The sequence below is a fragment of the Suncus etruscus genome, chromosome 16 (assembly GCF_024139225.1).
Source record: "Suncus etruscus isolate mSunEtr1 chromosome 16, mSunEtr1.pri.cur, whole genome shotgun sequence".
NCBI lineage: Eukaryota > Metazoa > Chordata > Mammalia > Eulipotyphla > Soricidae > Suncus > Suncus etruscus.
In genome coordinates this window covers 28,306,694-28,378,782 of record NC_064863.1, presented here as the reverse complement: position 1 = coordinate 28,378,782, position 72,089 = coordinate 28,306,694, and the positions used below count along the sequence as shown (strand labels likewise).

General features: G+C 32.3%; 2 non-coding genes across 2 annotated transcripts; one reads left to right on the top strand and one right to left on the bottom strand.

Annotated features, from left to right (window-relative positions):
* The first annotated feature begins 25,435 nt into the window (after positions 1-25,435).
* LOC126032679 (small nucleolar RNA SNORA51) lies at positions 25,436-25,568 on the top strand. The gene has a single exon (XR_007503902.1). It is a non-coding gene; the product is annotated as a small nucleolar RNA SNORA51 (small nucleolar RNA).
* An 8,834-nt stretch (positions 25,569-34,402) lies between these two features.
* On the bottom strand, positions 34,403-34,509 carry LOC126032901 (U6 spliceosomal RNA). Its single transcript, XR_007504062.1, has one exon. It is a non-coding gene; the product is annotated as a U6 spliceosomal RNA (small nuclear RNA).
* Positions 34,510-72,089: the final 37,580 nt, after the last annotated feature.

Genomic DNA, 72,089 nt, shown 5'->3' with positions numbered 1-72,089 from the left:
GTCTATATCATTCAGACCAATACAACTGTACTTTACATGGTATCTAACCTGTTATTGAATATTAAGATAATTTGATGCCACATTTCCTAAAAAAATACTTAATAAACTACAGAGAATCTATTCTGCTATCACCCATCTTAAAATCATTAGCTATAATTGATGTCATTATCTTGATAAATATCATTTTAGGTCTAGATATATATGTACATAATGCATATATATCACTTTTGTCCTTCACTGGCATGCTTGTTTGCTAGCTGCTAACATTTTTAAGTAGTGTCTGTAATTTATAATATACCAGGTTTGAAATAAAAATTAAATAATTAAGAATGTTTATTAATAAATAAATATATAAATTTATGTGTTTATTGTGTAGAAATAGTGATACATAAAATATGTATGCAATTACAATTGGATAATTAATTTAAATTTATGGTAATGTAATAATATCTGTATAATGGAAAATTATAAAACATTCCCTAAATTAAATCATAGACAGTCCATAGCTATAGGAACATGAAAATAAAGACAACAAAATCAGAAGGAAGGAGATTTATCATATGGAACCATAGTTATAGTACAGAAGGTAGAGTTCTTCCCTTGCATTTCATCAACCTGGGTTTCATTCCCAGCAGTTTGTATGATTTTCCAGTTTCCTAACTACAGAGCCTGAAGTAAGTCCTAGCACTGCTGGAAGTGTCCCCGTGAAGCCAAAAGGCAATAATATCTGATTCCCTAACGTCTCAAAAAATAAAGTAAAATATAATAGGTTTAGATCTATGAGAATAATAACAATAATTATATTACAAAAGAGCAGATGTAGTAGTAGTAGTAGTAGTAGTAGTAGTAGTAGTAGTAGTAGTAGTAATAGTAATTGTTGTTGTTGTCAGAGAAAGAAATAAAACTGTGCAGATTCTGTTCAAAAAATGAGATATTTAAAGTATTCAATGTATAAAAGAAGTCATGGATTTTATCGTACAGTTATATGAGATAGTTTAGGTAAATGTAGGTGGTCCAAAAAGACTTTTTACACTTAATGGTTTTATAATTTAGCAGTAGATGAAGGAAATAATTTGGATATTTTATGAGAGATCATATGGCACATATAAATATTCTTTAAGGAAAACTGATATGCCACCAAAATTATACAACTATCAGAAGCAATAAGAGTTAATTTGTATGCTTAATTTAGCTGAATTTTTTATCCTTTTCTCTAGCTGTGTTTAACTTCTTGCCACACAGAGTATGACAGAATAGAAAAGTTTTATCAAGTTCTTTCTCTCATGAATAAGTTTTAAAAAAGGTGAAGGGAATGAAATGTGATTTTTAAAAAACTATTTGACTCATTCTTTCTTTTATTAATATCTTTATTTAAACATCTTGACTACAAATATGATTGTTGTTGGGTTTCAGTCATGTAAAGAACACCTCCTTCACCAGTTTTTTGGACTTATTTATTAATAATTTTTATTTTGACCAAAGTGAATTATAAATCATTCACAGTAGTATTTTAGGAACATAGTGACATTGAATCAAGGGCATTCCCACCACCATTGTTGTTGACTCATTCTTCTGCTATTTAATTGTTCGAATTTGGGAGACCAACACATGCTTGGGTGATCTGGGAACCACATATCCATTCCCAAGTATCAAACACTTGGCAGCAGTGCACTCCAGGAATTGCATATTTTAGATAGCAGTGTTTATAGAGATGTTCCCCAAGGAACAAGATATTAATTATGCTCACATATATGCTCAATGGATACCATTTTTAGTTGCAGTATTCAGACCCTTTACTTTGGAAGTAGACAGTTACTATAGAAAGACAGTGGTCATCCTGAGTTCCAAATCATCAGTAGAGATTGAATTAGTGGCATCATACTTAGAGAATATTTTTTTATCCATTTGTGTTACCCTGGAACGCAATAAAATTTAAGATTTTATCAGAATATTAGTTAAACAGAAGCCAAAGTGGTGACATAATGGTAGGTCTTTTGTCTTGCATGTAGCTGACTTGGGACAGACCTGGATTCGATTCCCTGAATCTCACATGGTCCCCTAATCCTGTCAGGAGTAATTTCTAAGCACAGAGCCAAAGTAATTCCTCATTACAGGCTGGTGTGACCCAAAACAAAAGAATATTAGTTAAACAAGGAAAATAATGACATACAAAAATGAGTAGCAGCAATTAATTTTAAGTTCTGATATTATAATGGGCAATAAACAATTAAATTCTGGATATCATAAAGAATAATGCAAAACAAAAGTTTATGAATACTTTAACTCATCTGTCTTTTTACATTAAATTTTGTTGTTGTTTTGTTTTTGGGTCATACCTGGCAGCAATCCTGGTAGGCTCAGGGGATCATATGGGATGCGATGCCAGGACTCAAACCACCTTCCTTTTGCATGCAAAACAAAGGCTCTGCCTCTATGTTATCTCTTCGCCCCCCTCAATTTTCTTTCTTTCTTTTCTTTTTTTTTTTTGTGCCAAACCTGGCTCTGTGTAGTAGTTCTGTGATAAAGGTTCACCCCCAGAGACAATGAGGATACTAAATATGGAGACTTACAAGATAAGTGCATAAATCCCTGAACAATCCTTTTGGCTATAGATTTTAATAATAAACTGAATCTGGAGAGATATCATAACAATGATATGCAAAACTATCTCTGCTATTTCAGAAAAGTAAGTGGTCAAAGCACAGGTGATTTTGCCACAAAAACTTGTTGCTGGGTGCATAGTGTCCAAGCAAATTTTTAATTTAAAATTAAAATTTTAATTTAGTAGAGATCTATCTATTAGTGGAAAAGTCCACACTCTCTGTTTAGCAAGATTATTCTCTCTGTTTCCCCTATGTTCCCTCAAATTCCTGAATATAAAGCATTTTACTTAAAAAGTAAGGTGGTAAATTTCATTTACCTTCATTACAAATTATTAATAAAATAGGATAGGAATAAATCTGATTCCTCGTTGTTGTGTGCATACATATGTTTCCTTAAGTTGTTAAACATTACTGGAGTAATCAGTCTTGATCCTAACTGTATGTCTTATCAGAGTTCACTCTTAATCACTATGGATTCCCTTTTACATATCAAAAAAAGCAACCTGGCTGGAATGAACCTTTAAATAATCTCTTTTCCCAACCTATTCACCCATGGAGGTGAATAAAAACTGCCATCCCAGTGGGTCTCTCTAGCTCTCTCTATGTGGTGGAAAGATCCCCAGAGCAGTGTTTTGTCTTTATCCAACCTGTATTGGATCTTTTCCTGAGGCAGATCTGTTCCAGAAAGCCTTCTCATGAGGATTTATCCTCACTTTTTCATCTGGTACCCTTTAATACCTACAGCTCAACTTTTCATCCTTATGACCTGGAGTAGCACCCTACCCCCAACCATTCCACTTCTTATCACTGTGGACTGTTGCTTGACCAGAATCGCCTTTCTAAGTGTGCCATGACTCAAGGACCTACAGGACAATGACTCCAGCCACAACTAAAGAAAATTACCACTGCATCCTGACTGGCATCAAGACACAGATCATCTCATTGGATGAAGCTGTAATACAGATTCTACCAACTTTAGGTTTATTCGAAAGACAAAGGGGAATATGTATATTTATTTATGTGATTTATTTATTGGGTTGTAGTCTTGCTCTTTTGGATTTGTTTAGTAGAAAATATTAGGGGAAATGTGTTTTTTTCTATTTTCATTTTCTAGGGAAGTGTGTTGTTACTAGATGTATATATCAGAGATTATTGAGCATGACATTAACTGAGGGCTAGATACTGCAATTTATACATAGCCCCCGATGCAATACTGAAGCAATATTGCAATAACATAGCAATACTACATTGTGGCAATATCTTTTTCCTTTTAACATAGACCCAGTAAAATGTGGGAAATTTATGTAAAAGGGAAGTTCAAGTATATTAACGATATGAACTCCAAAATTTATATATTGCAGATGGGACTATTCAAGGAAAACCTTGAACATGTATCTTATTGACTTTACTTAAGCTTCAGTTGCTCTGGGATTGGCTGTATAACCCTGAACTTTGGGATTTGTCGTTGGAACCAAAGCTGGCCTCCAATAACATGCAATGACTGGCAACTAGGGCATTCTTTATGCCACTTTGAAATTATCTAAACCAGGATATGCTTTGTAACATCCTGACAATGGCATAGAACCAAGACATACTACATGACACCCTGAAAACTACATAGAGCTTGTAAAAAAAAGCTAAGAATTTTAATTACATAGCCTTATACAAACAAATGCCAATAAAAGAATATTACCCAGATTCTAGAATAAAACATTTCCTGACATTAGCTAAATTTAGACTGTCTGAAGCCTGCAGTTGAAAATGTGATCAAACACCCTCTAGGAAAGGCCACTCTGCTCCTAGGCAAAAATGTTTTTCTCTTTTATTTCCCCAATATTTACAGTAACTATGCAAAAGTCACCCCTTTAGTACATTCTGTAATAATTTTTTTCTCAAAATTGTTGACAAATGTTTTGTTTTTTTTTATCCAATTTTGAGAAAAAAATTATTATTGAATGTACTATCATTAAAATGATGACTCTTCATTATTTTATCTTTAGAGACTGTTGGAAACACAAATATTCAGCTTAAAATATTATGCCACATCTCTGTAAGAAGTGACTTTCAAGAAGCTAGACAATGAGTTTAATGGAAACTAAATTATTTCAAGGAGGGTATAGGAAGTTGGAGATTATACTTGACTGAATATTATTAGAAAGTAGGAATTGCTTTATCATTAAATATCTTAACTATTGGGTAAGAATAATCAGGCAAATGAGAGCAGTATAAATCTAGAATTATAGGGAAGTGGTATCACTAATTCTTCCAAAGGAAGGGATATCTGACTCATGTTGGTGAGATATTGATTGTTTTTGTTTTTACCAAAAAATTTTAAGAAATAACCTTACTTTATGTATTTTCATTATGGATTTAGATTAAATATTTTTGAAGTTGGTATTCTGTGATATCCCTAATTTCTAATTGGTCTACAATAGGGCTTGGACATCAGGTTGATTTTCCCATGTCAGGGGTCTATATTGTATACATTTTATATTAATTAATGATTCATTTATAAGTACACACATAAAGACAAATTTAGTAAGTGTATTTATAAATTACTAAAGATATAATATATCTTATATTTAAAAACAGTAAAATTTTAGTATTTGCAAGAAAATAAATAATGCATGAAACTTGAAAAATACTTTTATGCCTTTATGCTCTTTAATTCTTTTATTCAAATATTAAATGAAATATATGCTTTAAAATGTATTTGTAGGGGCCGGCGAGGCGGTGCTAGAGGTAAGGTGTCTGCCTTGCAAGTGCTAGCCAAGAAAGGATTCCTCGGCGTTCCATATGGTCCAACCAAGCCAGGGGCGATTTCTGAGCGCTTAGCCAGGAGTAACCCCTGAGCATCAAACGGGTGTGGCCTGAAAAAACAAAAAAAATGTATTTGTAGATAAGTTAGCTTTAAATCATACAGTTTCTAAAATTTATATGCATAGTTATATTTCTTATAAATAATACTTTTATTTATTTATTTATTTTTGTTTATGGGCCAAATCTGACAATTCTTAGGAAGTAATTGTGCACTCAGTACTCACTCTTAGTAATGCTCAGGAACCTTATGAGATGCCAGAGATTTAAACTGGGTCATCCATGTGAAAGGCAAGATATACAGTGTACAAATGGTAAATTTTTATAAATATGTTTTATACATTAAAATTATTGTTTTACTTGTTTACACCTTAAAATCTGGGTACCTCACTTTATAAAGCTTTCAGGGGAACCAAATATATATTCAGGTTTTTGAATGCAAACCCCCATTAAGTATCTCAACCACTGATTTATATCATTTGAACTATATCTTTGGCTCGTACAATATGTTTTAAGTGAGAAATTACTAGAATTTTTTACTTGTTGATTTTTTGCAACTTGTTAGATCTTCATTAAACTCTGCTGCTTGGGTCAATAATATCTCACTGTTTTTTATTATGGGAAGGTTCTGAATTGACAGTTAGTAGAGGAGAATGGGGAAGAGCATGAGAGCAAAAAAGGAGAGAGAAGAGGAAGGAAGGAAGGAAGGAAGGAAGGAAGGAAGGAAGGAAGGAAGGAAGGAAGGAAGGAAGGAAGGAAGGAAGGAAGGAAGGAAGGAAGGAAGGAAGGAACAAATGAACAAAGGGAGAAAGGGAGGGAGTGAGGACCCAAGGAAGAAAGGAAGGAACAAAGGGAGGGAGGGAGGAATGAAAGAAGGGAGGGATAAAGGAAGGAAGGAAGGAAGGAAGGAAGGAAGGAAGGAAGGAAGGAAGGAAGGAAGGAAGGAAGGAAGGAAGGAAGGAAGGAAGGAAGGAAGGAAGGAAGGAAGGAAGGAAGGAAGGAAGGAAGGAAGGTAGAGAGAGAAAGGGAGGGAAGAAGGAAAGAAGGAAGGGAGGAAGGATTGGAGGAAGAAAGGAAGGGAGAAAACAAGGCAGGAAAAAGTAAAATAATAAGGAAGTGATGAATAAAGAAAGAAAACAATGTTTCTACAAAATATTTGAGTATATATCATTTTTCTTGGTCAAACTTTAATAACTTAATGAATGAAGTTATATAAATCTTAGCAGAGAAATAAGCATTTGGCTCATGTCTTATTAACAGTTATCAGAAAATTCAAAATCAAAACATCATTAACAAATAAAAAATTATTATAAAGACTCAAATTTTATAGTTAGTGATTGTCAACACTACCAAAATTTTGTTAATTACATTTTATTTTGGATTGCATTCTGATAAGTTGAATGAATTCATAAACACTAATTTACAAAGATTTTTTAAAGGAAACTAGAAATAGAACTATTGTTTCAATATGCTTTAACTTTACATATGAAGTTACTATATGACATGTACAAATATGGTGATATAATTATTAGTTTAAGTATTAGGTTTTATGTAGAGGACAGATAAGATTTGTACTTAATATTTGCCATTTCTCTGTCACTTTTTCTGTATGCACAGAAATATGTTTTTCAATATTGATTGTAACTTATAGCTCACTTTTTGTGACATTAATCTAATGAATTTTCCACAGAAGTCATCTTATTTAAAAAAACAAGAATAAATAATATATATTAATTTTAGATAAAATAATTTTAATATTGCTCTACAAATTTTTCATTATAATATGTCTTAGATTTTCAATTGATTTATGTCTATTTTAAGGGAATTGCTTTTACATTAAAATTTGGGGCCAGAAATATAGGCCAGAGCAAGTAGGGTGTTTGGCTTATACATGGCTGTCCCTAGACAGACCCATGTTCAATCCCAGCACCCATATGTTTCCCTGAGCCTGTCCAGAGCAATTTCTGAAGACAAAGCCAAGAGTAATGCCTGAGCAGCACTGGGTATGACCCCACATCAAAAAATTTTGCAAATTATTTTATTTTCATAAAAGCTACTATCACTTGTACATTTATTTTCTTGTATCTCTATTTTATAATTATTTCTCCTTTTATATTTCTGCTTTGTTTAGGTTGAAATTAAGGTGAATACTCACCTCCATATTTTCTAAATAATAGTCATTAAAATTTATAGAATCCTATTATACAAAGTATCTGACATACAATAGTAGTCTTACTATTATTTCAATCTGTGTTTTGATATCTGAAATTTATGGCTAGGATAATAATTAGCTAATAAAACTACAAGACTAAATATTTTAAGAATATTTTTCTAAATTCATGAAGATAATTTGTTTTTTTGAGGTAATACTTTTTTTTTTCTCTTAACAATTTGCATAGTTTTCAAAGTCAGTATATTTTAATTTAAAGTGTTTATTTATTTTTTTCTTGGTTTTTAGGCCACACCTGGCAGGGCTCAGGGGCTACTCTGCTCCACACTCAGAAATAGCCCCTGATAGGCTCGGGGATTATGGAATGCCGGGATTTGGACTACCAATCTTCTGCATGCAAGGCAAATGCCTTATCTCCATGCTATCTCTCTGGCCCTTAAGTGTTTTTAAACATATTACTTTGTATTTCTCTTTTAAAGTTCTTGAATATAGATTTTTTAAATGTCATTTATTTATTTATTTATTTATTTTTTTTTTGTGGTCACTCATATTAGTGTTCAAACGTAACATTTTGTCTGCATTCAGGGATCTCCCTTGGTAGTGCTCCAGAGATAATATATGGTGTTGGAATTTATATCTGGGTCAGCCACATACAATGTTAGTGCTCTGACAGCTGTATATATGTACATATATACATAATATATAGCTCCAATTTCTTCAATCTCTTTAAACAAACTGTTACTTTCTTTTTTTGATTATTTTTAAAACTTGCCTGTAAATTCCTTGAAATACCCTTATTTTAAAACATATAAACCAATTCAACTAATTTGGAAAATTAACTGTATATTATTTTTTAAGAAACATGTTCATATTATAAATATATTTAAGTTTTGCTATACTCAGCGCTTAATTCAACATATTTGTGACTTAAAATTAGCACTTTTTGAGGATTCAATTGTAGAAAATACATTGGATTAAAATATAGTACAAATGTAGATGTATTTTATTATTTTAGAAATTCATTGAAAGCTACACTGTTACAATATTACTTTTTAGAATATTGACATCCTTTCATAATTTTCCTTTGAATAACCAAAATAATGTATACTATTTATTTGTCGAATATAAAGTTTATATACTTTGATTTTATTGTCTTGCTAATGAATCATGCGCACTTTTGTATGAGCATAATCTTTCTACATACTTAATGCAATTGTGCAATAACCCCAAATTTTAATAAGATAGCTAAATTTTTGAACTATCTAATAAAATGCATATTTCAGATTTAATTAACAAATAGTCCTTTTACAAAACTACCACTTATTACATTTTCTTATGACGATTTTTGTGTTTGGTGTGGTTTTTTGATCATTCCTGGGAGTGCTCAGTTGTTTCTCCTGGCCATGAACTCAGGAGTTATGACTGGTGGGTTTGTGGGAGCCAAATGGTATGCTGTGTATAAAAACGAAGTCTTCTCTGGGCAAGGCAAAGGCCTTTGTCACTGTACTATGAATTCAGGTCCCCAAGTAAACTGTTTTTGCTTGAATTCTATCCCCTAAAATAATGCTCTTAAAGTCTTTGAAAAAATATTCTAAATAGCAGTCTGAAACCTACTGGTTCCTACACTGCAATTTGAATAAATTGATATATAGTTAAGAACTCTGAAAAAATGATAAAAAGCTCCAACGTGAAATGATTTTTCTATTATAGAAAAGTTAATTGAGACATACTGAGTTGAATTCATTACTAGCAAAGCAGTATTCAAATTTAAGGTGCAATTTCTTCTCTTATTTTATTTTTTTCAGTCAGTTCAATTTGTCGTGAGTAACATATCTTTACTATCACTAACTGTAAAAATATTACAATTCTTAAAGTTCATTTAACATAAGTATCATTTCTTAAAGAATATAAATATAGAATCTAAGGCAGCATTTTAATATACTGTTGTCTTAACCACACACACACACACACACACACACACAACCAACAAACCTGTGAACTGTCATCCAAAGTGAATAAGTTGTAAGTAGAGAGATTGGCAAGTGACATTTTCCTCCATTAATTCAGCATCCCTCATTTCTCTCAGTGTTACCCCTTCAGGCTGAAGGCCCAATATGAGACTTGTCACAATCTGTATCTGTCACCTCGAGTGAGTGAACAACTTTCCAATATGTTCTAGGCAGCAGGATTTCAACCATGTAAGAGGAATTAGGAACAGTTCCCTGATTGGCACTTCAAATATCCCTCCTCAGCTCAATTTGAGTTTCAATCTACCCGAAGAGTTCATGTGTTCCAAGACACATTTTATTAACTATTTCTAATTTGATTTTTATTTTAATCTTGAAAAACTTTGAGAAAAAATTTTAAAAGCATACGTTGTAACTTTAGAAGGATAAAATATTAATCTTAACTATGTAAATTTGTTAATTATATTATAATGAGGCTAATTCTGATGCTCACAGGCAAAACATTATTTTGAAAATAAATTACACAAACAAATAGAGATGGACACATTTATATGTAAATTTATATTATATATTTTTAAAAGATAAATAGAAACGTATAACAAAATTAGGATGTAAACTTTTACATCACATTTCTATCATTGATCTTATTATTAATTACTGCTTGAATAATTTTAATAGTGAATTACTTCATTGCAATCTAATGTGGATTCAGACATATATATTACAGGGGTCATGAGGTTTTATTTTTTTACGCTGGTTAAATCCTCGGTTTTGCATAAAGAACCTGAGCAATAACAGGAGAGTTTCTTCAGCACAGAGCCAGGAATACAAAATGAACATCACAGGATTTGGCTCGAAATCAAAATAATATAAAATAAAAAGATTAATGAGGTTAAGTTAACTAATTTTGAATAACTTTATAGATGTAACCTGACAAGCCTAAATAAAATTACCCTTTAAATTAAAAGAAAATACTACTACCTTAATATTTAGGTATTATAAATGATTATAAAAGATAATGTCAGAGGTAACGGAGATTAGGTGGTCTTGAAATGTCATTCACATTATTTTGATATATTTCCTAATCTGAGCTGGTAGCTTGAATGAGTAATATATTGTATTAGTGCTATCTGTATAGAAATTCACTCTTAAGAATTTAATGACTAGGAATGTCTGTCAATATCAACTACCTCATTAAACAGAAGTTATATAAATGTCACAAGTAAAATGTTAAATATGTCGTTATTCTTTTCCAGTAAAAATGTGTCAGAAGCAGACACATGTCAAGCATTGAAAAGATAATATGCTTATCCCCTCATGAAATAAATATGTTTATTAAACAATGACTATTATGTTCAATAAAGTATAGGTGGGGAAATATAATTTTAATAATTTGTGACAAAAATATTGAAGAGCACCTAAGACTTATATTTCTTAACATCAATAACATAGGCAGAGGTTAAATATTTACTATTTGGTTTTTGTTTTTAGGGTCACACCTGGCAGTTTTTGGGGGGTTACTCCTGGCTCTGTGCTCAGAAATCGCTCCTGGCAGTCTCTGGGACCATAAAGGATGCTGGGATTTGGGCCACCGTCCTTCTGCATGCAAGGCAAACACCCTACCTCTATGCTATTTCTCCAACCCTAAATATTTACTTTTAAAAGCAAATTGAAATTACTTCAAAAGGACATTTAACATTAGAAAATAACTAAATCTTCAAAGTGTACACCATGATATATATCATCATTGCAATCAAGTCAGTATCCGGATGTTATTAACATGAATGGAACTGAAAGAGAAAAATACAGCAGGGTTTTGTAATTTCCTTTATAATGTCAAAGATGATACAGAAAACAAAACGGTATACACTAAACTTTTAATTTTACTCTCATTCTAATGTGTAGTTAAGCACCATTTTTTTCTTTCTCCCTTAGGATTAGTTATAACTGTGACCATGAAGAAAGTGTCAGCAAAAACCAGTAAAACATTGAGGCTACCTTTGAGGAAATTTATTCCATTACTATTAAAGATCATTCTTTACTGATTAGAATAGAAAAATGACAGCAGTCTATAAGTATAAGAAATTGTCTTTCACAGCCACTCTTTTTCAGGCCCTTTCTTCTTTTCCTCTCTATTGAATTATAAGAATTGACTTTGAAAATGAATCTAAAATTATAATCAGCTTCTTTTGAAGTTTATTAGGATTTTAAATACTTGTACCTTGTTTACTTTACTTTGAGTTTTTCCCCTAAATTTACATAAAAGGTTTATTTATAACTTTATTTAAGAATATTTATCTGTGGTGCCAGAGCAATAGTTCTGTGGTAGGTCATTTGCCTTGCAAGCAACTGACACAGGAAGGATCCGGGTTTGATCCCCAGCATCCCATATGGTTCCCGATCCAGTAGCAATTTCTGAGTGCATAGCCAAGAGTAACCCCTGAGCATCACCAGATGTGCTCTCCTATAAAAGAATATTTATCCACACGTGAGTACATAGAATTCTTCTAATTTTTTCTTTCATTTGTATGAGGGCATTTTCTTAGCATTGAAATAAAAGTGGGAAATTGTGAAATTGTGTGGTCAAAAGTAGATAACTAACCTACAAATAGTGTGATTACTTCCTGGTGTTGCATATCCTCATAACTGAATGTGGCCCTAATGGGCCCCCAAGTCCCCCACAATGAATAATGTTCAACAGATCTTGTTGAGCAAGTTTTAGGAAATGACCCACTGACTGAAAATTGTCCCCACCCTCCCAAAATGAGCATGGCTACTCTTTTTTTTTTATAATAACATAGTTTTCCTAGATTTTAATAGATTAAAATATAGGGATAGGGATAACTTAAAAATTTGATCCAAAATATATACTGAAATGCTTAATGTTTGTAGTAATGTATTTCTTGGTGAATTATAGAACAACAAATATACATAGACTTTTTTACTACCTTCTTTCAAACTTAGTAACTTAAAGAAATATATGCAGAAATGAGCTTGTGTTACAGATGTAATAAGATGTTCAATTTTCTTTTAGTCCTTCAAAGGTTTGTTTTGTTTCTATTATATTCAAAAATATTACTTCCTAAGATAAACTAGCACTCTGGGTTAAAATCATTAAAACCTTTTTGAATTAAGAATTAATACTGATAATATAACAGATGGGTGCTTTAATGAACTGTCAGTTTAATGAAAATTCTCAAAGAACTGGCTGCACCTTCTAATGCAACTGATCACAATGGTGCCACTCTTAGTTAATGAAATGGACATCTCTGGAGTCCTGACAGCAGCTTATAGGATGATTCAAGGTTACATGAGATGGTTTCTGTGTTCCAGAAGTAATAGGTACTTGGACAATTGGTGTACAATGGCAGCAGAAGAGAAGACAAGGCTGGCAGCTTCCACACATGAGCTGATTTTAGTGACAAACAAAAAGAAAATGGATTCCCTGCAGGGACATGAAAGATGCCAAAATAGCCTACATGTATAAAAAGATAGCACACTACAGTCACTTTTCCCTTTAAGCTAAGGAGATAAATTAAAAGCAAACTGATTATTTCCATCTCCAGACTTCTGTATTTTCATTTGGAAAGACTTCAAGTAATAGCATAAAGGCATGAACAAAGAATGAAAATGAAGGGCACTAAAATATTTTATGGACTATATTCACTTTAATCTCATTTGAGTCTCTAGCTCTTCACTTTCTATCTACTTGATATAGACTTTTATTTAAACACTTCACAATGATAGCAAATGGCCTGATTTATGATTTTTGGATGAAAGCACCTTTACTTTTGTTGAGTGACTGGTAAATAATGTTTAAAATTACCAATAAAAATAATTCACTCCATTTTAAAATTAAGAACCATAGCAAGATGAAATAAGGAACAAGGTATAAATAGTTTGTAAAAATGAGAGAGCAAATAAGAAAAAGAAACAGAAAAAGAAATGATTTAATTTTTGTAACAGAAGTTGCTAATCTTACATGTCTTTTAGTGTATATTTGATATAAGAACTATTAATGAAATCTAAATATAAAACTACAAATATAACTATTTGAAAACAATAATTAAAGGACAGAGCCATGAAGTGCCCATGGTAGCTGCAAGATCCACTTGTTATCTATCATTTGTTTTACTCCAAAATTCAGAGCACTTAAGTATAATTGTGGAGAGTCTAACAATCTTGGCATATGTGTGTGGATCAGGTCCATTATGCTATACACCAACCCATGTCAAGCACCAACTGCAGGCATGTAGAATTTTCAATCTGCCAAAGACAACTTGGGTATTTATAAGATATTTCCTGGTGCCGTACAATACAGGCAGACATATGAGCACTTGACATGGAGTCATTGTTTATTTTCCATCATATGACAATGTATGAACACATGATTTTGTAGGTCTTATATATGTTTAGGGTGGATATATTCCATCTATTTTTTTTAATCTCTCTGCTGCCTGGGTCTCCTCCAGAACTCTGAGTCAGTTGCCAGAGAATTGAGGAAATTGTATCTACTTTATTACTTTGGAGAAAAATGAAACAATAGGAGATAACTTTTTGATAAACATCCCTGTCTATACATTTTGGGAAGGACAATATTAAGTTACACATTCTATTTCTGAAATCTTGAGTGTTGACTGTTCTGTGTGTTGGATGTTTCAAGCCTTCATGTGATATGCTTATAGTACATAATAAGGAAGACATATATTCATAAAATCTGCTAAATGTCCAACTGCATATATTTCAGGTCCCATAAACGATCTTAAAAATCAGTATTTGTCATTCAGGGGACATCTATGGCATAGGGTTGGAAGGCAACCGATAGGACAAGGGGGTCATGGGAAAGATATAAAGTAAGAAAGGAGACACAATTAAAAGGTGGTATTTTTTCCTAAGGGCAGTGTGTCAGGTTTGAATATGGTTATATTCTTTTTTTGTTTGTTTGTTTTTGGGCCACGCCCGTTTGACGCTCAGGGGTTACTCCTGGCTATGTGCTCAGAAATCGCCCCTGGCTTGGGGGGACCATATGGGACGCCGGTGGATCGAACCGCGGTCCTTCCTTGGCTAGCGCTTGCAAGGCAGACACCTTACCTCCAGCGCCACCTACCCGGCCCCTGAATATGGTTATATTCTGATGTAACTTTTACTGGACTAATAATAATCAGTCCTAATTACTAATCATTATTAATTAGTAATGGTAGTAATTATAGTTAAAATAATAATTAGTAATTAATTAAAACTAAATTAATTTTAATTTTATCAGTTATGTTGAACCTGGTTGCCTGTACTCCTTAACTATGGTAATTTTTTATATGATTAATTTAATTATTTTTTTTTTACAGAATTAGCCTTTCATTATAAGGTTATCTGATTATTTTTATATTTTTCTTCTTGAACTCATCCCATAGTTCTTGGCGTACTACTTTCTTCTCAAGCTTCTTTTTTAAAATCTTGTATTTGCTATCACTAAGGCTGATTCTTTATTGTTAGTAGTAAGAATTAGGCTAGATGTTGCTCTTTGCTTTCCCTCTAGGTTTTCATTTCATGACAGGAAATAGAAGTGTGTGCAGTGTGAGATGCAATGAGTAATTCTGTTAGGTGTACAAGAAGCAATGAATAAAGTTATGGGTGTGATGTGTGAATGTAGGCCTCAAAGACTCAATGAGCAAGCAGAAGCTCTGAGATGTAGACGAAGTTGTAGATGTAGATGTAGATGGTTGTGAAGAAAGTTGCAAGCAGATGAAAGGAGAGGGTTTTGCATTCAGATCCAGTAAGTTAATACGAATGTCACCAAGGAGATCAACCTCAATTGGAAGGTTGAGAAAGTAAGCTGAGGATTGAGATGTGGATTAGGCTACTATATTTTGATAGTATTTTTAATATGTATGTATATTTTATATCACCTTTGGTGCTTAAACATATTTCTTTATGCGGTCAGAGCTAATAATCATAACAATTTTATCTACCATAATTTATATCAGTACTTACATTATACTCAGAAATAGTTGGGTCACTTCTTTTTTTTTTCAGATTATTTTAGACATATTTCAAAATTATGGATTACAAAAGGCATATAATTTTTTTTTTTTTTTTTGGTTTTTGGGCCACACCCGGTAACGCTCAGGGGTTACTCCTGGCTATGCGCTCAGAAGTCGCTCCTGGCTTGGGGGACCATATGGGACGCCGGGGGATCGAACCGCGGTCCGTCTCCTAGGCTAGCGCAGGTAAGGCAGGCACCTTACCTCCAGCGCCACCGCCCGGCCCCGAGGCATATAATTTTAAGGTGATATTTTCTTTTGGGATTTGAATGTTTAGATGTATCTAAATATAATTTATGGTTTCATTTTTTTCAGTGGAGATAGCCTTATAGAAAGGTATTTCTTTAATGGAAAATTCTATTTTGGAGATATGCTAATAAAATAGATACATTTCAAAATGGTGAAATATTTCATAACCAAATTATCTTTAGTAGAATAAACTATTTTGATAAGATAACTTGAAGTTTTAAAATTTTTTCTGTCAATATACGCCTTACCTATGGAGAACATTTACCTATTTACCTATTGAGAACGTTTGAATATTCTATATTAAGTGTAATAAAGAAATTAACATAATATACTAGACAATTAAAATAATATTAATATCAATAATCTGATCATTGTAGTAGGGATATGTAATGTGATAGCAAAACCATTTGCATCACTCATACTTTTTAAATATAAATTATTTTATTTAAATATCATGAATTACATAGTTGACATGGTTAATCATAATACATTCATTCCCAGATAGGTGGACACAAACTTATTTTAAAATAAAATAAAAAAAAAAAAGTACAAAAGAAAGAATATAGAAACAAGAAATTTGTGAAAAATCATTGTATCACAATAAGGTCATTAAGTCATTGCCAGAAGTTTGTTTGAAGCTCTTGCTGCTAGTTGAATATTTTGTTACTTCTTTCTGAACATTAATTAAGTAAATGCACATTGCCACCTAAATCATTGTGTTCCTACAGAGATGACAGTATTTTAAAATTGTGGTATTTTCTAGGGTGTGTGAATATGACAATACAGCTTTGGAGTTTTTAACACTATTGGTGATTCTGTGGCTATTGTGTGATGCGCTTTTGGCTGCCAGACCTTCCATAAGCATGGCAAGGAAGCAGAAGAGTTCTTGCATTCACTGCAAAAAAAATCATAGTGGTGTCAGCTCAAATACCAGCCAACCTGGAGCTTTCATCAAATAAGTGTCAAAGCAGAGAGACATAGAGGAGTTGTGAAGAATGGCCTTTGGCAAAATTGTGATTTTGGATGATGTTTGCAGCTTGTATGCTTCAACATGGCAGAAAGTTGGCCAGCCATCTCACCCCAAAATTGGAGGTTTTTGCTCTTTGACCCATGTACCCATAATTTTCATGACTTGGTTTACATCCTTTTTAAGAATAAATTAAATCTATGGAGCTGGCTAAATTAGGCATCTATTTTGATCATTTCTTTGTGATGAGATTCAAGTTTTAATTTGCCTTAAATAAAGCATCAAGTTAGACTTACAGTTCTCTTAAAATTTAAATGTAATGTATAAAGAATGGGATTTAATGTAAAATCCAATTGCTAAGATTATAACTCTAGGAATATACATTGCATTACAGTGTTCTTAAACTATGACCAGCTGGCCACATGAGGCCAACTGAGGACATTTATTCAGCACACTATGTGCTATTGCCACAGCCCTCTGTCCTGTTATGCAGAAAATTTTTCCTGAGCTGCAGTGCGAATGTATAGAATTTGATCAGACTCTACTCTCTGTCTCTCGACTCCTCTCAGTCTCAGACAAGGGCTCTAAAACTAAGACCCATGGGCCACTGTTGTTTTTAGTTTATTTCTAAACTATAGTTTTACCCTCCAACGATCTGAGGGACAATGAGCTGGTCCCTGGTCTAAAAGTTTGAGAACCCCTTGTATTAGAATTTCTGTTATTAACCCTTTCATCTATTATATTAACATTTCCCTGTGCTATAAGTTTATAAAAAATACACTAATATTGGGGCCGGTGAGGTGGCGCTAGAGGTAAGGTGTCTGCCTTGCAAGCGCTAGCCAAGGAAGGATTGTGGTTTGATCCCCTGGCATCCCATATGGTCCCCCCAAGCCAGGGGCAATTTCTGAGCACTTAGCTAGGAGTAACCCCTGAGCATCAAATGGGTGTGGCCTAAAAACCAAAAAAAAAAATACACTAATATGACAATTTGAATATTAGGAAATCTTAGTTAAGCTTAATATGTTTACTTAGATAAGCTTAGTTTTCTTAGTTAAACTTAGTAAGAAAGCATCCAAATGAAGAAAACTATACATTCTTAAATAAATATGAAATATAATATTGATAAATATAATGGAGAATATAAGGTAGAAAAGCATGAATTTTTAAACAATATTATCATCTTCTATTACATGAAAACATGATCATCAGGTAGAAAATTTTAAATCATTTTATTATTTTTAAATGGCCACTAGATTCTTAAAAGGAAAAGAACACAAATACATTTAGAACTTAGATTATTCAACAAAAATAATACAATCAGGAAGATGTTGTTCTAGTCTAATTTTTTTTATGTTTTTAAGGATTAAAGAATTAGTGTGATGAACATATTAAAAATTGTCCCAGTCCCAAAACAAATTGTCTCAAACAGAAAACTTTGAGATCATTCAAATAGAATTAATGTATGAAAATAAAAACTATAATTTTAAATTTGAATTAGACTATTTCAGAAATTTATTCTACATGACTTTCAATTTATTTTTAGTTTCACCATTATTTTTTTGCCACACCCTGTGATGCTCAGGTGTTACTCCTGGCTATGTTCTCAGATATTGCCCCTGGCTTGGGGGACCATATGGAATGTCGGGATCCAACCTGGGTCAGCTGTGTGCAAAGCTAGAGCAGGCAAAGCAGACACCTTACCACTTGCAACACCGCTCTGGCCCCAGTTTCACCATTTTTGATAGTATTTTTTGCAGTTTATCTTATTGCAAAAGGCTAATGGTAATAACTTCAAGTTTATATTCTAAATTATACTAAACAAATCTATTATATATTTAATATAATTTATAATATAATTTTAAAAACATATAGTTCATAAAGTGATATGAATGCTTTCACTGTAGTTTTGACCATAAGATGTTTTGAGGTTAAATAACTTTTCTTTATTATGGCATCTGATTTGAGCAGTGATTTGATTTTAGTAATATTTATGTTTGCAACTTTCCTATTTTATGCCCAGGATTTATGTGAATATAACTACAAACTGTTTTGGCATATGTAAAGATTCATTTTATATATTTCTAGACCTCAGTAGTTTTTGCTGGAAAATTGAATTAAAGGATTTTAGAAAAGACCCACTTTTTTCTTTTAAACTTTATTTATTGATAATTAGTTTGGAGGCCATACCTGCCAGAGCTCAAAGGTTACTCCTGGCTCTTTTCTCAGAAATTGCCCTGAAAGGTGGGGGGAATATCTGGTATGCCTGGAATCTAACTGGGTCCCTCCTGTGTCAGCCACTTGTAAGGGAAATGTCCTACAGCTGTGCTATCAAACTGGCCCTGAACAGACCCACTTGTAATTTGAGACCAAATTCTATTTTATGACCAGTGTCAATAACAATACTCCTTAACAAAATTTTTTTCTAACCATTGGAATTATTTTTTTACTCCTTCAAATATTTATGACATAACAATATGAAAAGTCTAGCATAGATATCAGGAATATAAAATAGATAACTTTAGTAGCATGGAATCAAGTCAGTTTGTTTGACACACAAAACTAGATTTAGTTCTTAGCTAAATATTATCAATACTTTGCATTTTTTTCTTCAGTCAAGAGACAATGTCCCTCTAAGTACAAAAAATATGAATAGGGGGCCGGGCGGTGGCGCTAGAGGTAAGGTGCCTGCCTTGCCTGCGCTAGCCTTGGATGGACCGCGGTTCGATCCCCCGGTTTCCCATATGGTTCCCCAAGCCAGGAGCGATTTCTGAGCGCATAGCCAGAAGTAACCCCTGAGCGTCACCGGGTGTGGCCCAAAAACCAAAAAAAAATATATATATGAATAGGATTAGAGGCTGTTAAGTATTAAAAATAGATAATAGCATATAAATAAATATAATTAAATCCTTTTATAAAAAACGAATTATCCCATTCAATATGAAATGCTGCTCAAATGTATTAACTGGAGGCCCAAAAGTGGAAGCAAAAGAAAGATGCTTAAAATAAAATATTTAGGTGAACAGATTAAGTTGCTAAATTTTTATTTATCATATATGTTTTATTTTATAAAATTATGGTTTGGAATGCAACTAAGAATGAATGATTCTTCTTTTTGGGGGAGGGGGATACCCGGTGACGCTAAGGGATTACTCCTGGCTATGTGCTCTGAATTGTGCCTGGCTTGGGGGACCATATGGGACGCTAGGGAATTGAACCATTTCCCTCCTCGGTTAATGATGCAAAGAAAATGCCCTACCACTAGCACCCCAAGAATGTATGATTCTTAATCATGTAAGTGACTTACAGTTATCAAATTCTTACCTCATCAGAACAATATAGGATCTTAGATTAAAACAAAAATGATACATAGAATATAATTAGGAGCTTAATTTCTTAAAAATTTAACAAATTTTATTAATTAAATTTGTATTAATAAAATATATTATTTTTATAATTAATTACATTTTAAAATTTATTTTATTGATTTATTAATAATATATCTTAGACACTTTATTCTATAATTACTTATACATAATATATCTTGAGATAGACTATATATCAGATACCTATCATATCAAAGAGTTAAAAATTTACTTATACTTTTAACTAACAACCTTAGTGACCAAGCAGACAGTGTGGCATCACAGAAAAAAGTATATTTCAATTGTACTGTAGGAAATGCAAATGTCTTCACTATTTTTAAAAAGAGGTTAAAAGATATATAAGATAGTAGAAAAAGTAATGGAAAAAGGAACAATAGTTCCAAGATTGTAAATGGTTGAAAGAAAATGAAGAATGAACAGTGAAAATAAAAATGTGAATATTACTTTATGTAAAATTTTATGAAAATACCTTTTAAAATATAATATCATATTTTAAATTTTAATATAATGCAATAAAAATAAATGTGAATATATTATGGAAGATACATGTATGAAATATTTAAATGTAAATAGATGATGTGGTTTGTTCCTACTGTTAGGAAAATGGTCTTTATTTTCTTGAGATCTGTGAACCAATACAATTTGATTGTGTTTTGAAAATGACCCTTATTTTCTACTATATATTTGTCACCTACATATTTGATCATTTGAATATTACTCTGCTAAATTATGAATAAATGTCAGGTAGAGGTTAATTTATATCTTCTTTCACTTCATATGAAGGTAATGGTTTATTGTTTTCATTTTAGAATAATTCAAATTTAAATCAAGTTGTAAACTTGACAGTCTTTAAATTTGAATTTTTGTTTTGTTTTGTTTTTGGCTTTTGGGCCACACCCAGGGATGCTCAGGGGTTACTCCTGGCTATGCACTCAGAAAGTGCTCCTGGCATGAGAGACCATATGAGAAGCTGGGGGATTGAACTTCAGTCCACTCTAGGTTAGAACATGCAAGACAAACACCCTACCACTTGTACCACCACTTTGGCCCCTAAAATCTGAATTTTTATCAATATAAATAATCACTTTTATTTTAAATCCTATACATGTTTTATTTTATAATCTGGGTTAATTACATCAAAATCCAAAATAATATTTGAGGAGTTGGAGTATAGTAATTAAAATACTTGCCTTGCACACAGCTGACCTTTGATGACTGCCATTGAGTACGTTCCTCTGAGGCCTATCAGGAGTAGTAATTCCTGAGCACAGAGGCAGGAGTAATTACTGCTGGCAGTAGATTAATGACACAGCCACAATGGCATGTCACTGGACAATATATGAAGCTTTTACTATCCACCCAGAATATAGAATATATTATGGTAATAATAATAAAATATTAATAATTTATAGTGACAAAACATCACAACTTATTAATTGCTATTAATATACTCAAAAATAAATATTATTGGTCAAAGTTATAATTTTGACAGTAATGTATTGCTTTTGGGAGAGAACAATATTTTCTTTCATTTTTAAATAATCGGAAAGTTTTAGATATTCTTTTGGCATGCAGTTTATATCTTCAAATTCAGTAGTCTAAAATTTGTTCTAATGTTGCATATCACTGAGCTCTTCTGTTTTTAATCTTTGAGTTTAAACATTATTATTCTATTAAACCCACTTAAATTACCTGATCATTTGAATTTAAGCTCCTTAAAACACAAATTCTATTTGAAACCTATTCTACCTTGCCATATAAGACTAAATATTCATAGCCACCAGCAATTAAACAAAGATTTATAGATTAGCTATGATTATTATACCCACTACTCAGATAAGAATATTAAAAACTATTTTAGAATATGTTATTGAACCTGTAAATTATAAGAAAAAGAGACAAAAATATTATTTTATACAGAAGTAGGAAAGCATTGGGCATTCCAATATTTTAATGGTTACATTAAGCATTCAATTTTCTTTACCCGTGGGATCAGTAGTTATATTTAATTTAATTTTCCAATTAAGAAATGTTGAATTAATTTCTTGGAGTTTGCCCTTGAGAGTATATTCTACAGTTTTAATGCTTCATGATTATAAACCTTGAACTGTAAGGAACAGTTTGCAAAATATTTATTAGTGGCCAAAATTGTCAGTACTCTTCCAAATTCATCTCTAATGCATGCAATTTAAAGGCTAAAGGGATATTTTCTTGTCCATGGAAAGTTTAGAATTGGGTGAGAAGACAAGAAAGGAGAGGGAGAAGGGAAATAGGAAAAATTTTGTAGTCTAAGTAGCTTTGACATTGTTAGTTCTCTACAGCTCAATTAAATGATAATTAATAGAAAATAAATGGAATGAAGGAAGAAAGAGAAGAAGGAAGGGTGGAAGAAAAGAAGGAAGAAGAGGAATAAAGTAAGGAAGGAAAGCAAAACTTTTATAGTAATATTATTAGTAATCCACTGTTTTCAGCCTAATTTTCAAATACAGACAACGTGATCTTTCAAACAACATGCTTACATACAGAAACCACCAATGTCTGAAAATTCATTTTTCCTTGGTGACTAACTTGCTTTCCATCTGTATCAAGAGAAGTTGAGAACTTGGAATGTTAGGAAATAAAGATATATATATGTATTGATTTTCTTTGAATGTACATAATACCCAATGTGGTGTAAACACCTTCTTTGCACTGTAGGTATTCCTTTCTACAGCTCTATATAAATCTGATTTATTTTCACTATGTTTCTATCATTTTCTTTTTAGTGATGTTCTGATATTGCTATAGTTTCTATTCTAGGTTTGGCCTGTTAGGTTCTCTTGCCAGATTGCTATATTTGCCTTCATTATTTGTGGAGGCTGCTTGGCAATACCAATCTGTGCTCATGGATCTGTCCTGGATCTGTGCTCAGAGATCATTTGTGCTGTTGCTCAGGGGTATCTAGTGCTAAGGGTAGAACTTGGGTAAGCTGCATATCAAGGAAAACATTTTACCTCCAGTATAAGGTACCCTTTCCCCCAGTGCCATTACCCTAAACTTCCTTTTGAGATGTTAATCCCACATAGATAGTCAGACCAGCCCACAGCTGGGATGGGTGGTCTTTTTGAAAAAAAGAATAAAAGGTGCTAGTTTGACTGGAGCTGGGGATAAGAAAAAAAGACACATAATAGAGGAAGCAGCAAAAGCCTGAGAGGGGCAATAGAAAGTGTAGCAGAGAAGCACATGAGAGGAAATGCACAAGGAGGATAGGGCCATGGAATAAATAAGCAGACTCTGATGAAATTTTAACTAACTGCATGTCATTTATTTCTCTGCCATTATCCTGCATCTTTAGATCCTCCAGCTGCTAGGGCTAGAGGCTTCATGCCGTGTGTCTACATGTCAGCTTTATATTTTATATTTTATAAATTAAATCAACACTCCTGTACTTGCTCTCTGGTCTTTTCTCTTAATTTGTGTCTATATTGCTTCTTTCTATATATATATATATATATATATATATATATATATATATATATATATATATGCTTTGACACAATGGTTCATTTCCAGGGGTCCTCAAACTTTTTAAACAGGGGGCCAGTTCACTGTCCCTCAGACCATTCGAGGGTCTGACTATAGTAAAAACAAAACTTATGAACGAATTCTTATGCACACTGCATATATCTTATTTTCCAATGAAGAAACAAAACAGATACAAATACAATATGTGGCCCGTGGGCCATAGTTTGAGGACCACTACAGGAATTTTTATAATATAATGAAAATTCCATTTTGTTATAAAGCTTTATCTAGTATGTAAATTTTCTGTTCACTCATTTATCCACTAATCATTCATTAATTGATCTATTTAACAAATATTAGTTGAATGCTTACATATTAATATTAAATTATTATATTATTAATTATTTTCTTAATTTAGATAATGTGGTAACAAAATGTTCTTATTGTCTGTAGGCGTGCAGTATATTTGTAAAGATTAACCTTAAAATATACAAAGCACAGCACATGTATGCACAAAATAATAACCGTTAAACACATTACTAAAGCTATTGTTAAAATAGTCAAAAATAATATATAACCTTTCAAAATCTAACATAAATGACAGGTTCATGTTAAAGCAATAAGGATAGACACTTGGGTGTGTTCTAAGTTGCTTCTAGTTAGAAAGTGATAGAACTCTAAGCAAGAGCCTTAAGGACTAAGATTTTTAATCTTTTTTTTTTTGTTTTTGTTTTTTGGATCACACCCGGTGATGCTCAGGGGTTACTCTTCACTATGTGCTCAGAAATAACTCCTGGCTTGGAGACTCATGTGGGATCTAACCGCAGTCTGTCCTAGGCTAGCTCTGGAAAGACAGACAACTTACAGCTTGCACCACCACTCTGGCCCCAGGTTTTTATATTTTTAAATAGAAATCTGGTATAAAAGTAAAATTACTCTAAAAAACACAATAATAAGATTTTTTTGGTTATGTTGCTTTTATTTATGGTCAATTTTAATTATGTTGTAGTACATAAATCTGGGAATCCTTCATAACTGCATGTCTTCACAATGTACAAACAAGTGAGCTTATCACAGTTCCTATATATAGTCCTAGGATCTTCATTTGGGCATCGTGACATGGTTTCATTCCAGTTATATTTTAGATAAGCATCATAGAGCACCAGACAGTTATGTATTTAATTATGAGGAAGATTGATTCTCAAAAATTGATTTTATGACTAAACAAGTGTGCTGTTCAAGGATGTAGATGTTGACGTTTGACACAAATACTTCTGATAAAATAATAAATTTGCAAAAATGTAGTATGGCATTTGCAAGCAAGTCAGGAACATATTCTTTCTGAGACAATAAACTTACAAATTGGAGTCTGACTCAATGAACTAAGGGGACTTGATATTTCCACCACTTAAAATAATTGGATTTCACCATTCTAAGTCAAAACACATTGAAAAGAATATTATTGATCTTCTCTGCCCCCATCACATTTTTATATGATACAGTACACTTAAGAAGTACTGAATGTTTGTAAAAATAGACATAACAGAATTAAGAGCTTACAGGAAAATTGTAGAAAAGCAATATGCTTAGAAATATAGATAATGCAGTCACATTATATTTACCTTTGTATTTTTAGTGTTATGCCATAAAATTTATTTGAAAAATAATAAAGATTAAATATTTCAATTACTTTTTTTTCCATATTACGGACCATTGTGATATAGACAAATTCCCACAGTCCTCCCAATACTTACCACAGGCTGTGTTCTTTACACTGACTGTATAGAAAGAGGAGGTACAGTAAATGCAGCCCATATACACCTCAACCGAGGCCCTTTGCCTGGTCTGTATTGTGCATTGGGGGACAAAAAAAAGAAAAGAAAAATTCCCACAAAGAATGAGGGAAGGAAAAGCATGGAAATGTGGGGATGTCAATAAACACTGTTAGAAGTATGTGGCCCATGTGAGTAAAGTAGCTGTTTAAAATACAGACACTTTCCTGTAAGACCCCAATAATAATTTTTATACAGATTTAATTCTTAATAAGGAAACAAAATAATGGATTTTGTTCCAAAGATTATATATGTGACTAATTGAGGTTTACCTCAAATTGTTCTGGAAATGGAGTTATTCATATCCAAGTAGTATTGAACTGTGTCCTACAAAAGTAAATGGTTGATTTTTGACTTTTATATGGTTATTTAACTGATCTTTATTTGTCAAGATATGACAAATTACCTTTGTAGAGTAATAATTTTAATAAGATGTATATCTATGACAACAGAAAAATATGTAGATACACAAAAAAGATAGACTTTTAATTAATATAAGTACGTAGGAAAAAAATTCCCTAGGTATGTAATGATTTCTAGCATTAAATATAACATATATTTATGTATATATACTGCCATATATGTATATATACATTTTAATATAAAATAAATTTATATATAAATAATATATATGTTATATATATAAATAATATACATATAAAATGAAATACCATCGAGTGCCAGTGATTTAACTCAGATCAAATGCATGCACTGGGGAGTCCTAATTATTGTTCTCGCTTTGATCCACACTTTAGAGTTTTAAGTATTTTTAATCCTATGGAAAACTATTCCTCTTTAAATTAAATACATTGTTAAGTTTTACAAAAAAAATTCAAATGTAATTTCAATCTACTCCAGAATTAGTTATTTGTAGAAAATGCATACTTTTTATTTCTATTTTATTACATATTCATATAAATTTATAGTATTCAAAAAACATTCCAGTATTGAGAAAAAATATAAAACATAGAAAATGAAATGATGTGATTTTATTTTTTTAAGATAAAACTTCTAAATTGGGGCCTTAGTGGTGGCCCAGTGGTAAGGCATGTTTGCCTTGCACTCCTCTGACCTAGGACAGACCGTAGTTAGATCCGCTGGCGTCCCATATGGTTCCTCAAGCCAGGATTAACCCCTGTGCAACCACCACCACCTCCACCACCACTACCAACAACAGAAACATCAAAGACAACTTCCAAATTGAAAAAAGGATTTCCAGATCAGATATAAGCAGGGGATCCCAGGGAGTTTAGGTACATGCCTTCGAAGTTATTGACCTCCATTTCATCCCCAGCCTCCACATGCTTCTCAAACACTGCTAAGTGTGTTACTGGAGATTCCTGGGCAACATTAGTAAAGCTCTAGTATTTCTGACACTGTAGTTTCCTAACACCTAACAGTCTCAAGCTCTAAAACCTAAAACCATCTAGACAAAGTGGCCAAGAACCACTGGTGAGGTCTAAGAAAGAAAAATGACTGTTAAGAAGTGCTGTCTTTTAACCAAGTGGAGTCAGGGTGGGCTCAGAGGACACCCTTGCTCTCCACCTACTTTGTAAAGTGCTACATTAAGAAAAAATTCAAATGATTTTCTCCTATAGAGAGCGAGGAGGGAAAAAAATTTGAACTGTTACCTTGTTTCAGTTTGATCCTCTTAGCATGCAAATAAATATTTACGATTTCCCCTCAACTAAGGGTCATAGTTATGGTAAGAAAGGTTCCTCAGATAACAAATGACTGCTTAGACTTAGGAAGGAAAGATAAGTCATGATAATTTGTTACCCGTTCTTAAATATCAACACATGCTTCTCTTGCAAAAACACTTAAAATAATAATAGCATTTATTAACAACATGAATACATTACTTTAATAGTTTTTAATAAGACATGCAATTTTAGTAATTCATTAAATTACATCCTCTTATGCTGAATGTTTTGTGGGAATAAAGTTTATTGGAACATTATCTCTGTTAGCATAGAAAGGTAACTGAAAATAAATATATTTGATCTCTTTAATGAATTCATCCTCACACACCCTAAGTACTTATAAAACCATCACATTACCTTTCTGTTTTGTCAACAATCGTTTTATAAGCTTAGACACATATCAGAATAAAAACAATGAGATGTTTTATTCAAATATATCTGAGGCATTAGTGATTTTTTTAAAACAGGAGATACTAGAATTAGTAATTTCAAGAGAAATACTATTTCATAAGTGAAAATAGTATCAATGTGGACATTATTGTATATACTTTTAATGTATATATCTGTAATTTTTTACCAAATAATTTTTAAATGTTTAATTAACTCAATCTTTCATTAATTATAAAATTAATTAATATATTGCAATAACTCATATTTATTTGTTCACCATTTTTATACAAGGAAAGTATTTCCTATTATTTAATGATGCATTATTCACTCAATAAATACATGATGTTTTAATTATAAAACAACAAGAAATGAAATTAAGTTTTTTTACAATTTTGTCCTAAAAATAAATATTTTAGTGACAAGAAAACTCATTTAAGGAGAAGTAAAACAAAATGTATTTTTTTCACAACTTTAAGTGGCAGTATTATTAGGGTGCTGAATTCCTTTTCTTTCTTTCTTTTTTTTTTTTGTTTAAAATAAATACAATCAATATAATCAATGAATGAGAAGAATAAAATAATTTTGGGGTTGGCATAACCAAAAGTGCTCAGGGATTATTGTTTTGGGCTCAGGAGTAATTCCTGGCAGTGCTTGGGGATGTATGACATACCAGAGTTTTAAACTGTGTCCGATTGCATACAATGCTAGAATATAAACCTTTGTAATATTCTCTAGAATCTGCCATTTCTTTCTTATTACTCTTGCTTGATTTGTTACATATTTAATATTTATGAGTTTCTCAAATATATTTACACACTTCTTATCCATTTCATCAAGGATAATATAAATTATATTAAGGAAGGAATATGATAAATTATATCATTTTATAAGACTATTCTGACTTTTTGTATATTTCTGAAGTGAAATCGTAGTGCTTCATATATAAATATAAATTGGATTTTCAGATTTAGACATTTTACATAAGCATGTTGACTATGATTTCTCCTTTTAATGAAATCTAGAATAAATCAATGAAGTTTATTTTTACACTCTAAAGAGTGCTTAAAGAAAAATTACATGAGAGGTAAAAATATTCATAGCATTTTAGCTATAGAAAACATTGTATTCTTATATAGTCTGGTACTAATGCCCTCATTATTTACATAATTTTAAAATTATTTTGATATACTCATTATCAAAAGATCATTGTTAAAATAATTGAAGCATGGAATAGCAGAAGGTTATTTTCTATCATGGGAAGACAAATAAGCCAAAAAACCAAATTATGTATAGTGAAGTGCTAAGTGAAGAATTAATAATGTTGCAGTGGTCTCTGAAATGTGTTTGAACGGAGGCAACTCCAATTAATAAAATTTACCTTAAGAACTTAATATTTAAAGGATACTGCCTAGAACCAAGCATGAGAAAATGTAAAAATTGTTTTGTTATTTTTTGGTAGAACCACCATGACAAGTACAAGAAATAAAATAGAAGACAAATGTGATGGAAGTCTAGTGAATGAGTGGTAAAACCAAATAACTAAGTTAAGAGTGAAGAAAAAAAGCAGGCAGTTCATGTAGAATTTCATTTGCTTTTGGCAAAAAGCTATTGTTTTCCATTTTAAATAAATCCCAAAGCTGTAATACAAAATACTTCATTACAATGGTTAGGTTGATTATAGCGCAGACTGTATATAACATTACCTTAGATCTTAATCATATCTGTCACTCTGTCCGTGGGTGGGTATGTTAAGTCAATGCATGATAAAAATGTTAATAAACAATTTAATTTTAATTTTTAAATGGGTGTCAAGATAGAATGCTTTAAAAATAAATATATACGAGATAGTAAATATTCAATGATATCCTTGAGCATATCTTATCATCTGAGGGAATAAAAGAATAGCTCTCTTACTTCATTGAAATATTCAGTTTAGGAACAACTCTGGTAATCAAGCAGTGATCTTTTATGTTTTCATAGATTATTCAAAACATTAATTAGAAAGGAATATGGCTATGTTGTCAGATCAGATTTGTTAAAGAATAGAAGTGTGAGAAGGTGGGCCGGAGAAATAGTACAGTAGTAGGGCGTTTGCCTTGCATGAGGCCAACTTGCGAAGGACTAGTGTTCAATTCCCAGCATTCCTAGCATCCTAAAAGCCTACCAGAAGTGATTTCTTAAAAAAAAATAATAAAAAACATAAAATGGGTCCAGAGTAGTAGGGTGCTTGTCATGCATGCAGCTGACCCAGGACAGACCTGGGTTTGATCCTCTGTGTCCCATGTGGTCCTCCAAACCAGGAGTAATTTCTGAGTGCATAGCCAAGCCCTGAGCATCACCAGGTGTGACCTAAAAAACAAAAACAAAAAAAATAAAAATAAATAAAATCACAGAAGCAATTTCTGAGTCTAGAGCTAGAAGTTAAAACAGTGCACAGTGGGTGTGGCCCCAAAAACAAACAAACAAAAATAGAGTAAAATAAATGTGAAAAAGACATAAAACAAAAACATTTTCCTAAAATATCCTCTTTTTAGTTTTTGTTATGAAAGTCAATTTTCTTCTGTAATCATATGAAGCAACTATATTTTTGCTTTTATATTTTAATTGAATTATGCTTGGTATATATCTGATATATTCATCATATATCAAGCACTAGTATTGAATATTTTATTCCCTATGTTATATATTTACTTATCTCAGCTCAAGTTATAAGACAATAATTTTTGTGTATGAATTGTTTTATTATCCAAATTATAATTGATCAGTTATCTGCAATTTAACATTTGTATTTCTCTTAAGGTACAATGTTTTATTAATAGTCCCAATTTTTTATTTATTCATTAGAGTTTTTATTAGAAAATTAAAAATTAATCATAAAATTATTTTTAAAAGTGTCTATATTTGCTCACAGTATATTTTGTATTAATTAAGAAAGTATATACTTAAAATGTATACTCTGTAATAATATAAAATAATTAGTAGGTAATACAAAGAATAGTTTAATATTACCTATTAAAAATTTAATATTATATTGTCATTAACTGTTTGTGATAATTAAAAATATACTGCACATATGCTTTGCTTTCCTCATTAATCTATATAAAATATTATATTTTGCAAATCAGGGAAGTTCCATATTCTTTATAAGTGTCTTTGCTTTGTTATTGTCACTAAATATATTGTTAATTTTTAAGGAAATTATGTAATGTAATATTGAGTGTAAGTATGTCTAATAAATTCCTAATATTGAATTGACAAATAACTTGAAATGAATAATTTTTAGAATGGTCACTGATATAGCTACAAGGTGCCTGATACAGTTTAGCAGGTAAGGCCATACACATATGAGTCCCAGTATCTGATATGGTCTCTTGCATATGAACAGGAGTGTTTCCTAGTGCAGAGCCAGGAGTAAAATCTGAACCAGTGTCGAGTATAGCCCAGAGCAAACAAAAGACATAAAACTGATCAAAGAGTTCAAGCTGCTGAGGTCCCACAGTACCATTGAACACCAGGGCATCCTGGAGGTCCTAAGTATGGAGGAAATAAGTCCACCCAGGTCATATTTATTAGGGTTCCAGAGCCTCCTCCAGAGACTACTCAGTGATGGTTGTCGGGCCATAACTTACAGGATCAAGGTTTGGTTTCATGCAAGGTGATTGCATTAAAACCTGTACAATATCTTTGGTCCTAAATAATATTTGTTAAGTGATGTCTTCACATCTATTTATTCTGAAAATAAAGTAGAATTATTATGAATAATATTGTATCCCCTTCAAAATTCATATACTGAAGCTCTATTCCCCTCTTCCTCAGGATATGATTGCTTTGGAGATAATATCTTCATTCTTTTAACTTTAATGAGGCCTTCCAATAGTTTCTATTCCATTTGACTGGGGAGTATAGTAACAGGTGATTAGGATAGAAGGTCTTCTATTAATACCTAATATATGTCATATATATGATAGTATATATACCATATGTATATGATAATGTAATATCATGTACAATAAATAACTATGGGGTAATACAGTTAGCAAATGGCCCTCTATAAGTCAAAAACTTCAGAAGAAAGTCAGCTCTGTTGGATACTCTACATCTGAAAACAAGACTTTAGAAATGAGAGAAAATAAATTAGATTTTAAAATCACTCAGCTTGTGTGGTATTTAGTTATTGCAGCCTTTTCTGATTGATACGTGTCTAAAATGTAATAAATTTTCTAAGATAATGTAATGTGTAAGATGATGGCACAGTAATGTTGATGGCAATATTCTAGTGGCTTAAAAGTATAACGTCACCAAAGATAAGAAAATTTAATTTTGCATTATGAAATTGTCTGCTCTGGTTCTGTACTCAATGAGCATTCCTGGCAAGGCTCAGGAAAACATATGCTATGCCAGAGATAAAACCTGAGTTAGTCACATGCAAATCTAGCACCCTACCCAGATGTGACCCATAGACCAAACACAGAATATGTCTTTTGTTCAAAATATATATTTAGAATCATTATTTGCAAACATATTTTATGGCTACAATGAGAATATTGATTATAGCACTGGAAACCTATGGCATTTCTTATTTTAAATTAAAGTACAACACTTATTTCAGATATGAAACCTTTTTAAACCTAAACAAGTTGTTCTCAGTAATGAAACAAAATTTTCCCTGGCAAAAAAAAAAAAAATGCTTGCTTTGATCTCATGAAATATTCAAAGTGATAATGAAGCATGTTTTACTTTCTTGTAAACCTGTTAAAATATTATTTTTTCTCTGAGGTTGAGAGTGGTGAAAATTTTGTCACACAGCATGAAATGTGTTATTTTGATACATCCACACTGTATCACAACTTATCCTTGTATATTCAACTTTGTGACAAAGAATATGTTCCTATGAATTTCACAGTCAATTAGACAGGACTTTAAAAAACTCAGTGGTGTAGTTGCTATGTGGCTATTAGACTTTAAACTGTTGAAATCAGATGATAAATTTATTGATGTTGGATTAACTTCACTTTATAACTTGCAGTTTAGTGCATATTATAATTTTCATATAATCTTATATATAAAAATTACTGGAATTGCCATTATATTTAAAGCAGTCAACAGTCAATTTCCATTTACAGAAATTTCTTATTCTATTATAGCCAAGTAATGTTCTACTATATATACTATATATATATGCCATATATATAGTATATATGTATATATATATTTATATATCATAGTTTCTTTAGCTAGTCATATGTTCTTGAATACTTGAACTGTTCCTAGATTTTGGCTACCATGAATAGCCAAATATTTTCTAGGGAAAAAAAGAAGATAGAGAACTTATCATTCCCTGATTTTTAAATTATACTATAAAGCTGCAATAATAAAAACAGTGTGGTACTAGAATAACCTCTAACCCTCAGACAAATGCGAAAAAATTGAGTTCTGAGACAAATGATCAAATATACAGCTAATTTTTGACAAAAAAAGTGGATAATATAAAGCAGAGTGAAGAAAGCCTCTTCAGCAAACAATGTTTGGAAAAATGGTCTCTTACATGCCTAAAAGAGGGAGGATTGATAATTAATTTTCAGGATCTTACAAAGAAACTATAAGATATGAGTTTTTCCTTACACTATACATCACTCAGAACTTGAAGGTTAAAATCATTTTGTGATTTAAGAATTTTAATGATAAGAAATTTACAAACTGGATTGCTGAATAATTTTTCTCTTTTGCTTTTGAAATGCTAGTTTTAGAATTGTTTGCACTTGTTGATCATAGTCCCCTGCTTAATACATTAAAACTATGTATTTATCCAATTTGGGAACCAATACAAAACCCCCTTCCTCACACCTATATTTATGGCAGCACTATTCCAGGCTCTGGAAACAACCAGATGTCTTTCAACAGACAAATGGCTAAAGAAACTGTGGTACAAATACACAATGGAATATTATGCAGCCATCAGGAGAGATGAAGTCATAAAATTTTCCTATACATGGATGTACATGGAGTCTATCATGCTGAGTGAAATACGTCAGAGGGAGAGAGAGATGCAGTCTCACTCATCTATGGATTTTAAGAAAAATAAAAGTCATTTTTGCAACAATCCTTAGAGACAATGAGAGGAGGGCTGAAACTTCCAGCTCACTTCATGAAGCTCACTATAAAGAGTGGTGAGTGCAGTTAGAGAAATAACTACACTGAGAACTACCATAAACATGTGAATGAATGAGGGAACAGGAAAACCTGTCTAGAGTACAGGTGGGGGTGGAGTGGAATGGAGGGAGATTTGGGATATTGGTGGTGGGAATGTTGCACTGGTGAAGGGAGGTGTTCTTTACATGACTGAAACCTAATCACAATCATATTTGTAATCAAGATTTTTAAGTAAAGAAAAGAAAGGAAAAAAAAGAAATAACACTGGAGTTAAAGATGTTTGCTTTGCTTTGTGGTGCGCCCTGATTTCAGCCCTTGGTTCATACTGTGCATGATCATTTCAGCATATCCAGAATTGATCTTTGAGCATACAGCCAGAAGTAAGCGTGTAGGCCTGGGCTTGATATTTGACCCCATATTTATAATCACCTTAAAATTGGGTCGTACTAACAGTAGACCAATTAAGACTCTTGCCTTACAAATTGGGTTCCATATCCTGAAAAATTGAAGGACAAACACGGAGCTCATAGGAAAATCCTGAGAATCACTGATGTGATTAAAAAGTAAGCAATTTGTTTTAATTCCTTACAAAATTCATTTGCTTTTGTTGTTTTATAAATTTTTTTGAAAAAAATATGGAACGCTTCACGAATTTGCGTGTCATCTTTGCGCAGGGGCCATGCTAATCTTCTCTGTATCGTTCCAATTTTAGTATATGTGCTGCCGAAGCGAGCACTGTTTTATAAATTTTTATATAATCAAAATAATGAATTGTAATTTTCCTGGATATGTATTTTTTTTCAAAATATAAACTTCTATTTCTTGTTTTTACATATTAGGTAAGTAAATTTTGTAAAGCAATAATAGTTTATAAACACCAAATCCAAAGCCAAGGACAACAGAATCAATACTACAACATGCTAGGCACAGAGGGGACCACTTATACTAGCAACCTGGGGATTAAAGGAGAGGAATATGGGATGAATGCTGGAAACAGTGTGGAGGGAGGGCAACATTGGTGGTGGGAATGCCCCTGATTCAATGTCGCTATGCATCTAAAATATTACTGTGAAAGGTTTGTAATTCACTTTGTTCAAAATAAAAATTAAAAAAAATTGAGATAGTTTGGGGAATGTGGGTAAAAAGAAAAGAAAAATAGAGATAGTTTAACTTGAATTGATTGACCTTAATTTATCTGTAATATCACTGTGCACACACATGTATGCAAATGCATACACAAATTTAAGCAGATACAGTTTTTGAACAAAATATCCTTTTGATGTAAATGGTGTATTTCTTTACTCACGTTATATTTAAAATCTATATAAAGTTGGTACTGTATTACTTTTGATTTAAAAATCATAACATAACAAACTTTGTTAATTTAGTATGGATTATGTGGCTCATAAGTTTAGTTTCATAATTACTAATAATGTGATCTATATTTTACAATATTGATTACATTTCTATAGCATAAAATGCTTTTTAGGGTTTAAAGAAATAGTACTCTGATATAGCAATTTTCCTTGAAAGATGGAGCAGTCAAATTCAGTTGTCTGTATCCCAGATAGTCTTTCAAACTCACCAGGAAAGATTCCTGAACACAGAGTCAGGAGAAACACTTGATCACCACTTAATATGCTCCCAAACAAAAAGTAATGCATTTGTTTTCTTATAAAAAAAAATGTACCAAAAGGAACTGGCACTAGACACTGTAATATTAAGCAGAAAGTTTAAAATTATATTTAAAGAATTGGAATATTCTCACTGAAATCTATCAAAAGGTTCACATTCATTTATTTTGAATTATTGAAACCATCAAATTCAATACTAAAAAGTAAGATACAGTCATTTTGAACTTTCTCCTTGCAGATCCCTATAAGATCTTCCTAAGTCTTAGATTCTGAAAGATAGATATCAGGACATATTTGTCCCAAGGCATAACTGTAGCATCATGATCTTTCTTCCTGATACCATACCTGGGTCATTTTAGCAAAGTCCCATTAAGGAGCTTTCAATCAGTTTAATATGGTATCTGTTAATGAAAGTTGAGAACAATTATGGAGCTCTCTCTGTTTAACATACCTTGACCTTCAGATGAGAAATACATGTGCTTAAATCAAAGCAGCCTAGAGAACTGAAGAATGAATATTTGTGTCAAGACAGAGAAATCTGAGCAGAATGGAGAATTTTCTTGGTGATTTTATCTGATATATCTAAGATATATAAAGCTGTTCTTGAAAGACTGCCAGAGGGAATCCTCGAGTTAATGTTATAAATACCTCAATTATTAGCTTGAATCTTATTCAAGTATAACCCTCAAACCCAAACAAATTATTTTTACTAATGTAAACAAACCATTGGTTTTTAAATAGGCTCAAGTGTAAGTTTAGTGGACTGAGTTAATTTATATTATTTTATGTAGAGTGTTGAAGAAATCACTTTATATGTTATAACAATAATGCATTTGACATGAATTTTGGAATTACTTATGGAAGTTTGAAAAAATTTTTTTGGTTTTTCAGGCCACACCCATTTGATGCTCAGGGGTTACTCCTGGCTAAGTGCTCAGAAATTACCCCTGGCATGGTGGGGGGCCATATAGGACGCTGGGCTTTGAACCGTGGTCCTTCCTTGGCTAGCGCTTGCAAGGCAGACACCTTACTTTTAGCGCCACCTCACCAGCCCAAGTTTGAAAATTTTACTTTTGCTTTTAAGGCAAATAGTTAGAAACACCATCAAAACTGCCCAAAATATATTTTGCTTATTTAGAAATTTAGTTACATTATTTACATAATGTACACAATAATGGTAATTAGGCTATGTAAAAAAGTATTCATATATGGTGAATACATGATATTTAATAATAGTAAATAATTCTTGAATCTTAAAGTTAATTTTGGCATGATAATCTTTTATAAAGCATGGATTATATAAATAAATTATATATAAATAAATACCTATACATGTATATATGTAAACATATATATATATACATATTTGGTTTTTGAGCCACACCTGGTGTCAATCATGGGTTACTCCTGGCTATGAGCTCAGAAAACACTCCTGGCTTGGGCAACCATATGGGACCACGGGATATCCAAGCACGGTTCTTCCTAGGCTAGTGTTGGCAAGGCAGGCGCCTTACTACTTGTGTCATCACTCCAGCCCCGGCTTATTATTTCAACACTATATTGCCTAAACACAGGTTTTTCTTTTTCTTTTTTTTCTTTTTTTCTTTTTTTTTCTTTTTTTTTTTTTGGTTTTTTGGGCCACCCCCGTTTGATGCTCAGGGGTTACTCCTGGTTAAGTGCTCAGAAATTGCCCTTAGCTTGGGGGACCATATGGGATGCCAGGGGATCGAACCATGGTCCTTCCTTGGCTAGCACTTGCAAGGCAGACACCTTACCTCTAGCGCCACCTCTCTGGCCCCTAAACACAGGTTTTTAAAAGATGAGTAGTGCTGGTGAATTATGTGTGTTAATTAAAATTATCAGTACTATAAAAAAAAGCAAGCTTTAAGTTTTGCTAATTAAATCACATGTTTTTGTTTTGTTTTGATTTTGTTTTTGGGCCACACCTTGTGACACTCAGGGGTTACTCCTGGTTATGTGCTCAGAAATTGCTCCTGGCTTGGGTGACCATATGGGATGCCTGGGAATCGAACCACAGTCCTTCCTAGGCTAGCGCGGGCAAGGCAGATGCCTTACCTCTTTGCACCACCACTCTGGCCCATTAAATCATATTTTTAAGTTAAAGTAATATTGGATTATAAGATTGTTTGAGCAGTCCAATTTCTTTTTGTTTTTTGTTTTGTTTTGTTTTGTTTTATTTTATTTTGTTTTGTTTAGTTAATGGTGGCCTATGCATGGAGAGTAACAGTGATTACTCTTGTCTCTGTACTCAAGTACCACCTCTCACTTAGAGGACCATTTGTGATGTCAGAGATAGAACCCAGTTTCTTCAAGTGCAAGGCAAATGTCCAGTCTGCTCTATTGTACTATCCATTCATCTCCTTGCCTTTTAAATATATTTTTCACCGCATGGAAATCCATTGAATGCTAGATATTTGAATCTTTCTTTGCCTCTCTCCATCTGTTACCTCAATTCTATAATCAACAGTCAACGTTTGCTTTTGTTTTGCTTTCTCTATTTACTTGTATTTCTTTATTTATATCACATGTGAATAAGGTTACTCAGTATATTCTTCGTCATTTACTAACACAATAACAAATTTTTATTTCTTAAATTATTTAATGCATTGATATGAAAACTTATTTTTGTGAATAACCTCTGTAAGTTCAAGTAGAGAAATGAATTTGATCCACAGATATGAATTAAAATCACAAGTCTTCTGGTTAATTTCTATATATCAGTTTTGTCAACAATATACATATAAATAAAATCCCTGACAAGATCACTGTTAGTTGACTTATTTATAAATTAATATATTATAATTTTATATTAAGATATACGTTATTCATCAAATTTTATAAATATTTACAACATTTATGAGTAGTTTCATCAAATACCTAATTTATAAAAGTTTGTGAGTGAATATTATGGTTGCAAAAAATAAAAACCAGAAAAATGAACAAGTTAAATGGAGGTAAATTTAGAAAGAATAAGCCTATAAAGAAATGTAATTTATTCCTTAATTTAGAAAAAGGTTATCATGTTAGTGTACTTTAAAAAATATATTTTGGGTGGAGAAAAATATATTTAGTTCCTCAAACCTATACTCTACAAAATATTTGGAAAACTAAGTAAAGTCTCTAATGTCTCTAAATGCAGATCCAGGAATAAATCCTGAGCATTTCTTCAGGTTTCCTAAATAAGAAAACAAAGAAAAAATATTAGTTTAAACTTATTTATGATCTAGAATGAGGAGGTGCAGCTGGGTGAGAAAATAGTTCTGTGCAAAGACAACCTGAGTTACTCCCCTGCTTCCCATATGATCTTCTGTGTAATGCTAAGAGGAGATTGCACACTAGTTTTAAATGTGACCAACCTGGGTTCAAACCCTGTCACTCCATATAATCCCCTGAACAATGCCAGTAGTTACACCTGAGCATAGATTTAGGAATACACACCACTCATTGTAATTGTAGAATTAAAAAAAAAATATCTAGAATGGTAGAAGTGGAAATGGAACTCAAATATGTATTAAGGCTTCAGTTAAAATATTTATATCTGGGATCAAAAAATAGTACAAACAGTGGGAACATATTCATTTGTATATTAGATATGGAGCATTATACTATTCCTTGGCATTGTATGATCCTAGAACACTGTTGGATATAGAACTAAAGGACCTTGTGCTCTACAAATATGGTCTCAAGTAATATCAGCACTACGAGTTCTGAGCACAATGATATTTTGTTTCTAACCTCTAAGTAGGAGTAAATTCCTGACAGTTCAGTGCTTGGAAGGTACCCCTTCTAACTCTGTCTCTGTGACCTCTGAAAACCACCATCAAGGTCTCCCAAAATTTTCTTTTTTTTTTTTTTTTTTTTTTTTTTGTGGTTTTTGGGTCACACCCGGCAGTGCTCAGGGGTTACTCCTGGCTCCATGCTCAGAAATTGCTCCTGGCAGGCACAGGGGACCATATGGGATGCTGGGATTCGAACCGATGACCTCTTGCATGAAAGGCAAACGCTTTACCTCCATGCTATCTCTCCAGCCCCCTCCCAAAATTTTCTTATCAATTATTTATCTTTTATGTAAATATGTCCATCAGAAAGAGGTTGATTATTCCTAATAGATAAATGAAAAAAATTACATGGATTCTATATTTAATTTGACAAATCAGTGATTCAGCTTTCATTAAATCATAAAATACTTTTCTTCACAGATTAAATAGATCAATGTCTTAGCTACAAATAATATAGTATTATTTTTGAATGTCATTATTTGTTAATATGATTCTTTGACATTTATAATCATTACACCATTTATCATTTCTTGTAAATTCCAGCCTTAATTTGAATTATAGATTCCATTTGCTCTCCATGATGATTAAATTTTTTACATGAACTGGGATAGATGTCAACTAGAAAAATGTATATAATTATATTATAAAATTTGTTTTTGATAGAAATTTATTTTCAACCTTTTTGCTAATGCCTGTTTACAAAGACAGTCCTTAAGAGTTTTTTTACTAATTTGAAATACAAATTTTAAAATACAAAATTGTTTTTTATCAAAATGATTTAATACTATTTAAAACCAAAACAATTTTCTATAATCAACATAAGATTAACTTCTTCAAAATGATTTGTTTTAAAAAATACCTTCATATAAATATAAGAACTTAAGATGAATAATATGATAGGAGTCATTGTAGTCACAACATCACAAAATTTTTTGCCTAAAACTAGTTTCATAATTGTGACAGATAATGTAAACATTGCTATTTTTATCTTAAGGAAATCATGTTTTACTTTTGTATGTATTAGAAATCATTTTGGTTTTGACATAATGAACAGGCCTATTAATTCAATGTGCATAAATTGTAGGAACATTTTAAGGCAAAAATACGTTATTCTTCATGTTAATAGAATTGAATAAGGTATTTATAAATGACATAAAAATTCAGTTTAGAAACTGATTTACTTGGGTATTCAGTGAACACTATAAAAATGTCATGTTCATTAGAGTTGAGTGTTTTTCTTTTTTTCATTGACAGAAAATAGGCTGGCCAGTACTCCCTGGTGAAAGTATATAATGCACTACTCACAAAGCTATATTTATTGCAATCCCTATAGTCATTAAAGGCAATGAAAGCTAAATAACTGTTGTGTCAAACATTTAGAATCCATGTCATTTTTCCATTGCTCTATTAGGAATAATCAACTTGTTTCTGATCTAAATTGTCACTTATTTTCTCTTTAGTCTAATGGACTATGATTTTTGAGACCAATTGATTGTAAATACCCAAGCAGAAATACAATTTTTTCATAATCATCACTGTGTGGGAAAACATTATGCATGCCTGTATTCTATATTGTTAAACAATCAAGAATATACTCTCAATGACACCTCATATTGAAGAAACAAATGTACTATCATCTCTGCAGATTCAAGCCATGCCCATTTTGTTTTACATATGGTTAAAATAATAATTGCCCTCAGATAGTTACTTCTATTGTTATGTGATGCAAATAAATTTACAGTGCAGTTATTAACAACTATTTGTTACAAGTAAAGTAATGAAAATGTCTTATTAGATTTTGTTAATTACAAATCAAACTACATGGAGTAGATTAAAATAATGTCCCCTTCACATTTATGCAGTTAGATAATTTTCATTAGTGTTTAGTAGTTTCCTATACTACATATAACTCTTATCAAAACATTTGCTACCATGATAAACAAAATGATAATCTGGATTTATTTCATTTGTCATAAAGCTGATATTTAAATCTTGTCCACATTTTTCTGGCAACAGGTTTTCCAACATTATGGAAAACATACAATAAAGGACTTGGTTATTTTCAATTCACTTAAATCTCATTGTTCCCATTATGTAAGGTTCATACTACTTGTGGAGAAATCAACATTTTGTGGACGATCAAGAATTAAGCACTACAAATAACATACATATAATAGAAAGATATTGTAAGTATTTGTATCTCTCTAAAAATCCTAAAATCATTCACACTGTGTAATAAAATTAGTGTATATTGTCAGAAAAAAAGTATTCTCTGAAATAGATATACATATGTATGCTATATTTTTAGCCATTCAAAATTTGAACTGCTTTAAAAATTTGGGTAATAGTCTGCCATATCTGCATTTCGTCACAGTAATGAATCCTAAAATATCAAACAATTGGCTTATTTGCTGCATCTCCTTGCAGTCAAAATATTAACACTTAGTTTAAGTTTGACCTATCAAAAATATCTAACTTCAACTAAAAACGTGGGCTGTGAAGTCCCACTAAAAATGCCCTCTTTTTTATTGTCCCTGGCCTGTTTATCAGAGAAAAGGATAATTTATAGATCTAGAAATAGTTCCTATATTATCACCATTTAAAGCAATCCCATTTGAAATGATTACTGAGATATACCTATCCAGTAGAAATTTGAGAAATTTTTTAAAGTGTAAAATAGGAAAGTGAAGTATTATAACTAGATTAATAATAAAATAAGAAATTAAAATTTGGCTAGTGAAATTAAAAATTTAGTCATTCTCACTGAATTAAATATAAATTTGAGGCCTTAAAATATTCAACACTTAAATATTACTCTTCATGTAATACCATAAATTCTACTTCCTAAAATACATTTTAAATGTGGGATTTTACCCTTCTCACCTATATTTATAAAATGTTCATCCAGTCTTTCCTGTTGCTATTATTATATAAACCATTGTGAGATAAGTCAAAAAATTTTTGCTTTCATCTTAGTCTTTTTTAAACGGTCATATATTGTTAGTTATGAGGCATATAATAATCATTAATATGTTTTAAAATGTTAATTTATTTAATACATAATTTCTGTGCTGCAGAATGGCTTAACATTAGTATATGGCTACTGATTCTGAAAATTAAAAATAAGTTTCAAAATGGTCAGGTTGTGATATCTTTCTCTGTTCTCTGAATCCTTTTCAACATAATAGAGATAATTATAATAGCAAATTCACAGAAGTAACACATACTAATGTACAACTACCACAAAATAAACTGGATTATATATTAAAGTTAAATTAGAAAAAAATGCTTCAAAAATTAGTCAAGATTAAAATAGTATATATTATATATGCTAAATCTTATTCTTCTAATGTCTTATGTGATATCATTGACTTTGCCATTTTCTCAGTTTAATGAAGTCCCATTTGCTTCCAATTGCTTCCAATTGCTGGGACAATGAAGTGACCTTCTTGAGATTCCTTTAGTTTCAATGTCATGGAGTGATTTTCCTACTTATTCTTCTGTATACATAGAGTTTTGGGTCTGATATCAATGCTTTCAAATATTTTTGATTAGATATTTGTGTATGGTTTTAGGTAGAAAAAGCCTGAGTTTACTTTTTTTTGCACATGGCTGATCAGTTGTCCAAACACCACTTTTTGGTGGTTGTTGTTGCTGTTTGGGCCACACCTGGTGATGCTCAGGGGTTACTCCTGGCTTTGCGCTCAGAAATCGCTCCTGACTGGGGGATGATAGGGGACACTGGAGATCGAACTCAGATCCATCCTGGGTCAGCCGCGTGCAAGGCAAATGCCCTACCACTGTGATATCACTCTGGCCCCAATGCCACTTTTTGAAGAGGCTTTTTTTGGTACATTTTGCATTTCTTGTTCCTTTTTCAAAGATGTATTGATATTATTTATGGGGTGGGTCATACTCTAAATACTTGTCTATTTAATTGAGAGGGCTTGTCTTTATTCCAGAATCATGTGTTTTAATGGCTATTGATTTATAATAAAATTTAAAGTAGGAAGAAAGGAAGGAAAGAAGGAAGGTAGGAAGAAAGGAAGGAAGGAAGGAAGGAAGGAAGGAAGGAAGGAAGGAAGGAAGGAAGGAAGGAAGGAAGGAAGGAAGGTATGAAGGAAGGAAGGAAGGAAGGAAGGAAGGAAGGAAGGAAGGAAGGAAGAGAGGAAGGAAGGAAGGAAGAAAGAAAGGAAAAGAGGGAAGGAAGGAAAAGAGGGAGGGAGAGAGGGAAGGGAGGAGGAAGGGAAGGGAGGAGGGAGAAAAAGAAAAAAGGAATGAAGGAGGGAAAGAAAGTAAGGGAGGGAAGAAAGAAGGAAGGAAAGAAGGAATGAAGAAAGACAAACAAGGAAAGAAGGTAAAAGGAAGGAAGGAAAAGAGAAGGAAAATGTAAAGAAGAAAAGAAGGAATGAAAGAAGAGAAGAAAAAGGAAGAGAGCGAGGAAGGAAAGAAGGAGGGTGGGAAAGAAGGAAGGAAAGAAGGTAGGAAGGAAAGGAGAAAAGAAGGAAGGAAGGGAGGGGAGAGTAAGAAAATAAGGGAGGGAGGAATGAGGGAAGGGAAGTCATATATTTTTATCATTTTGTAATCCATAGAATATTTTTGAGAAAATATGTATCTGTTAATGTAACAAAATAATTTCAAAATGACCAAAAATGCATGAATATAAACTTAAGGAGCATATAAACATGCAATATTTCTACCTACAGTACTATTTCACTAGTATAAAATAATTGAAGAATAGAATGCTTTCTGCTTTCACATGTGTTTTTCTTACTAAAACAATATCACTACAGACTATTCTGCTTTTGACCGCAATGTTGTAGAAATTATTAAAGGTAGACTCATAGAATTTTGGAATATTATTTATATTATTTATTAGTATGATAAATTTTATATTCTTTATCCATATGACCAAGAAATGTTAAATGTGATTTTAAAGGGCTTCCTTTTTACTTTTAATTAAAATTAACATAGATATGATTTATATATTCATAATTTGCCATATATTTTTTAAACTTTTATCTACATTCATCAGAAATATTTATTTATAACAAAGTATCTGAGTTAAAAACATTTACAAATGTCTAAGAAAAAAGATCATGATCATTATTTTCAACTGTGGGTATTTACTAACAAATTTATAAATATTATACATAAATAGTTAAATGGCTCTTTTAGTCAATGAAATATATATGAATATTATAATGAATAGATACATAGTTCTTTCTGTCAATGGAAAGTGTATGGGGTATATTCTCTCAAGTAAGTCTTCCTTTTAGCATTAAAGATCTTTTAAGATCAGTAATCAATTTGAAGTTACAAATAATAGTAATTACAGAAATGTATTAGTAATGTATTAGTAATATATTTGAATGCACATATACTCGCCAAATGGGGCATATATTTTACACATTGCTAAAATTAACAGATTTATCAACAACTACTCCTTGTAATCCAAGTAAATACATGCAAAACTGATCCAGTTTACAATTAACATATTTTACAGGTTATTCATTATGAATGAAGACCATTTGGGAATTCAAGAAAGTTTAATCTTAAAAGTATTTAGTAAAAGTAATGGGTGCCTCCAACCCTGGGTTCGTAACCTTAGGAAAGACAGCTACTGGATATTTTGATTGGGATTCCTGCCCTAAGCAAACACATTTGATGTTCATTCATGGTCTCTTGGCTGCAAATATCACCATCTGTCATAATGGCATGTTGCCTTTTTAGAAGTTGGTGATCCTGTTCCACTAGGAAAGGGAAGCCAAATGAAGGATTGGTTGGGTAGCCATGTAAGACCTGCACTGAGATTGTTATCAGTTGAGCATCTCTGAGACAAGTATATCTTGTTTACATAGCGCTTTTTTTTCTTGGCGATAAAGTTTCATATAAAGGACTTAGTTTTTAAAAAGCAGAATACATTTAGCCCTTCATAACATGATGACTTGCTTCTTATCAGAGATGAATATTTGTATTAACAATATATATCTAAATAATAAACAATCCCTTTAAACATAGATGAAACACATGCATTAGTTAATTTTTCCAAGTATATTTTGTGCATTTAAGTGTGACCAAAGTTATACAATTATTGATAATGGAATAAGATTAAATATCATAGAGTTGACTTTATTCTCTATTTGTATTCCAGAAATATATTAAAATTAGTACACTTAATTAGCAGTTGGTTAATAAAATATACTTTAAAATGTGTTGAAATATAATATAATTTCAAAATGCAGAGTAATAATATCTATGTATACTTTGCACATATTTTATTCAATATGAAAGAGTCTTGCCAGGATTGGTAGAAGTTCCTTTTGAAAGGTTTGAAAGAATTCATTAGTAAATCCATCTGGGCCTGGACTTTTGTTTTTGGGCAGACATTTGATTACTATCTTAATTTCCTCAATAGTGATGGGTGTGTTTAGATATGCTACATCCTCTTCATTTAAACATGGAAGATTATAAGAGTCCAAAAATTTATCCATTTCTTGCAGGTTATCATTTTTAGTGGCATAGAGTTTCTCAAAGTAGTTTCTGATTACCCTTGAATCTCTACCATATCAGTAGTGATCTCTCCTTTTTCATTCCTAATACAGTTATCAAGTTTCTCTCTCTCACTCTTTCTTTGTAAGTTTTGCCAGTGGTCTATCAATCTTGTTTATTTTTCAAAGAACCAACTTCTGCTTTTGTTGATCTTTTAGATTGTTTTTCGGGTTTCCACTTCATTGATTTCTGCTCTCAGCTTTGTTATTTTCTTATGTCTCCCTATTTTTGGGTTCTTTTGTTGAGTACTTTCTAATTCTATGAGCTGCATCATTAAGCTATTCAGGTATGCCCCTTCTTCTTTCCTGATGTGTGCTTGCAAAGCTATAAATTTTTCTCTCAGTACTGCTTTTGCTGTGTCCTATAGGTTCTGATAGTTTGTGTCTCCATTGTTATTTGTTTCTAGGAAGGTTTTGATTTCCTCTTTGATTTCATCTCGGACCCACTGGTTATTCAGTATTAGGCTGTTTAACTTCCAGGTGTTAAAGTTTTTCTTTTGTTTTCCTTTGTAGTTTACATATAATTTCAGGGCCTTGTGGTCAGCGAAGGTAGCCAGCAAAATTTCTATCCTCTTGATATTATGGAGGTATGTTTTATGTGCTAGCATGTAGTCTATCCTGAAGAATATCCCATGTACATTAGAGAAGAATGTGTACCCACGCTTCTGGGGGTGGAATATCCTGTATATATCTACTAGGCCTCTTTCTTCCATTTTTCTTTTTAGGTCTAGTATATTCTTGTTGAGTTTCAGTCTGGTTGACCTGTCAAGTGTTGACAATACCGTGTTGAGGTCTCCCACAATTATTGTGTTGTTTTTGATATTATTTTTCAGATTTGTTAACAATTGTATTAAATATTTTGCTGGACCCTCATTCGGTGCATATATGTTTAGGAGAGTGATTTCTTCCTGCTGTACGTATCTCTTGATTAATACAAAATTTCCACCTTTGTCCCTTACAACTTTCCTAATTATAAAGTTTGCATCATCTGATATTAGTATGGCCACTCCAGCTTTTTTATGGGTGTTGTTTGCTTGGATGATTTTCCTGCAGCCTTTTATTTTGAGTCTATGTTTGTTCTGACTATTCAGGTGCATTTCTTGTAGACAGCAGAAGGTTGGATTGAATTTTTTGATCCATTTAGCCACTCTGTGTCTCTTAACTGGAGCATTTAGTCCATTGACATTGAGAGAAAGAATTGTTCTGGGAGTTGGTGCCATCTTTATATCAGAGTTTTGTATGCCCTGGCAAGACTCTTTCATAAAATAAAAAAAACAGCAACACTTCCAAATAGCTTTTATGAAGCCAAAATCACCTTGATACCTAAATCAGACAGAGATGCTACCATATAAGAAAATTACAAACTAATATCGCTGATGAATATAGATGCAAAGATCCTCAACAAAATCCTGGCAAATAGGATTCAATGCCTCATTAAGAAGATCATCCACTATGATCAAGTAGGTTTCATCCCAGGAATGCAAGGCTGGTTTAACATCCGTAAGTCTATCAACATAATACACAACATCAACAACAAGAAAAATAAAAATCACATGATCATATCAGTAGACGCAGAGGAAGCATTTGATAAGGTCCAACACCCATTCTTGATCAAAACTCTCAGCAGGATGGGAATGGAAGGAACCTTTCTCAATATAGTTAAGGCCATCTACCACAAGCCAGAGGCAAATATTGTCCTCAATGGAGAAAAACTGAAAGCCTTTCCTCTAAATTCTGGCGCAAGACAAGGCTGTCTTCTCTCACCACTCCTATTCAACATAGCACTGGAAGTACTTGCTATAGCGATTAGGCAAGAGAAAGATATCAAGGGAATCCAGATAGGAAAGGAAGAAGTCAAGCTCTCACTGTTTGCAGATGACATGATACTCTACGTAGAAAACCCTAAAGACTCTACCAAAAAGCTTCTAGAAACAATAGACTCATATAGCAAGGTGGCAGGCTACAAAATTAACACTCAAAAATCAATGGCCTTTCTATACACCAGTAGTAATAAGGAAGAAATGGACATTAAGAAAACAACCCCATATACAATAGTGCCACACAAACTCAAATATCTTGGAATCGACTTGACTAAAAATGTGAAGGACCTATACAAAGAAAACTATAAAATTCTGCTCCAAGAAATAAGAGAGGACATTGGATATTTATATCAATATATTGATATTTCTTTTAACAAGAAAAGAAAGTTGATTTGCAAAAAATTTGTGTATGTGTGACTTTTTCATTTTAATTTAAAAATTGAAAGTGCTTGTAATGTTATGTTTAAATACTTTGAGTTAATGCTTACAGAGATTTTAAATATTTAAACCTCTATATAATTAAGCATGGAAAATCTAAGTAATTTAAAACTGTGAATTTAACTAAGCATTCCATTTAGGATATGTTTTCTTTGGTTTAGAAAGATTAATTGTTGGTTTGTTTGTTTACTTTGTTATTGCATTGAGGCTACAACCAGTAGTATTCAGGGGATACTGACTCACTGGAGGATCACTCCTGGTGATGCTCAGGAGACCTGATAGAATCCTGGGATATAACAATTATCAGTCATTTGCAAAGAAAGCACCTCAGCTATATTTTTATTATGCTATTCACTATACGATTACCATAATAATAATAATAATAAAGAAATATGAATGTTTGTGTTATCCATATATGTATAGAATGGAAAGTATTTTATAAGTATTGTCTGTTCATATTTATTTCCACTAAATTTCCATACATATTTTCAGCAGATGTGTTTTTCAAGACTATTGTATGTTCCCTCCTTAGGCTTAAACTTTGTTTTATTTGTCATTAACTTATGGTGATCACTGATAACCATCTTCCCTAATAACAACTTTCGTCACCTTGCTGGATTAAATAACAATGTTTGATATCTTAATAATTTATTGAGTAACATTTTAGAAATTACAACATAACCAAAGCTCGATTTCTACTAAGCGTTTCAATTTCTACTACTAGTTTCTATAACTGTCATATTGAAGTAAAATATTGCAACACATTATAGGGCCTTTATTTCTATGATTTCATTAAGGATATGTTATAAAGATAGATAACAACTCTGGGACAGATGATTGCAATGTTAAATCTGAGAAAAATAGCAAAACAAAACAAAGATGAACAACAACAACAAAAACTTTTCATCTAATAGAACTACTTAAGTCAAGTGGTTACATGTTTCTTTTAAAACATAATATAATCTAGTATATGTCCTTCATTTTATATGAAAGCATATAAATTCTATCATTTAATTACAATTTCCATATATTCATTTGATGCTATGTTTTACACCTTAAAATATTATGTCAATTAAGTGAACTATTTATTTTTCTAATATAACAAAATTAAAATATATTAAACATAAAAATACTTATAAGTATATTTAAATTTAATATAATAAAACTATTTTTCATTTATAAACAAGAAAAACTATTTACATTCAAAATGGGTAAGATCAGGAAATATTTTTATTGTTTTTGTACATATAATCAGATTTTCATATAATAAAATGAGTACTCATGCATTTTATAGTCCTATAAATAGAATATGAAGGAGTGATTTAATGTTTGTTTAAAAGTAATATTGAATTATTTACATGGTACTTTTACAAAAATAAATGAACTAAATTTTATTTTATTTATTATATTTATTTATTTATTTATTTTGTTTTTTTTTTAATATAAATTTTTATTTTGATCATAGTGGCTTACATATTGTTGACAATAATATTTTAGGTACATATTTACATAAAATCAGGGGGGATTCCCATCGCCAAATTATTTTGGTTTTTTTTTTGCCAAACCTGTTTGATGCTCAGGAGTTACTCCAGACTAAGCGCTCAGAAATTGCCCCTGGCTTGGGGGGACCATATGGGACTCTGGGGGATAGAACAGCGGTCCTGCCTTGGTTAGTGCTTGCAAGGCAGACACCTTACCTCTAGCGCCACCTCACCAGCCCCTAAATTTTATTCTTTTAATTGAACAGTCATATGAATATTATTTTGGCGGTGGGGTATTTTGTTTTGGTACCACACTTTGCTATTCTCAGGGTTTATTTCTAACTGAGCTAAGTGTTCACCCATGGCCACTTCAGGAGATCACATGGGGTGTTGCAAACCCAACCAGTGTTAACCAAATGCATGTTAATTGAACTACCCTCTTCAAACACATTGGCATATAGTTTCTTATTTAAAATAAAAATCTTATTTCTAAGAATTGCTTTTTCAGGTAAGCAACAGCATAAATTAAATATTATTTTTGATATTTTAAGTGGCACTTTATTTGTTTAAGTTCAGAAAACACAATCTAAACTTACTAATACTTGGCTTTTGTTATATAAAAAACAACCATGTAGTGAAACAATTTAAAGTCATTCTTTGAAACTTTTGGGTAAAAGTCTAAATATTGCATAAAAATGCAAAGTAATACAATGTTCTAGAGGCATGAAAACAGCTTTGTTCTATAAAGTGGAACAAGCCTTCAAGGCTCAGAGACCAGGCATCTTTACTATGATTTAGAATATGAACCAATTCATAAAATGCAACAAACTATAAAGTCATAAACATTAATCTTCACAATGAAAACCCAGAATAGACCAAAACAAGAATAAATGTGTAACTATATAAAGTATAAAAGTTTAGAATTATAAAGTTTAAAGCTAGTATATCTCACCTTATTTTGTGTCTTTCTTTCTTTCTTTCTTTCTTTCTTTCTTTCTTTCTTTCTTTCTTTCTTTCTTTCTTTCTTTCTTTCTTTCTTTCTTTCTTTCTTTCTTTCTTTCTTTCTTTTTCTTTCTTTCTTTCTTCTTTCTCTCTTTCTTTCTCTCTCTCTTTCTCTCTCTTTCTTTCTTTCTTTCTTTCTTTCTTTCTTTCTTTCTTTCTTTCTTTCTTTCTTTCTTTCTTTCTTTCTTTCTTTCTTTCTTTCTTTCTTTCTTTCTTTCTCTTTCTTTCTTTCTCTCTTTCTATCTTTCTTTCTTTCTTATATCTTTCTTTCATTTTTCTTTCTTTATTTACTTTCTTTTTTCTTTATTTCTTTTTTCTTTCTTTTTTATGTCTTTCTTTTTTCATTGTTTCTTTTCCTTCTTTTTCTCCCTTTTTCTTCTTACTTTCATTGTTTCTTTCATTTATTTCTTTTATTTCTTCTCTTCATTTCTCATTCTTTCTCTTATGGTCCTATAAATAAAATATGAAGGAATGATTTAATGTCTGTTTAAAAGTAATGTTGAATTATTTATATGAAACTTTTACAAAATTAAATGAACTAAAAATTATTTTTTTCTTAAATGAACTAAAATTTATTTCTCTCCTTTCTCTTTCTGCTTTCTTTCCTCTCTTTTCTTTTTTCTTTTGTTTCCTTTTTCCTTCTTTGTTTCATTCTTTCTCATTTATTTCTCTTTTTCTTTCTTTCCTCTTCTTTTTTCCTTTCTTTTATTCTTTTTTCCCTTCTTTATTCTTTTTTGTTTCTTCACTTATAATTATATTTATATTTACTTTTTTTAATTTTATGTTTTTCTTTCAGTTGTGGTAAAACATGGTATCAAACCCATACTCTTATATAAGCAAAACATGTACTCTATATTAAGATACAACCGCAGCCAATCTTCCATCATTCCTGCATTAGAAAATATAACATTTCATCTTACAACCAGAATCATATTTAAAATACATTCATTATATACTATATTTAAACCTCATTAAGTATAACAATGCATCTTTACCCAATTGGATTATAGTATAATGTTTCTGAATATCTCATTTCCCTCATTATTTTACCTGTATTCCATATATAAGTAAGTTAATGTCTGGATGTTTTTTCTTTAATATATTTTTTTGCTTTCAAATATAGAAATGATTGAAAAGACAACCAAATTTGATTATGCTTAATTGAATTTGTTCTTATATGTCTCACAGGATAATAAATATTTCAATAGTAGTTATATTTTTATCACAGATTCATTTATTATAAAAATGCTTATATTTTGAAATTTATAAAAAAAACTTTGGCTTTTTAGTAAAAGTAGCTACTGTAAAGATTGTTACTTCATACTGTTAAGCATATTTATTATTTTACCTTTCAATAAATAAATTACTCCATATTTTTATTGATAAAACCATATAATATCTACTTAGCATTCAGCTTTAAAAGGTATTGATATTAGTGATATTGTGGTTTTACATAAAACATAGAACACTATTTCTGGATCAGTAAAACATAAGACATCATAATACATCATTAATAAATAAGGAGCTTGTTTTGAACCAATTATAAATCACCAGAAGTAATTCCTGAGCACAGAATCAGGAGTAAATCTAAACACCACCAGTAGTGGTCCCAAAACAATCCATAAAGAACTAACAAAAATAATTTTAATATATGAAATATAACAAATTTATCCTATTGCCTTGCCATTTAATGCTATAATAGCCATTTAAGAAAGAAAATTTAAAAGTGTGAAAATTTAGTTAAATTTTAACATAGTGAAATAAAGAAATTCCATATTTCTGTTATGGTTTTCAAATTATGGTTGACTCCCATGTTGAATTCTTCATGTTGTGTTTCTCAAAATACTTCTTCAATACTGCTGGTGAGTTTGTAGAATGTTCACTTAGAGGAATCAAAGATACTACTTTCAATATGCTTTATTTTGTAAGAAAAAAATCATGTTATTTATTACTTAATTTCAGTATCCTCAGCAATTGTTAAAACCATTCTCCACCTGCATGCTTTTTAAAATACCAAATTTGCTCTAGAGTTTGCATTGTCTATCATACGTTCACCTAATTTTAGATTAACTGAATTGATTCTCTTCTCTCTACAAGGATAATTTTCTGTACCAAACTATACTTAACACTGTCCTTTATTTTGTTTTTTTTTTTCAGATGTTTACTATATTTAAAGGAGTTTATGTTTTATCACGAATTCTAGGGGAATAAGTCCTCTCACTAAAGACATAGTGAACCTTGTCCTCTAAATGCCCTATTAGCTTTTCACATAATTTAACCACTTTCTGAAGTTTTACTGTGAATTTCATACCTCTTGTAAGGGGAAATTTGTCTCATTAATCACGATCATTCTTATGAATCCATTACTGGAACATTACATAAACTCTACACAAAGTTTTTGTGAGTAAATTTGTAAAAGACTGATTGACAGAGGAACTTCTACCTCATTAACTTTATCATTTTCATCCTGCTATAGAGACTAGAAACACTTCCACAAGTTTAGGCTATTCAGACACAAGTTTCTCTTCCAGAAAAACTTTAAAAAAATGTTTAGAACTTCCCAGTAAGAGATTACACCTAAATATCTGATCCCACACTTTATTACTGTAAAATTTCATGTGTGTAATGTCACTGGAACTGTAGTTATTTTCAGTTATTTATATTACCTTATCCATTGAAAATTACAAATTTCCTTACTAAAGTAAGACTTTACAAACTAAGACAGATTAAAAAAAAAACCAGTTATTTGATAGTAAATCACTCAGATAAAGAACCAAAGTGAGGAAATAGAAAAATATGTCTGTTAAAAGCACACCTTTTGACTCTTTCAATTAAGTGTGTGTGTGTGTGTGTGTGTGTGTGTGTGTATGTGTGTGTGTGTTTAAGAGAATAGTGTAGAAAAAGGTCTTGTGGTCAATAATAGTCGGCACTAGCAGTCTATCAGAGATTCCAGGATGATGCCTTAGTTCAGAAACTTTAGTGGACAGTCTGGGATGACAACCTTATATAACTAAAACATATAAACAATTAAAAAAATAAAAATTATTTCTCAATGGATTAAAGTATATACAAAGTGTACCATTTAAAATATCTTATTCCTAGGGGCTGGAGTCGTGGCATAACAGTTAGACTTTTGCCTGGTACACGGCTAACATAGGACAGACCGAGGTTTGATCTCCCAGAGTCCCATATGTTCCCCCAAGTCAGGAGCGATTTCTGAGCGCATAGCCAGGAGAAACTCCTGAGCATCACCGAGTATGGCCACCCCAAAAAACAAACAAACAAAAAATATCTTATTACTGGGGCCAGAGGATAGCATAGAGGGAGGGTGTTTGCCTTTCATGAGGACAACCTGGGACGAATCATGGTTCAATCACCGCCATCCTATATACTCCACTGAGCCTGCTAGGAGCGACTTCTGAGTGCAGCAGTAATCCCTGAGCGCTACCGGTGTGACCCAAACTCCAAAACCCAAACAAAATATGAAAACCCTAAAAGATCTTATTTCTGAATATTATAGTTTCTCGGTGAATATGCACCACCTACTGCATCTATTCCATAATACAATTTCCAAATATAAACACACTGAAAAGCCATTACTTATTTATAGTTTAATCCCTCCAAATATAATCTTTGTATTGTATCTATGAATAGTCTTCTAAATCACTATATTTTCTTATAACCATTTTTCTAATCACATTGTTTATATTTTAACAACTGCTCTAATCCACTATCCTACATAGGTGTGTATTGTGTGTGTTGTTGTGTGCATGTGTATATGTATTTCATAATATATTATATAGAAAATTTAATATATTGAAAAAATTATTTATCAAATCAATCAGGGAAACATGATTTATTTTTAAAAAACAATGCAAAATAGAAAAATTATTATTTGAACCAAATTGTGCAAAAATAGCTAAAGCCATTTGAGTTATATTTAATAATAGAAATTAAAAGATGCTAATCAATTAATATGTATATGATCTGTGCTGGAAAAATATTATAAGGAGCCAAATATATCTTGTAGAAATAAATATGAAATATATGAAATTTAAATGCATAAAACTAATGGAATTTTAGAAAGCAAGGAAATTGATAAACTAAGTATATAAATTTATTTTACTGTTTTTGTTATTGTGGTGCCACATCCAGTTGTGTTGTAGGCATTATTCCAGCTTCGTGCTAAGGGATCACTGTTGGCAGTACTGTGAGGTGCCCTATAGTCTAGTGGGAACTAAAATAGGGTCAGCTATGTGCAGACAAGTAAGTGTTTACACTCTGTACTGTATCTTCATTCCTAGTTTATGTTTTATAGTGGTTCTCAAGCCTCAATAGGATGTATTATTAATTACTGGAGAAAGAATTAGTGAAAATGAATTTATTTAAATAACATCTGTAAATCCCTTTATTCCTCTGTTAAATCTTAATGAAAAGGCAGAAGCCAGGTCCCCTGTTTGTGACATCAGGCTGGGAAAATCCACGAAACTATGCCTGCCCAGTGGGGCCCGAATGTGAAAAACTGTGAGTGCTACCTGTGTATGTCTGTCTACTGTCCTCTTGCATGAAACTCTTGGGAGTGGGCCGAAAAGAGGCTCCAGAAAATTCACTCTCCCAGAGGCCATTTCCAGGTGGGACTCCAGAACATAAAAACCGGCTAGCCTTTGCAGAAGCTGGGTCCCCAGTTTGTGACATCAGACTGGTAAAATCCACAAAACTACGCCTGCCCAGTGGGGCCCGACTGTGAAAAACTGTGAGTGCTACCTGTGTATGTCTGTCTACTGTCCTCTTGAGTGAAACTCTTGGGAATGGGCCGAAAAGAGGCTCCAGCAGAGCATGGCTGCTTCACTTCACTACGCAGCCTTGCACTCTTTCTAAGAAGAGAACACCATCGCAACAAGAAGAAAAAATCAAACTAAAAACTGTGCTAGATCACAGAAGCAAGCATTTCTCTCTGGACTGTCTTCTCTGTTGCATGCTCGGGCCTAAGATTTGATCCAGTGTGAGGCTTCATCCACGGAGGACTCCCTTCCCTTAGAGGCAAGTCAGCCCATCCAGAAAGGTCGGAGCCAGAGAAGTGTGCTGCCTGCATCATATTGCCAATGAATACCACCACAACACGTAGAAAAACACACAATACAAGTGTGACAATGCGGAAACAACGCAGGCCAGCATCAGACATAGAGAATGAAGATGACAATTCTGAAGACCAGATAATGACCAACCAACTAATCAACTTCTTAGATAAGGACTTTAGATTAGCAATAAGGAAGATGCTCAATGAACTCAAAGAAACCATGGATAGAGTTGAACAGAACACTAATAAGAACCAAGAAAATATGAAGACAGAAATCACAAAACTCCAAACTGAAAAAACATGTCAAATAACAGGCCTGAAAAAGTCAGTAAACGAAGTGACTGACAAAATGGATAAGTTCTGGGACAGGGTATCAGAAGCTGAGAATAGACTTGTTGCTGTGGAAGATGAGATACATAACAATTTGATACAGCAGGAGAGATTGGAAAAAAAAACTTAAAGCAAATGAGCAGACAATGGAAAAATTAGTCAAAGACTGGGATCAGATAAGAATAGAAGTCTATGATAAGAACAACAGAAACAACGTAAGAATCATTGGAGTCCCAGAGACCCAGAAGAACATTTCCAGGAAGAATCAATGGTCAAGAACATCAATAAAGAGAAACTTCCTGAGCTAAGGAATATATGTGATAAAATCCTGCATGCTCGAAGAGTACCAACCAGAAGAGACCCCAGAAAAACCACCCCAAGAAACATCCTACTCACAATGACAAATCCCACAGATAGAGACAGAATTCTGAAAACAGTAAGATCAAAAGGGGAAGTTACGTTCAAGCAAGCATCCTTGAGATTTAGAGCAGAACTGTCACCAGAAACACTCAATGCCAGAGAGCAGTGGTGGGATATTGTGACAAGACTGAATGAAATGAATGCTTCACCAGAATACTATACCCAGCAAAACTCACTTTCTGGTTTGATGGAAGAATACATGGTTTCACAGAAAAAAAAATAACTCAGAAACTTTACAGACACAAAACCAGTCTTAAGAAAAAAACTGAAAGACCTAATTTAAGACAAGACTAACCAAAAGACACATCAAATTTCGATATAAAGATGGCATTAAATCCCAGGACAATTCTTTCTTTCAACGTCAATGGACTAAATGCACCAGTCAAGAGACACAGAGTGGCTAAATGGATCAAAAAACACAATCCAACCTTCTGCTGCCTACAAGAAACGCACCTGAACAGTCAGAACAAACATAGACTCAAAATAAAAGGCTGGAGAAAAATTATCCAAGCAAACAACACCCATAAAAAAGCTGGAGTGGCCATACTAATATCAGATAATGCAAATTTTATACTCAGGAAGGTTGTAAGGGACAAAGATGGACATTTTATATTAATCAAGGGGTATGTAGAGCAGGAAGAAATAACTCTCCTAAACATATATGCACCGAATGAGGGACCAGCAAAATATTTAATACAACTGTTGAGAAATCTGAAAAACAATATCAATAACAACACAATAACTGTGGGGGACCTCAACACGGCTTTGTCAACACTGGATAGGTCAACCAGACTGAAACCCAACAAGAATATACTAGACCTGAGGAGAGAAATGGAAGAAAGAGGCTTAGTGGATATATATAGGACACTCCATCCCCAGAAACCTGGATACACATTCTTCTCCAATGTACATGGGACATTCTCCAGGATAGACTACATGCTGGCACATAAAACATACCTCCACAATATCAAGAGGCTAGAAATTTTGCAGACTACCTTCGCTGAACACAAGGCTTTGAAATTATTTGTGAATTTCAAAGGAACTCATAAAGAAAAACTTTAACACCTGGAAGTTAAACAGCCTCATACTCAATAACCCGTGTGTCTAAGATGAAATCAAGGAGAAAATCAAAAGGTTCCTGGAAACAAATGACAATAAAGATACAAACTATCAGAACTTATGGGACACAGCAAAAGCAGTACTCAGAGGAAAATTTATAGCTTTGCAAGCACACATCAGGAAGGAAGAAGGAGCTTACCTGAGTAGCTTAATGACACAGCTAATAAAACTAGAAAGTGCTCAGCAAAAGGACCCAAAAATAGGAAGACAGAAAGAAATAACAAAGCTGAGAGCAGAAATCAACAAAGTGGAAACCCCAAAAAAAATCCGAAAGATCAAAAAAAGCAGAAGTTGGTTCTTTGAAAAAATAAACAATATTGATAGACCACTGGCAAACCTAACAAAGAAAGAGAGAGAGAGAAACTTGATAACTCGTATCAGGAATGAAAAAGGAGAGATCACTACTGATATGACAGAGATTCAAAGGGTAATCAGAAACTACTTTGAAAAACTCTACGCCACTAAAAATGGGAACCTGGAAGAAATGGATAAATTCTTGGACTCTTATAGTATTCCAGGGTTGAAGGAAGAGGATGTAGCATATCTAAACACCCCCATCACCATTGATAAAATTAAAATGGTAATCAAATGTCTGCCCAAAAACAAAAGCCCAGGCCCAGATGGATTCACTAATGAATTCTTTCAAACTTTCCAAGGGGAACTACTACCAATCCTGGCAAGATTCTTTCATGAAATTGAACAAACGAAAACACTTCCAAATAGCTTTTATGAAGCCAACATCACCTTGATACCTAAACCAGACAGAGATTCACAAAAAAAGAAAATTACAGACCAATATCCCTGATGAATGCAGATGCAAAGATCCTAAACAAAATCCTGGCAAATAGGATTCAATGCCTCATTAAGAAGATCATCCATTATGTTCAAGTAGGTTTCATCCCAGGAATGCAAGGTTGGTTTAACATCCGTAAATCTATCAACATAATAGACAACATCAATAACAAAAAAAAATAAAAACCACATTATCATATCACTACATGCAGAGAAAGCATTTGATAAGTTCCAACACCCATTCTTGATCAAAACTCTCAGCAAGATGGGAATGGAGGGAACATTTCTCAATATAGTTAAGGCCAACTACCACAAGCCAGTGGCAAACATTATCCTAAATGGAAAAAAAACTAAAAGCGTTCCCTCTAAATTCTGGCACAAGACAATGCTGTCCTCTCTCACCACTCCTATTCAACATAGCACTGGAAGTACTTGCTATAGCGATTAGGCAAGAAAAAGATATCAAGGGAATCCAGATAGGAAAGGAAGAATCAAGCTCTCACTGTTTGCAGATGACATGATACTCTACTTAGAAAACCCTAAAGACTCTACCAAAAAGCTTCTAGAAACAATAGTCTCATATAGCAAGGTGGCAGGCAACAATATTAACGCACAAAAATCAATGTCCTTTCTACACACCAATAGTAATAAGTATGAAATGGACATTAAGAAAACAACCCCATTCACAATAGTGCCAACAAACTCAAATATCTTGGAATCAACTTGACTAAATATGTGAAGGACCTATACAGAGAAAACTATAAAATTCTACTCCAAGAAATAAGAGAGGACACGCGGAAATGGAAATGCATACCCTGCTTATGGATTGGCAGGATTAACATCATCAAAATGGCAATACTCCCCAAGGCATTATACAGATTTAATGCTATACCTCTAAATATACCCATGACATTCTTCAAAGAAGTGGATCAGGCACTTTTAAAATTCGTTTGGAACAATAAACACCCTCAAATAGCTAAAGCAATCATTGGGAAAAAGAATATGGGAGGAATTACTTTCCCCAACTTTAAACTGTACTACAAAGCAATAGTTATCAAAACAGCATGGTATTGGAATAAGGACAGGCCCTCAGATCAGTGGAATAGGCTTGAATACTCAGAAAATGTTCCACAGACATACTATCACCTAATTTTTGATAAAGGAGCAGGAAATCCTAAATGGAGCAGGGAAGCTCTTCAACAAGTGGTGTTGGCACAACTGGATAGCCATTTGCAAAAAATTGAACTTAGATCCCCAGCTAACATCATGTACGAAGGTAAAATCCAAATGGATAAAAGACCTCGATATCAGACCCAAAACCATAAGATATATAGAACAGCACATAGGCAAAACACTCCAGGATATTATAGGCATCTTCAAGGAGGAAACTGCACTCTCCAATCAAGTGAAAGCAGAGATTAACAGATGGGAATATATTAAGCTGAGAAGCTTCTGCACCTCAAAGGAAATAGTGCCCAGGATACAAGAGCCACCCACTGAGTGGGAGAAACTATTCACCCAATACCCATCAGATAAGGGGCTAATCTCCAAAATATACAAGGCACTGACAGAACTTTACAAGAAAAAAACATCTAATCCCATAAAAAATGGGGAGTAGAAATGAACAGACACTTTGACAAAGAAGAAATACAAATGGCCAAAAGACACATGAAAAAATGCTCCACATCACTAATCATCAGGGAGATGCAAATCAAAACAATGATGAGGTCCCACCTCACACCACAGAGAATGGCACACATCACAAAAAATGAGAATAAACGTGTTGGCAGGGATGTGGATAGAAAGGAACTCTTATCCACTGCTGGTGGGAATGCTGTCTAGTTCAACCTTTATGGAAAGCAATATGGAGATTCCTCCAAAAACTGGAAATCGAGCTCCCATACGATCCAGCTATACCAGTCCTAGGAATATACCCTAGGAACACAAAAATACAATAAAAAATCCCTTCCTTACACCTATATTCATTGCAGCACTATTTACCATAGCAAGACTCTGGAAACAACCAAGATGCCCTTCAACAGACGAATGGCTAAAGAAACTGTGGTACATATACAAAATGGAATATTATGCAGCTGTCAGGAGAGATGAAGTCATGAAATTTTCCTATACATGGATGTACACGGAATCTATTATGCTGAGTGAAATAAGTCAGAGAGAGAGAAAAACGCAGAATGGTCTCACTCACCTATGGGTTTTAAGATAAATGAATGACATTCTTGCAATAATAATTTTCAGACACAAAAGAGAAAAGAGCTGGAAGTTCCAGCTCACCTCAGGAAGCTCACCACAAAGAGTGATGATTTTAGTTAGAGAAATAACTACATTTTGAACTTTCCTAATAATGAGAATGTATGAGGAAAATGGAGAGCCTGTTTAGAGTACAGGCGGGGGTCGGGTGGAGAGGAGGGAGACTTGGGACATTGGTGATTGGAATGTTGCACTGGTGATGGGTGGTGTTCTTTACATGACTGAAACCCAAACACAATCATGTATGTAATCAAGGTGTTTAAATTAAAAAAATGGCATTGGGCATAAAAATAAAAAAAGAAAAACTAAAAAAAAATCTTAATGAAAAAAAAAAAGCCTTTAGGTATTCTAGAATGATGGTCTTGTTCATTTAGTAGTTGTATATTTGTATATTTCCTTTTTGGAATCTAAATATTCTGTTTATAACTGAGATGTTATTATGGGGTTTCCCTATATGCTAATTTTGCTTTTCTCCTGCTGCTCTTAAGATTTTTTATTTTACTATGTTTTTGATAAGGTAACTACAATTTGTAGTTGGCTTATTTAAATTTATTTTGTTTGGGATTCTAAGCTAAGTATTTTCCTGTTGCTATTCTCTTTTGTAATCCACTGTACCATAGCTCTTATGATAAATATATTAAATTTAACACTTTTCTCTTTGAAGTAATCTTTGTGATAGTTTACATTAATTTATCATTGAATTGTTGATTCTATTTTCAATAATTTATACTCTGGTGCTGAGACCTTGTTATAGTTTTAACATCTGTTCTACCTTTAGATCCTTGACTTCTGTTTGGACTGTTCTTAAACGTTCATCATATTATTACTGTTTTATTTATTTATTTAATAAACATCATTAGAACATTGTCCTTGAAGTCTTCTTTAGTTTACCTGCACATATTTTTTGTACTAGGAGTATTCTCAGAGTTCTTGCCATGGTTCATTGTTGTGGATAAGTTCTTCAATCTTTCCATTTTGTCTAGTGAATCATTCAGACTGTTTTAGGATTCAAGAGCCTTCATAAAGTGCTCATGAATGATGATGATCAAAAGTTTGGGGAAAAGAATGTACTCGGGAGAACCTGTGTATCAGTTTGAGAGGGCTTAGGGAGTGACCCAGATTTTAGGATTATCTGTGTTCAGTTACTTAATTTTGTGCTTTCATGATATAAATTATAGATGGAGTGGGTGTAAATGATTGCAGGGATTCAGTTCTACATGAGACACAGAGGCAATTTGGGGCCTATTTGTAGACGAAAGAGTCCATCACTCAGTGTTACTTCCTAATTAGCTATGACTATGGAGGTCTGAAGGATGTTGTCTGTTTTTAAATGTCAAACTTGCTCACACTCAAATGTAGATTAGAATAAGCGAGACTTTTTAGTCATCTAGAAAATATTTTTGAAATTTGTCTCTTAACTTCCAGCTAGATCAGTGTTTTGGTAACTGTGTACCAGAAATTTGCGTTCCAACACTCTGCCTTTTTTGTTTTGTTTTGTTTTAGGGCTCCACCCAGTTCTCACACTATATTCCTGACTCTGCTTAAAGACCAATCACAGTGGTGCTAAAAGTATCATAAAAGATTTGGTGAGTGAACCAAACCTATGTCTATAATAAAGTGCATGAGCCACTCTACTTTCTCTTCAATTCTCAGAGAGTGTTCTTTGTATACACTTCTAAGTACTAGAGAGCATTCACTGAGGAAGCTAGATATAGCAACACCCGGTGACTCTTATTTGCAACCCACAGTTTCTTGATTTTCATTCCAGTGTTATAAGATAGGATCAAAGGGTTGAATCTTCAAATATTGATACAATTTTCTCCATCTTTAGTGACATGTATTATACCCTAAATATCTCTTCCTAGTTGTAGGTTACTTCCCCATGTTGCACTTAATCTCTTAGAGTATGTCTCTATTTCCACTCTATCTATACACTATCCTATTAAAACAAAATTTTTATTTTATGAGTTATCAAACTGTTAACGATGTAAATTTTTAGATTTTACAAAACCATCATAGTACATCTAAAACATGAAACTAATATATAAAGATGCAATTTTTTTCACAAGCCCAAATTTTAAAACTGGTAGTCATAAGCAATACTATACTACCTGTTACTTTCCAGCAATAAGTATCAAGGCATAAGTTACCTGTTTACAAAACAACAAAGGTCATATCTTTCATAGCTAATATTTTAGGGAACACTAAATTTTATCAATATCCCAAATTACCAGCTCTCATTCTTTTTTATTCAGTTATTTAACTAGAAAGACCCTCTTTTTTCAATGAATTTTCCAAGTTCCTTAATAATAAATCTAACATGTTCAAGACAAATTGTTCTATATTATAGATAGAAAAGTAAATTGTTGAATATGTTTCTATTGAGTAATTGAAATCTGTGTCTTATCTGATTAAGTTTTCAAATTTTCAAAATATGAATAATTAGACTGGGAAACATTCATTAACAAAATGAAAAATATAAATATTTAACAATAACAATGAAAATTCACTTTAAGCTTTTAGATGGAGTTGACTTCTGATTTCTATATAACTTTCCTTTCCATTGTTTTTTAATAAGATTAACTGCAGGATTTACTAGTAAAGGGCAAAGTCTGTTCAATAATATCCAACTGTTCACAGTGAAAGTGAAATGGGCCCAGATTGAAACATCCATTCTCACTTCCTACACGCTTCTTCAATAAAACAATGTTCTTTCCTGTATTGTTTATAAAGAAGCTGAGTTAAAATAGCATCAGTTATCTGGACAGTCCAAGTTATATTCCTTCTACTTTGATTTCTTTCAGAAAGCTTCATTTATTAAAAATTAAAATGTGGTACTTTATAATGAATATTTTTGGTACTTTTCTCTCATTTCCTTTATAGTTGTGCAGGTAGACTTAGTTTTATAAAAAGGTAATTAAAGAATATTAAATAAATATAATTTTCTAAGTCCCTTCTTCTAAAGTATGCAAATATGCAAATATTGAGTACTGAAAGGCCTGTTTGTTGAAATTATATTTTAATATTGATGTGCTATACAATAGTAAAGATTTTTTAAAAGCTTAAAATTCCATGCCTAGGAGAAAAAATAAAGTCATATGTAAAATTTGCCTTCAAGCCATCATTTGTTTCACAATTTATGCATTTAAAAACATAAAAATAGTTTAAAAGTTTCAGTATGACATGCTTTAGAAAGTGAAAGTCGGGGCTGGAGAGATAGCATGGAGGTAAAGCATTTGCCTTGCATGCAGAAGGATGATGGTTCGAATCCAGGCATCCCATATGGTCCCCTGAGCCTGCCAGGAGCTATTTCTGAGTATAGAGCCAGGAGTAACCCCTGAGCACTGCCAGGTGTGACCCAAAAAACAAAAACCAAAAAAAAAAAAAAAAAGAGAGAAAGCAAAAGTAAGATTTAAGTGCTTGTTTTCAAAACAAAATCAAATTATACCATAATTATAATAAAATATTAAAGCATCCATAATATTAATAAGTATATAATATAGGGATTTTGGTAATTGGAATGATAATACCATATCATGTTTCATTCCTTGACTTCAGAATATTGTAATTTTAATAAAATAAGAATGTGTCTACATTCATTGAAAATACTTCTGTAGCTAGAAATAAAAAAGAAAGAAAGAATCTAAAGAAAACAACTTCCACGTGATATCTTATTTGAAAGAACTAGAATAGAATAATACCTTAAAACTTTTAACCTCTATATAAATAAAATATTAACAAAATAATAGTAACAGATTCATTATTCAGTCAATTATTAATTCAACTACTCTTAGACAATAGAGCTATGAGATATTACTATCTTTACTAAGGTAAGCAAAAAAGGGTTTATTCTCACATAAAATACTACTAAGAATGCATACTTTATGAATTAATCATGTAAGTAATGATGAGTAAACAATTTTTGAAAATATATAATAAATTTTAATAAAATTATTAGAAGTTAGGAACACTTCCATAGAAGTCCTCTGAGTAGAAGTTGGGTTCTGAGTATAAGAAAAATAATATTTTGAAGACAGTGGGCATCCTTGATAGAAGTCACCAGATACTCTTAGTTATGTATTTTGGTTCATTGTCACATCATAAAATAGCAAAAAATATTTGAACAGTATGCTTTCTATTATTTGGTAGCATTTTTTGAGAAAGTAATCATAAATTAATCTTGTTAAGCTAAGCCATTAAAAAAGAGAATAAATTTTCTACCAGTATTCAATTGAACAATGTGCTCATTATTTTCAATTAGTCGTGAAGAATTCTATAAAGTTATTGGTCAAAATTTTGATGGTAGAGTTCAGATAAGATATATTGAACAAATAATATTTTAATAAAAAGCTTTGCATTAATCTAACAACAGATTATATAAATGTTTTGTGAGTTATCAAGTAATATATGAATATATTAAGATAACAAGGTGGAATCATAAATAAACACCATGCAAGTATCAGCACATAAGGTTTTTGCCTTGTAGGCATTTGACCCAATTCAACAACATGTACTTTCTGGAGTGATTTCTGTTCAATGCCTTGAGTACCACCAAGTGTGTCTGAAAATAACACAACAAACAAAATGACAAGGCAAGTTATATATAAAAACTCTTAATAGTCAATGAGTACATAGAAATTAATTCAACACTTTGAAATAAATGTAAAATAAAAAAATGTTGTCATTATAGATGTCAAAAATTGTTAAGCATAAAGAATAACAAAAGAGGCCTATGCTTGATTTCTGGCATCATATAGATCTCTGAACACTGTCAGAAGCAAGTCCCTAAATTCAGAGCCAGAATTAAACTTTCTGCACTTTTGGGTACTGTCCAAACACCAATAAACCAAGCCACACAAAAATGTAAATTAATAGTGAACACTGAGTTAATATACATAAAACAAAGTTTTTAAGGTAAGAAGCTTTTTAAATAATCTTATTGTTGAATATGTTGTAAAAAAGTTTTATTTTAAATAATCTTATTGTTGTATATGTTGTAAAATGTCTTATTTTCTTTGCAATGTATTAAGTATATTTACCATTTATAGTATTGTTTCCAGCCTCCAAAATTTTCCATAATTGAAGATTATGGGGCTGGAGCAGTGCCTCAAGTGGAAGGATTTTTGCCTTGAATGTGCAAACTTATGACAAACCATGGTTCGATCTCCCGGCGTCCCATATTGTTCCCCAAGCCAGGAGCGATTTCTAAGCGCATAGCAAGGAGTAACCCCTGAGCTTCACCATGCATGCCCTTCCCCCAAAAATGATTAAAAATATGTGATGAAGACATCAGAATTAAGCATATTCTGATAAAACTGAACTTTATTAGAAGATTGTTGACACATGTCTCTAATAATTTCATAGCAATATATAATCTGTAGTTCAACACAGATTAAAGTAGCCTAAGAGCAAAATAATAAACAAGTACAAGAAGGTGACAGGAGGAAGACATTTTCTTTCTTTCAAATAATATTGAATCTTATCACATTGATGGTACAGTGGTTAGCATAGCTGCCTTCCAAATAATATTGAATCTTAAAAGTATTGGGTGGAATGTTTAAAAAGTCAGGAGCTCCTACTCATAAAATTAGAATTGAAAAGTTTTTAGTTGACTCTTTAAGTTTAGAGAATTTATGTATGAGTATAAAAATTTTAAACATAACTCAACTATTTCTCAATAAATAAACAAATATATAGTTTCCAAAAATAAATTTAAAAAATACAGATAAGTACTTTACACTTCTTATTTTTGGTATAGTATATTAAAATTGTTTTGTGAAAATATTTAAAAAATCACATTTCTATATACACAATTTAAAAAAAATCTTCAAAAAAGAAATTGGCTTATGATATGTACATCAACCAAGATCTCTAATTCCAGAGGTCTGACTGAGACAACTGCAACTGAACAGATCTTCTTTAAACGTAATGAAAGACTCTATCCTAGGCTTCATCCTAGGATCAGTGCAAAAACCATAAAGAACCATAAAAAAGAATCCATCCTAGGTTCCATCCTTTGACCTATGCAAATACCAAGATCGTTAGCTACAGAGGCCTTATTTTATCATCCACTACAGAGCAGAGAGTTTCCAGACATCACAAAAGGACCTAGGGGAGAATAAAGAACATGTATGAAGCCTGTAATTATTTCCATGACAGTATACTTCAAGGATGGAGAAACCCTATATCTCTTAGGCCAAGGGAATTCCCTTTCTAATCTGTCCAATATTTACTGTGCCTATGCAAGAAAAAAAGAGAAGCACAAATTATTTTTTTTAGTTTTTTTATTGTTGTTTGTGATTTGTTTTGTTTATATTTCAAGATTGTGTTTAATGTGTGGTTTTTGTCTATATTGCTGTGGTGCTTTTGAGTGTTTTTTATTTTTTTATCTTTTATGTTTTTGTATTGTTATATTTTTCTTCGTTTTTTCCTTTCTTCTCTTAAATTGATAGTTATAGCCTCTAGAAAGACTCCTCCCATTTTTTGCTTGTTTGATTTTTGCTCCATTTTTTTTCTTTCTTTCAAACAGAACCACATAACTTGAACCATCTTGTTCTGACTCACAAATGGAGGGGGAAATAATGGACGGTACCAAGTCCAAACAGTCCTATGAACATTAAGTAAAAAAAAAAAATGGTCAGACTTAAACACCAAATCCAAAGCCAATGACAACAGAATTGGTACCCAATTTACAACATGCTAGACACAGAGGGGACCACTTATACTAGCAGTCTGGAGGGTAAAATAGAGAGATATAAAATGCATGCTGGGAACAGGGGTGGGGGAAGGACAACATTGGTGGGAATGCCCTGATTCAATGTCACTATGTACCTAAAATATTACTGTGAAAGATTTCACTTTGGTCAAAATAAAAATAAAAACATATAAATAAAATAAATTTAACTGATAATTTCTTTTTGGTCAATTGAAGAATGGGGTTATAATATAAAATGCTTTTCTTAAAATTAAAAAGACAGAGGAGAGAAACACAGATTCACAAAAACCTGTGCACAGTCCTATAGGTAGAGTCCTTTGTGGTAACTTCCATCATAAGAAAACCCACATTTTAATTAGAAAAAAGTTAGAGACATACTCTGAAATTTATAAGAAAGTATTAAATTCAATAGAACCTAGCCTAGGAAGATCATTGTTCCACTGTTGATTTTTTTTCGATGGTTACTTTGCTTTTATTCCTATATGACCATTTAAATCCTTTGAATTCTTTATATATAAAAATAAGTTCTTGAACATATGTATGTATGTGGGTACATAATGAAATACAGTAGCAGCGGTGAGTGAGTAGGGTGATGAGTAGTTTAACTTCGAGAAAGTGGAGTTAAACAAAAAGTGAAAATGTTACCTAAAAAGGTATAGTAAAGTCATAGCAGGAAGAATTTTATGCACAAGCACACAAACACACAATTAAATAATTTAAGTAAAATTACGATATATAAAAGCCAAATAGTGTGGGTATTTTATATAATATCATCTAATTATCTGTAAAATTTGAAAACTATAAATAATGAATTCAAAAATATGTCAAAATATTTATATTTTTGGAATATTTTTAGAAAAACATGTTTTTTCATCCCCCAAAAAACATGTTTTAATTTTTAAATCAAGAATGGTCTACAAACTAATACACTTATTGACAAGATAATTTAAAACAAATACATTTTATTTCTAATATTTTAATGTTTCATAATGTTAAAGTAATCATGTATTGCAGAGGATCATCCCAGGATTCTTGGTGTGAAATAGGGCACCATGAGGTTTAAGAAATAAGACAAATAGAGAGAGAAGTTAATTGGGAGTCCTGACTCTCCTCTACTTACATTATTTATTATTCAGGGCCATTAAACTAGATAAAAGTGCTGACTTTAACATGAAAATACCTATCTAATGCTATCAGACCTATGTGTGTCTTTACTTATCCAAAAAAGGATAAGTATCTAGGGCGAAGCTAATGCAAAGTCTTTCTGAATTCTCTTCTTCCAAGAATTGGAGGACAAAAGAGTGAATAAAGGACCCTCACCACAGCGTGTTCTTGTAATTAGTAGATAAGGGTCCTCAGATCACTTTGTCTGCCTCCCTGCACAGATTATCATCTCTCTAACTTTTAATTTCTTAAATGTCTTCATATCCTACATTATGTAATATTTGAGTTCTATAATGCTATTAAAATATGTAAGATATTTAAAAGTATTGGGCATAAAGCATGGAATTGTATATAAATGTATGCATAAATTAGGCATTCGTTTTAAAAGCTTTATCTACTTTAATTCTGAATAACTACACATTATTTTTATTGTAAATTAAAATAATAAATTATATTCTAGTCTATGAGTTCATGATTACATTTCACAATTGCAATATTTTGTGATAATCTTCATACTTACAGCAAGATTATTTAGTGAAAAAATTATATGCTTAGTAGCAAACAATGACCAGATAACTAATAACTATATTACAATGATGACAGAAGGTGGTGATAAAGACAATTTACAATGACCAACATCAAATCTCTCTAAAATGTGTGTTATTGTGCTAATTTCAATGGTTGACTAAAAAAAATCACACTCACTACAAATTTTTATTCTACAAAGATACTGGGAAAATGTCTAGGGAAATGATTGAAAACATAATCATGAGTTTCTCCCTTCAATATTCTGTTTCTTGGCAGCATGAAACAGTGCTCTCTCTTTAAGCTCATGATGACAACATTGATGACAATCTGTCTAAAATTTAGCCAAAAGTTGGCATCACTAACCTCTCTTGGCTTGCTAACAAGTGAACAAGATTGTATCTAGGGCTATTTTAACTGAAAAAGATGAATTTCAGAATGAGTGTCATTCGGCTCAGTTGTAACCAAAAACCCATTCCAGTGAAGTACACATTGAATTTGCCAAGAAATAGGCACTATAAAACTTTGTCACCTCACTATTAGAATACCCATGTTTGGCTTTTCAAGTCCATGTTCTTTCTTGAGCATGAATCTTATTTGTTTGCCTCTCTTTCTTTGCTTTTCATTTCCACTCAGAAGAAATCTGCTTTCTCCCTTGAACTTGTATGAACCTCTTTTTTTCCAACATACCGTTCAAAACAAGGCTCAATAAATGTACCTTGCTTTATCAGAATATCCATTTCTGGACTCATTTTTTCTTATCCTCGATCATCAGATTCCCCTCCTCTTTTCCTATGTAACAATATTATTATTGCAATGTTTCACAGTGCTTTTCTATGCCAATTGTGAACAATGGAACACATGAACTTAACTTCTGTACCTTCCTGTTAATTTTGTGACCTCTGTATCTGCACGCCTCAACAACTCATTTATTTTTTTTCTTTACTGTCAGATCCACCACATCCCACTCTATGTGTGATACTTGGGGACAATCATTGCCTAAACTAAATCAGATATAAACAAACATACCTGATGTCTTCTTATTTTTCAGTGCTATTTTTATAGAAAGATCTTTCCTGACCATCCTACTTTACTAAAACTCTTAACCTCTCTCTATTCACTCTGTCTTTTTAAAATATCACTTATACTCCTATATTACATCATTTATAAATTATAGATGTATCTGGTTTATTGTCTCTATAACCTAGGCATAAGAAAATTATGGCCAATATATGCAATCTGATTCCCCCATCTGTTTTTCCAAATAAAATTATTATTTATTTCTCTTTTTTATTATATTTCTCTGATATTGACCGAAAACTTTTCTGTAGAATGTTATTTAAAGAAATATTTTACAAGTGATATGATGTTCTTTGTGATAAATATATATTCCATTAAAACAAGAAATCAGCAAGAAAGTCACATGCATCTCATATGGTCCCCTGTGCCTGCCAGGAAAGACTTCTGAGTGCAGAGCCAGAAGTAACCACTGAGAGTTGTCCGGAGTGACCCAAAAACAAACAAAACAAAATCAATCTTATTCTAACATAAATTCATTTATAACATTACTGAGATGAAAACATAGACCATGAAACAAAGTAAGGCAGAAGCAAATATTAAAATAAAATTAGAGGATCACATGAAATCAGTACCTAAGTAAATGTTCATAAGTAAAGATAATTTGCTTTGTTTAGTTAAAATACAAAATATGAAAGATTTCATTATTTTCATATAGAAATAGAATGTGTAATTATGCATGACAATATGTACTTTTTATAATACCAAAATGTTCAAACCAGTTTTTATATACAATTATATCAGCTTAGGAAGCTTTTCTTTTACGTGAAATGAGCAAAATGTTTTAGTAGAATATAAATAATTGGAAAACTAGAGGTCCAAATTGCATCAGTAAAATGAAAAATGTCATAGGCAAGAGCATACACTTTTTGAAGAAACTAAAGAATGTGATCATGTTTATTCCACTTTTATTGGCTTCCACTATTCATTGGTTTGGGAATACATTTTATTCTATGTTCTCTTTTGTTGTCATATATTCTTCACTGTATATTTATCCTCATCTATATTTCACTAATAAGAAAACTATGATTGCATTTTGAACCAACCTAAAGAATCTAGAATAATTTATATCAGAGTTTTTTATTTTTAAAACAGCTTCAAAGAAAATTCTTCCATGAGATAATATTTAATTATGAGATAAAATTTTTGAAAAATAAATTTATGGAGTGAGTGAGAAATGGCTGCAGGTGGGGGTTTCCAGGCAGAGTGCTGACTGCTCTACCTGCAGAATCTCCACCGGGCTGTGTTTCTTCTGAGGAACTGAGCACCGGAAGGGAGCCCTGTCCTACCCCTCTCTTTCTTTCCTGAACTCTGGAAGCTCTCCACAGAGCCCTGGGAAGCGAACCCCAAAGAAACTACATTCGGGAGCTACCCAGCGAGCCAGTGAGTGAGTGAGAAATGGCTGCAGGTGGGGGTTTCCAGGCAGAGTGCTGACTGCTCTACCTGCAGAATCTCCACCGGGCTGTGCTTCTTCTGAGGAACTGAGCACCGGAAGGGAGCCCTGTCCTACCCTTCTCTGTCTTTCCTGAACTCTGGAAGCTCTCCTCAGAGCCCTGGGAAGCGAACCCCAAAGAAACTACATTCGGGAGCTACCCAGCGAGCCAGTGAGTGAGTGAGAAATGGCTGCAGGTGGGGGTTTCCAGGCAGAGTGCTGACTGCTCTACCTGCAGAATCTCCACCGGGCTGTGCTTCTTCTGAGGAACTGAGCACCGGAAGGGAGCCCTGTCCTACCCTTCTCTGTCTTTTCTGAACTCTGGAAGCTCTCCTCAGAGCCCTGGGAAGCGAACCCCAAAGAAACTACATTCGGAAGCTACCCAGTGAGCCAGTGACTCTCCTCAGAGTCCTGGGAAGTGAACCCCAAAAATACAGCATTCTGAAGCTGCCCAGCGAGCGAGTGAAAACTACGCCTGACTAGTGGGGCCCGACTGTGAAAAACTGTGAGTGCTGCCCGTGTGTGTCTCTCTGCTATCCTGTTGCGTAAACCTCCTGAGAGTGGGCTGAAAAGAGGCTCCAGAAGGCATTTAGCTCCACTTTGCTACGCAGCCGTGCACTCTTTCTAAAAAAAGAACACCATCACAAGAAGAAAAAAACCACACTAAGAAC